Source organism: Macrotis lagotis, chromosome 1 (assembly GCF_037893015.1).
Source record: "Macrotis lagotis isolate mMagLag1 chromosome 1, bilby.v1.9.chrom.fasta, whole genome shotgun sequence".
In the NCBI taxonomy this organism is placed as follows: Eukaryota; Metazoa; Chordata; class Mammalia; order Peramelemorphia; family Peramelidae; genus Macrotis; species Macrotis lagotis.
Window position 1 is genome coordinate 298,005,433 of NC_133658.1, and position 72,089 is coordinate 298,077,521.

General features: G+C 41.7%; 1 protein-coding gene and 1 non-coding gene across 7 annotated transcripts; one reads left to right on the plus strand and one right to left on the minus strand.

Moving 5' to 3' along the window:
• The first annotated feature begins 8,085 nt into the window (after positions 1-8,085).
• Positions 8,086-57,561, plus strand: CCDC102A (coiled-coil domain containing 102A). Of its 6 annotated transcripts, XM_074211239.1 has the most exons (12): positions 8,843-9,045; positions 17,948-18,020; positions 22,940-23,065; positions 28,641-29,573; positions 30,763-30,980; positions 31,534-31,642; positions 31,721-31,828; positions 34,491-34,607; positions 35,451-35,660; positions 42,817-42,987; positions 44,148-44,251; positions 56,067-57,561. In XM_074211239.1, exons 4-12 carry the CDS (start codon positions 28,905-28,907, stop codon positions 56,191-56,193), a joined length of 1,833 nt encoding a protein of 610 aa, XP_074067340.1. In that variant the 5' UTR covers positions 8,843-9,045; positions 17,948-18,020; positions 22,940-23,065; positions 28,641-28,904; the 3' UTR covers positions 56,194-57,561. The 6 variants fall into 6 exon arrangements, with proteins under 6 accessions (XP_074067341.1, XP_074067340.1, XP_074067343.1 ...); XM_074211238.1 differs by lacking the exon at positions 8,843-9,045 and having other exon boundaries at positions 9,074-18,020; XM_074211240.1 differs by lacking the exons at positions 8,843-9,045; positions 17,948-18,020; positions 22,940-23,065 and adding an exon at positions 8,086-8,218.
• Positions 10,179-10,285, minus strand: LOC141510443 (U6 spliceosomal RNA). The gene has a single exon (XR_012474931.1). It is a non-coding gene; the product is annotated as a U6 spliceosomal RNA (small nuclear RNA).
• Positions 57,562-72,089: the final 14,528 nt, after the last annotated feature.

Below are 72,089 nucleotides of genomic sequence, written 5' to 3' on the forward strand. Positions count from 1 at the left end.
TCACTTCCCAGATAGTGTGATCAGTGTCTGAGTTGTGAAAGAGGGGGAAACTTATGCTAATTAATAAAAGATGTCAGGCACAATTGTGTTGGTGAGATGTAGATCTGGGGAAAAAGGAAGCAGAAAACATCTGGTGAGTGTAGAGGCAGTGTTGTAAGACACTGCTGGTTGTGGATAGAAAAAGTAGAATTGAATTCTCAGTCTTGATAAGAGGTCAGAGGGGGGAAAAATGAAGGTTATAACCACTGGAAGGTTCTCAAGGAGTAAGATCACTTCAACACAGTGTGTTGAGGAATTCTAGCTGTGGCTTTAAAGGGGAAGAGAGTGCAGAGGTTGATCCCAGGACAAAATTCTTGAGGTCATACCTCAGGACTAGAGGTAAAGTTAAGACCAGCCTGACAAAAAATTTTTTAAGAGTAGGCAAAAGAGAAAGAACCCAACTATAGACAGCTACTGTGAGAATAGAGAAGATCCGGGTTCATCTTCAGAGGAAGATGCTGAAGCAAAAAAGAAAAAAAACCTCTCCTATTCCAAAGAGTAAGGTCAAATGACTATCCACTCAAAAAAGATTTTATAGAGGAACTCAAAAAAAGATTTTAAAAATCAAATAAGAGAGATAGAGGAAAAACTAAAAAAGAAAATAAGAACAATCAAAAAAGATTATGAAAAGAAAGTAAAACAACTGGAAAAGGAGTTTCAGAATCATAAGAAAGAAAATGACTCTGAAAATTAGAATTGGGCAAGGGGAAATCAGTGAAGTTAGAAAAGACCAAGAAAAAATAAAACAATATATAAAGAATGAAAAAAATAGAAGAGAAGGTGAAATACCTCACAAGAAAAATAACAGATTTGGAGAACAAGAAAATAACAGATTTGGAGATCAAGAAAAAATATAAGAATAATCAGACTAGGGGCAGCTAGCATAGTGATAGAGAAGTAGCCCTGGAGTCAAGAGGACCTGAGTTCAAATGTGGCCTCAAAACTTAATAATTACCTAGCTGTGTGATCTTGGGAAAATCACTAGTCCCATTGCCTTGAAAAAAATAATAGAAATAAATAGATAAATATTTTTTTAAAATAATCAGACTGCCTAAAAGTTATGGTCAAAAAAAGAATCTTGATACATAATACAAGAAATAATTAAAGAAAATTGTCCTGAAGTGTTAGAACAAGAGGGGAAAGTAGAAATAGAAAATATTCACTAATCACCACCTGAAAGGGATCCTATAAGGAAAACTGACAGAAATATCATAGCCAAATTCCACAACTCCCAGGTTAAGAAGAAACTACTGGGGAGGCTAGGTAGCGCAGTGGATAGAGAACCGGCCCTGGAGTCAGGAGTACCTGAGTTCAAATCTGGCCTCAGACACTTAATAATTACCTAGCTGTGTGGCCTTGGGCAAGACACTTAACTGCATTGCCTTGCAAAAACCTAAAATAAAAAAAAAAGAAATTATTAAGAGCAACAAGAAAAAAAACAATTCAAATATGGCAGAATCACAATTCAAATTACACAAGACCTAACGGCAATTACTTTAAAAGACCACAGGTCTTGAAACACTACAAATCGAAGAGCAAAAGAATTGGCTTTGTAGTCAAAAATATCATACTATCAAAGTTAAGCAGAATCCTGAAAGAATTGCCATAATTTCAGGATTTTGATGCAAAAAGGCCTAAATTTAATAGAAAATTTGAAATATAAGAACCAAGAGAAATATAAGACTAAAAATTACAAGGGACCCAAAAAAGGACAAAGCTTACTACCTATATTTGGAAATGTAAATCATATTCCAAGATTGTTATTAGTAATTGAATAGTTAGAAGAAAAGATGGGGTTAGAGCTGAGTAAGATGGGATTCTTAAAAGTAAAATGGTAAAGGAAAGGGGAAAAAAGACAGCTACCATCTTATATAAATGAGGTATGAAAGAAAGAATTGATATAGAGGAATTAGATGGTGAAGGAGAGTTAAGAGTATTGGAAATCCACTTCCCTTGGGAATGGATCAAAGAGGAAAAAAATACATATACACATATACACATCTATAAGACTATAAAACTTTCTAAATTCAGAGAGAAAGAAGAGGGGATAGGTAGGGTAATGAATTAGAGGTGAGGAATTTGGATGAGAGTATAAAGAAGTATATGTAGATTAATGGGGGGGTATAAAAAGGTGAAAAAGACCATTGACATCAGAGGAGGTGATGCCAATGACAAGTACATGAATTGAAATTGAGTGAGGAGGGGTGCTATGCTCAGTCATCAACCTTACCTTCTCCTCCAGAACCATCTGGATCCAATGACCATATATGAATCAGGACAACTGGAGATGGCCCTGGATTAAAAGCATTCAATGTTAAATGATTTGCCCAAGGTCATATAATTAGTTAAGTGTTAAGTATCTGAGATTGGATTCAGACTCCCAACTTCCTGACTCCAAGACCCCCATGCCACCTAGCTGCCCTAGGAGGATAGTTTAGAAGGGTGTATGAGGAAAGGAATCTTTGAAGGGAAGTTGATTAAGGAATAGGAGATAACAAGAAGTAAAACAGAGAAGTGAGGAGGGGTTGTTGCTTTCAGGAAATTTTATAAAGATGACAGATGCATACAAACCAAATATATATCTATAAAGATGTATGTGCATATATCTTTATATCTATGTAAGTGGGTATGTGCATGCATGTGGGTATATGTATATAGGTATATAAAAATGTCTATGTATAAATGAGTGTACATGTATATGTGAGTATGTATATAAATATATATATGAATATATATGTCTATAATCATGCCTAATTATAGTAAAGATAGGAGGGCAAGTAGAAATAGAGGAGTAAACAGTGGTTGTTGCTTTCAGGAAATTTACGAAAAATGAGAGCTATGCACAAACCAAATATGTATCTATGAACATGTATGCAAATACATCTATATGTGTATGCATGTGGCTATGTGTGTGCATAGATAAAGATATAGATATGGCTTATATATTGGTATGCATATATATGTATATAAGTATGTATATATATATATATTTATATACATGCTTAATTATTACCATAATAGGGAGAAATAGGAGGAAGAAAAATAAATTCTGCATAGCAAAGAATAGAAGAAAACAAAGAAAAATGGTCAATTTTGTATATAATGCATAATATTTATTATATAGACTTTCTTGAAATCAAAATTTATTGCTTTATATTATGAATCCTCTCATAAATTTTGCTGTGTACATGACAATGGCTTTTTTTTAGATTTTTGTATTTGTATTTGTATTTGTTATTAAAAAAACAAAAAAAATTTAGTTAATGAAAAGAAAATCAGGGCATCTAGGTAGTGCAGTGGATACAGCACTGGCCCTGGAGTCAGGAGTACCTGAGTTCAAATCCAGCCTCAGACATTTAATAATTACCTAGCTGTGTGGCGTTGGGAAAGCCACTTAACTCCATGGCCTTACAAAAACCTTAAAAAAAAAAAAGAAAGAAAATCATGGAAAAAAGTCAAAAGCTTGACAAAGGAGAGCCCCCAAAAAATGCTAAGAAAAATGAAACCTTAAGAAACAGAATAGAACAAACAGTAAAAGAGGTACAAAAGGGGTGGCTAGGTGGTGTAGTGGATAAAGTACTGGCCTTGGAGTTAGGAGTACTTGGGTTCAAATCCAGTCTCAGACACTTAATAATTGCCTAGCTGTGTGGCCTTGGGCAAGCCACTTAACCCCATTTGCCTTGCAAAAAAAAAAAGCATTAAAAAAAGAGGTACAAAAAAAGCCAATGAGGAGAAAATGCACTGAAAAGCAGAATTGGTCATATCTAAAAAGAGGCACAAAAATTCACTGAAGAAAAAATTCCTTAAAACTAGAATTGGCCAAATGGAAAAGGAGGTACAAAGCTCACTGAAGAAAATAATTCCCCCAAAATTAGAATAGAACAAATAGAAGCTAATGATTTTGTGAGAAATCAAGAAACAATACAATCAAACCAAAGGAATGAAAAAATATAAGACAATGTGAAACATATCATTGGAAAAATAACTTCCTTGGAAAATAGATCCAGAAGAGATATTAGATTACCTGAAAAGCATGATAAAAAAAAAAGAACCTAGCATCAACTTTTAAAATATTATCGGGGCAGCTAGGTGGCGTAGTGTATAAAGCACTGGCCTTGGAGTCATGAGTACCTGGGTTCAAATCCGGTCTCAGACACTTACTAATTACCTAGCTGTGTGGCCTTGGGCAAGCCACTTAACCCCATTTGCCTTGCAAAAAGCTAAAAAATAAATAAATAAATAAATAAATAATAAAATAAATAATAAAATATTATCAAGGAAAACTGCCCTGATATTCTAGAACCAAAGGGTTAAAACAGAAATTGAAAGAATCCACTGATCACCTCCTGAAAGAGATCCTAAAATAAAAACTCCCAGAAATAATATAGCCAAGGAGAAAATATTTCAAGCAGGCAGAAAGAAACAATTCAAGTATTGTGGAACCACAGTTAGGATAATACAAGAATTAGCTACATCTACATTAAAGAATGAAAGGGTTGGAAAATGATTTTCCAGAGGGAAAAGGAGCTTGGATTACAACCAAGAATCACCTACCCAGCAAAACTTTAAAGGAAATAATTAATATTCAATGAAATAGATGACTTTTAGTCTTTCTTGATAAAAAGACCACATATGAAGAGAAAATTTGACTTTCAAATACAAGATTGAAGAGAAGTATAAAAAGATAATCTGGAAAGTAAAACCATAAGGGACTTAATAAGGTTAAACTATTTTCCTACTTGGGAAGAAGAGCTCATAAGAGCTTTCTCGTTATTAGGGCAGTTAAAAGGTGGAGAGACAGACAGAGAGAGAGAGAGAGAGAGAGAGAGAGAGAGAGAGAGAGAGAACAGATGTGAATTGAATATGAAGGGATGATGTCTAAAAAAATAAAATTAAGAAGTGGAAAGAGGAATGTATTAGAAGAAAGGGAAGGGGAGAAGTAAAATGGAGTAAATTAATAAAAAAAGAGAGGCAAAAAAAAGTTTTTACAGCAGAGGGGTAGATAGGGGAAGTTGGGGGAAAAGAATGAAGGAGTCTTACTTTCATCAGAATTGGTTCAGAGAAGGAATAACACATACCCTCAATTGACTATAGATATCTATCTTACCCTACAGTAAAGTAGAAGGGGAAGGGATAAGAGAAGAAAGTTGATAGAAGGGAGAGCAAATTGGGGAAGAAAGTAATCAGAAGCAAAACACTTTTGAGGAGAGACAAGGAAAAAGGAGAATAGGATAAATGGGAGTAAGGAAATAGGATGGAGGAAAGTACAGTTAGCAATGGAGCTTGTAAAAAAAAATTTGAAACAAGTTTCTCCAATAAAGATCTTATTTCTCAAATAAGAACTGAGTCAACTTTATAAAAATAAGTCATTCCTTAAATAATAAATGATCAAAAAACATGATCAGTTTTTCAACTGAAGTCATCAAAGCTATCTACAGCCATATGAAAAAATGTTCTAAGTCACTATTGATTGAAGAAATGCAAATTAAAACCATTCTGAGGTACTACCTCATACCTATGTACCTAATAGGGTAGAAAATAGGAGGGAATGTGGGGAAAATGAGATATTAATGCAGTGTTGGTGGAATTATAAACTAATTCAACTTTTTTTTTAGGTTTTTGCAAGGCAAATGGGGTTAAGTGGCTTGCCCAAGGCCACACAGCAGCTAGGTAATTAGTAAGTGTCTGAGACCTGATTTGAACCCAGGTACTCCTGACTCCAAGACCAGTGCTTTATCCACTACGCCACCTAGCCACCCCATAATTCAACTATTCTTTAAAGCAATCTGGAACTATGCTCAAAGGGTTTTAAAATTACACATACCCTTTGACCTAGAAATACCACTATGAAGTCTGTATCCAAAAAGAGATTAAAAAGGCAAAAAAAAAGAAAGGACCTAGATGTACAAAAATATTTATAGCAGTTCTTTTCCAGTGGTAAAGAATGGGAGATTGAGAATATGCCCAACAATTAGGGAATGGCTGAACAAATTGCCCTATGTGATTGGGATGACTTAGCTATTTAAAGCAATACAGTGATCCAAGACAACTCTGAAGCACTTATGATGAAAAAAAAATGCTATCTATTCCCAGAGAAGTAGCTGATGGTGCTGAATATAGATTGAATTTTTTTTTTATCTTGAGGGTTTTTTTTGGGGGGGGGATGGATATCTATGTTTTCTTTCACAACACAACTAAAATAGAAATGTTTTATATGACTACGTATGTACAGCCTAAATTGAGTTGCTTGCTTTCTTAATAAGTAGGGTGGGGAGGGAGAGACTTTTTAGAGAATTTGGAACTAAAAGTTTTAAGTACAAATATTTTAAAATTGTTTTTACATGTAATTGGGGGGAAATAAAATACTAATAATTTTTTTTTATTTCAAGCTATCTTGAAAACATCTAGTCCAGTTCCCTTTTCTTATAGATGAAGTAAACCAGAGAGAAACAAAGTTATAATAGTACATGGATTGTTAGAACAAGGAACCTCTAGAACTCACCTAGTCCTACTACATTATACTGAGAAAGAAACTGAATCTCAGGAATGAAAAGCTCGTTAGTTGTGGCAGTCGAATCTAACAGTTCTCTTGATTTCTTACTTGTGGCTTTATTGTAGTTTTCACCTGACTGCTCTCAAGAAACTTGTCTACAAAATTGAAATAGGGATTGGATCTAAACTTTCACTACTTTATGTAAGAGAACTCCTTTGACAATGTTGGATGGTACCTTTTTTGCATTTTATAATCTTAAAGATTTACCTAGAGGGATAGTAAGAAGGTAAGTGACTTGTTGAGGGTCACACAATTAATATATTTCAGAGGTTTAAGGTCAGCTCTAGATCTACTATGCCACACTAACTGTTGCTTTCAGAATAGGTGCTAAAACTGGCTCTTCAAGTTCCCCCAGGTCCCTCTTCTCCCCAGTATGGTATGTTTGTGTGTGTGTCTGTGTGTGTGTCTGTGTGTGTGTGGGGGGGATTCATAACCTGAGCTCTCTGTCTGTCTGTCTGTCTGTCTGTCTGTCTGTCTGTCTCTCTCTCTCTCTCTCTCACACACACACACACACACACACTCCTCTCTTTTTGTCTCTCTGTGCCTCTGTCTCTCTCTGGTCTCTCTGTCTCTTTCCGTCTTTGTCTGTCTGTCTCTGTCTCTATCTCTCTGTCACACACACACACACACACACACACACACACACACACACAAACTCACATTCGATGTCCTCTCTCAGTCTCTGTCTCTATGTGTGTCTCTGGTCTCTATCTCTGCCTCTCTCTGCCTCTCTCTGCCTCTCTCTGTCTCTCTGTCTCTGTCTCTGTCTCTGTCTCTGTCTCTGTCTCTCTCTCTCTCTCTCTCTCTCTCTCTCATTGAATTGTTTTCATTCAGTCCTTCTGGCTCACCTTCACTTTGTTTCCCCCAGATGAGCAGCACTCACATACTTTAGCCACATAGTAAGAAAACAGGACTCCTTGAAAAAGATCAGATAATGGAAAAGATTAAAAACAAAAAGGAAGGACAGCAGAAGAAGACATGGATAGTTGTCTTGGAAGAAACGACCGTGAGTTTGGACACTAAGGGTCGGACTACTATGAAACTGACCCCTTCCCTCCCTGTTCAAGGCTTGGGAACTGCCCCGTGGGGCTCCTCTTTCGGGTCTCCGAGGGCCAACTCGCTCCCCTGGCAGCCTCTCCTTGGCAGGACCGAGCCAAGTCGGACTTGAACGAGCCAGGCCGTCCGCGCCAAGTCCAAACTCGGTCAATAAGGACCGGATGGGATCAGGGGGTTCGAGCCTCATCGCGACGAGCCCGGCACAAGGGACCCCTCGGGCCGGGCCGCGCCAGCCCCGGCCCCGCCCCGGCCCCGGCCCCGGCCCCGGCCCCGGCCCCGGCCCCGGCCCCGGCCCCGGCCCCGGCCCCGGCCCCGGCCCCGGCCCCGGCCCCGGTCCCGGCCCCGGCCCCAGCCCCTCTCCCTGTCCCTCTCCCCGCCCCCCGGGAGGAGGAGACTGCGCTTCCCCCGTCCCTCCTCCCTCCGCGGCTGCAGGAACCTCGGCCGCCCAGGCCGCCGGCTGCCCCGGCTCCCCTCTCCGCTCTGCCTTCCAAAGGGCTGAGCCGAGCTGAGCGGCGTTCCACCGAAGCGGGTCGAGGCGGGCCAGGCCGCGCGGGGAGCGAGGCGGGCCAGGTGAGTCTCAGTGTGAGGGGCCGGGCGCCGTCCTCTTCCCGGGCCGTCTCGAAGGAAAAACTTTGCTCCCCTTCCCGGGGCGGCCAGGGGGTGCAGGGGAGCCCCGAGGCTTGGAGACCCAGGGCAGCCGCAGAAGTCCCGAGTCTGGGGGGAAGGGAGTGGCGTGGGCTCCTGCCAGTCCCGAAGTCCGGACAGACCCAACTCCTCTAACCCAACTTTCTCCCTCCAGCCTTTTTGGGGGGCGGGGGGAGTGAGGGCGAAAGCCCATTCCGGAGCGGGTTTGTGTATCCATCTCCTGGGGGACCGAGTCCTCCCTTCTCCGGCCCTAGCCTGGGTGTTGGGGGGGAGGGGGAACCAGGGTCTGGAATGCAGTGGTCCGGGGGTGGGGGAAGCAGGGGGGGCAGGGGTGGGATTTGGAACTCTCCCCACCGCACTTAACGTGGTCACCATGGCGAACGTGGGATGGACTAGCACTGGCGGCCAATCCTGCCGGGGAACCGTCTCGTCTCCGTAGGCTCCCCCCCCCTCTCCGGAGGGGCCAATGAGGGCCCCGAAGAAAGGAGTGGGCGGGATGTTGGGGGAGGTGGGGAGAGTGGGGAGCAGTTGGGCGCTGGGGCAGCGAGGGGGAAGGAAGCCAGGGGTAGGGAAATATCGGGATGTCCTTGGGAACTCTGAGAAGTGTCCGCCTGGCCCCAACCCGTAAGTGCTGGGTGTTTACATTGGAGTCGTGTATAAATCTCTCTCTTGGGAAAGAGGGAGAAGAATCGGATGGGGGCAGGAATGCACATCAGGAAAGATGATGCTATATCGGAGGCCGCAGTGCGCAGGTGAGGGGCCTGGAAGGAGACTTAAGTTGCCCATTCTAGCCTGAAAGTAGAGTGAGGGGCAGCTAGGTAGCACAGTGGATAGGGCACCGGCCCCGGGGTCAGGGGTACCTGAGTTCAAATCCAGCCTCAGACACTTAATAATTACCTAGCTGTGTGGCCTTGGGCAAGCCACTTAACCCCATTACCTTGCAAAAAAAAAAAAAGCAAACCTAAAAAAAAAGAATGTAGAGAGTGGATCTCAGTTTCTTTATCTTTCAAATGAACTTCATCTTAGTTCTACTAAACATCACAATCATACAAACAACTTCTAATAACTGGTATGTACACATACAGCTAAGCTCTCACGAATTTTCGTAGGCATTTCTTTTATTGATCCAGGTTTCAGGCCTTCAAAGAAATCGTGAAAAGTTGCTGCTCAAAAAATTCATCACCCTGTTGCCCTCTGGCAATGATCCTCTTCTGATATATTTAGGCTGACACTCAGAGGAAAGCCATGTAGTCCACCCAAGTTCACATAGGTAGACAGCTACCCCAATACACAAATTAGCATGGAAATTTAAAAGAAAATTTCCATGGGAAGTTTGAGAAAGAAAATTATTACACAAACTCTGAAAAAGTTTCTTAGAGGGACCCTTTGCATTGTATTTTAAAGGAAGAATAAAAATTAAGCGGGTGAAAGAAGAAAGTAGTGATATTTTAGATGTGGAAAATTGAGCAAAGGTACAATGGTTGGATAGGTTCAGGATTTTGGTTGGTGGTGGAGGAGAAAAAGCACAGTCTAGTTTGTCTGACGCATAGAATATACAGAAGAGAATATTTTGAGATAGAACTGGGGAAATGAACACCATCAGTGTTGTTGAAGGCCTCAAGACCTTGCAGAAGAGTTTGAGCTTTACAATGTAGGCAATAAAGAAACCCAGAAAATTTCTGAGTATCAAGGGACATGACCAGATATATGCACAAGAAGGATCACTTAAGATTATTTAATGTTTCTGTTTGATAATTCAACTGAAGTTCTAAAACAACTCCTTATTATCCCCTCTCATATATTCCATGTTCCAAGCCAACTGGTCTACTTACTATGTGACACTCCATCTCCTGCCTCCTGCTCTTTGCACAAGGCTGTGGCTCATACCTGGAATGTTCCCTTCATGAATTTGTGTGTCATCCTTCCACAGGGGCCATGCTAATCATCTCTGTATTGTTCCAATTTTAGTATATGTGCTGCCAAAGCAAGCACAAGAAAGTTCTCCATCACTTCTGCACTTGAAATCCCCACTTCCCTTCAAGACTCAGGTCAAGTGTCTTCTCCTAACAAAGGATCTATCCTAATCGTCATCTGCTACCTACTACCTGTGGGGACCATGAACAACTTAATCTTTTTGAGTCTCAGTTTCCTCATCTGTAAAATGAGGAGTTTGGACTAGATGACCTCTATAGCTCCCTTCAGTATTTCATCTATGATATTACAATTCCCCTTAGTTTTTAGAGCTCTCCATCTCTTCACTGAATTACTTTGTATTTATTTTGTACTTATTTGTATACGTGCTCAAATGAGATAATGTTTATAAATCCTTTGCAAATCTTGACCTACTATCCATGTTATTTTATTGTTGTTATTGTTTTCCTCAGTAGAATTTAGGGTCCTTGAAGTGAGGGATTGTTTCTGCTTTTTGTTTTTGTGTCCTTATGAACTAGCACAGCATCTGACATATAGAGAGCCTAATACATGCTTATTGAATTGAGAAGTTTAAGGGGGAAAATGATGAAGTCATTTGGACATATGAAGTCAGTTGGAGATTCTCAAAAGAGGTATCAGGACTAGAGAGTGCAGGTAGGAAGGCCTGTAAGAAAACTATTTCAATAGTCCATATAGATTGCAACCTCTTAGTGCCAGTGGAAATGGTGGGCAGAGAATTGAAGAGATAGTGCAAAGTTAAAATTAACAGGATTTTTTTTTCTTGATAAATGCTTATTTGTTGTTTGTTCACTGAAGGCAGAGTATAGAATGGATTGTGTCATCTTTTTTAATCAACAGAATTTTGTAATTGATTGGAAATGAATGGTAAGGGAAAAGAAGGAATTTAAAATATACCTGAATTTAAAATATACTCCAGGGCTGGTACTCTATCCACTACACCACCTAGCTGCCCCCATGATTCCATTTAGAGTTTTCTTAGCAAAGGTGCTGGAATGGTCTGCCATTTTCCTTCTTCTATTCATTTTACAGATGAGGCCAGATTTGAACTCCAGCGCATAGTTAGATGAAATTTAAAAAGGCAAAGGCAGGTGGAAGCTAGGTGAATAATGTTGTCCCAGACTGAAATAGCAAAGTCAGAAAGAGAAGTAAGTTTAAGGCAGAAGCTAATGAAGTCTATTTTGGCCATGTTGGAGTTGGATGTGTTAGTGGGATATACAAATAAAAATATCCAGTTAGAGTTGATCTGGAGATCAAAAATGAGAGCAGAACTAGGGAGCATAGAGATTGGGAAGTCTTCTACATAGAAATGTTAGCTGAAGGCAAGAAAGTATGAAATAATTAAGGAAGAGAATATAGCAAGAGATTATGGGGTTAGCTGGGTGGCATACCTGAAATCAGGAGGAACCGAATTCAAATCCAGTTTCAGATACTTACAAGCTAGGTGACCTTGGACAAAGTACTTAACCCTTCTTGCCAAGGGAGTCAGAAGCAGAAAAAGAGAGAGAATGAATGAATGAGTCCAAGATCAGATCACTGGGAACATATATTAAGGGGTTGTGAGTGGTTAGAAAAATTAGAGGAGAACCAGGAGTGGATAATGTCTCTCTGAAGTGAATGGAAAAGAGATTATTCAAGAAGAAGTCAAAAGTCAACAGTGTCAAAAAGCCAGAAAGGATTAAAGTTGTTTGTTTGTTTGTATTTGTTTTTTTAAGACCATTAGATTTGATGATCCAGACCTTACAGTGACTTAAGAGAAGTTTCAATAGAGTGGTGATGATAGAAGCCTAATTGTAAGGTGTAAGGTAAGAATTGGTAGTGAGGAAATGAAGTTTAGTAAAAGAGAGATGAAGCAGAATTTGTGGTTGTTGTTCCATTGTTTCTGACACTTCATGACCCCATTTATTTTGAATTTTATTTATTTAAGGCAATGGGATTAAGACTTGCCCAAGGTCAACTTCTAGGTGATTATTAAGTGTCTAAAGTTGGATTTGAACTCAGGTCCTCCTGACTCCAGGGCTGGTGCTTTATCCACTACACCACCTAGCTGCCCCCATGATTCCATTTAGAGTTTTGTTAGCAAAGGTGCTGGGAATGGTCTACCATTTTCCTTCTCCTATTCATTTTACAGATGAGGCCAGATTTGAACTCCAGCGCATAGTTAGATGAGATTTAAAAAGGCAAAGGCAGTTTCCTTTTGTTGTGAACTGGAGTGAACTGAGTATATTTGTGGACAGATGGAAAAAATGATAAGGGAGAAAATGATGTTGCTGCAGCAAGATCCTAGAGCAGAAATAAGGAACCTTTTTTCTACCAAAGGCCATTTCGATATTTATAACATCTTTCAACCTGCTATATTTGATCAAACAATTAATTCACCCCTAAAAATCTCCTCTGTTTATTGAATTTTGAGGCATAGCACACCAGATCACAAACCTTATAAATAGCCAGAGTGCTGGATGTTCTCTGCCCATAGTCTAGAGGAATCTGGGAAGAATGAGACATAAGTAAAAGGATTAGCTTGATCCTTAGTAGGATCATAGTTCTTTAGCTTGGAAGGGACCTGAGAAGTCATCTATCCCATATCTAAATAAAAACCACCAGGGGCAGCTAGATGACACAGTGGATGGAGCACTGACCCTGGAGTCAGGAGGACCTGAGTTCAAATGTGACCTCAGACACTTAACAATTTCCTAGCTGTGAGATTTTGGGCAAGTCACTTAACCCCATTGCTTTGCAAAAACCAAAAAAAAAATTTTTTTAAAAGACGAAACTGAGGCCCAGGAGATCACATGCCTTGTCCAAGTTCACAAATATAACTGGGATTCCAAATAAGAACCACCATAGCAATACACCTGACAAGTTAACATCCAATCTTTGTTTAAAGATTTCCAATGATGGGGTATCTACTACTTCCAGAAGCATCCATTCCAATCTTGAATATCTTTAAGAGTTAGTTAGGTTTTCCCCTAACATTAAGCCTGAATTGACTTCTTTATAACTTCTATCCATTACTCCTAGTTCAGTCCTTCTGTCCTTTTCTCATCCTTTGGGTAAAACAGAAGAAATATAATTTTTTTTATATACAAAAGAGCCTGTCACATCCTACCCCCACCTTCTATAATCCCCAATGGAACTTCAGCTATGGACTTTTGCACCAATCCTACATCATTCTGGTTTCTTTCCTCTAGAAAGTCTCCAATTTTTCAGTGTCTTCCCTTCCTTCCTTCCCTCCCTCCCTCTCCCAATTTGGAAGTACAGGAACCACTCATCAACCCAATTCCACTGATGATTAGCACAAAAGCTTTGACCTGCTCTGTTTCCAAGCTAGACCAATTCACCTCTCCATAGGGGGATTTCCTCTTGGGGGGGGGGGTGTCATACTGGTGCCTTCTGACATCAATACCACCCTAGTACCAACACCTGATTGGCTTTTGCCCTGCTGTATTTCAGAATTCCCTGACTCAAAAGCAATGCACCAAACTCAGCTTCTCCAGAAGTAGAAATTACTGTCATGCTTCATCACAATCATAATGTTATTTCTAAAACTTGCTGTCCATAACTGAACATAATGGGTCTGACCAAGGCAGAATACTGAGGAACTGATTATTCATCTCATCATTCCTGGATGCTAGGAACTCTCTTAAGAGTATTACACTACATTTCTAAGTTTTCTTCCTTAGCTCTTACCTGCTATCATACCTAAGTTAGTAAGGTAAGAATTCTGGGGCAGGAGTCTAATTTTGTGGGCCAGAGCAGGGAACATATGAGACCAAGATCATAGTTCAATAGTCTTATAAGCCAACTCCTTTTACTATTTACATGACCATAGCCTATAATCTAGGTGATATAATAGATAGAATCAGGAAGATTTCGTTCAAGTCTTGTCTCATATTGCCTCATGTTAGCTCATGTTAGCTGGACAAATCACTTATGCCCTTGAAGCCTCAGTTTTCTCATCTGTAAAATAAGACTAATAATTGTCTCAAACTTAGAATGGTGTTTTTGAGTATTAAATAAGATAACATTATGTAGGATGCTTTACAAATCTTAAAGTGCTATGTACACACTGGGTAAAATTACTGGTAAATTCAACCTTTCCATGAACCATCCTTCACAAGGGACTCTGAGTAGGGGAATTTGGAGGCATCAGTGCAAATCTATTACAGCATCTGCTTAATGCATACTTGCCACCTGGATCCTCAAGTATTTCTTATTCTTGGGGGCAGCTAGGTGGTGCAGTGGATAGAGCACTGGCCCTGGAGTCATGAGTACCTGAGTTCAAATCCAGACTCAGACACTTAATAATTACCTAGCTGTGTGGCCTTGGGCAAGCCACTTAACTCCATTGCCTTGCAAAAAAAAAAAACCTAAAAAAAAAGTATTGCTTATTCTTCATGACACCAGGGACCAGATATACTTTTGAACTGTCATCCAAGGGGAATAAGGGATAGAAGGCTTTTCTGATATTCAGAAGATCCATTGATGAAGGTACCAAGGAAGGGAACTGCCTTGTAGATTCTGCCCTGGTAATCAGTAAAGGGTCAGTGGACTTTCTCTGATCTATAAGCTTGAGCTGTCTTCCATGCCTCCCCACTATAGTGGTGAGGTCATTGCTTTGAATTGATACATGAGATACATAGGAGGCTTAGACTGGTACAAGGTACTATCTTCCCTGGCCCTAAAGTGAATTGTCTTCCTCTGTCCCAGAAAATGACAGGAAATGAAGTCATGTGAGGATTGGTTGAAAGAACTGGGAATAGTCAACCTGAGAAAGAACAAAATTTATAGTTAGCATAAAAGATTTCTCCCTGTATCTGAAAAGTTCATGTTTAGAAAAGGAGCAAATGTGCTGCTTAGACCCACAGTGGAAGTTATATGAAGGCAGAATTTTTTACCCTGTTAGAAAGAAAAGATTTTTAGTATTCAGATTTATTCAAAAATGGAATGGGCTGCTTTGTGGAGTAGGGTGTCGTTGTAAATCTTCAAGTTAAAACTAGATGACCACTTGTGTAATTGTTATAGAGGGGTTCTTATTCAGATTTGGATTGGACTAAATGACCTTTGATATCCTTTCCAGATCTAGAATTCCATTTCCCCACTGTCCTGGACACACTTTAAGGTATGGGCTTTCTTTCCTATGTTCTTGGATCTCTCCACAGTAACCCAAACTTAGCCTGCAGGTTATATGGAAAAGGCTTCCTGACACTGTGGGTTGACCATTCTCTATTCCCCCTGTGTTTATCCAATTAAGGCACCCTCCCATTAAGGTTTCCTGCAGTGGCTCACCAGCCTGGCAGGCCCAGCAGGCCTGTGGCCACAGGTCTGTCTAAAGTCCTCCCTCTCCTCTCAGGAATTGACAGAGTGTGGCCTCCAAGGCTGGTATTGGAGAAGTATTGGCAAGGAATGGGGTGGGGGTAGGATTGAGTAGGACAGAATATGACTGTCCCTGTGGGAAAACACATCCCTTCCTGGAAAGCATGGAATTCCTATTAGTGGAAGGGATTCCTATTAATCAAGAAAGAGGATAATATGGAGTAAGAGGAGATTGCAGGTCCTGACTGCTTCCAATCCCTATCATTATTTCTGTGAGTAAATATTTAGTGGCTAGTTAGAACCTCATTTGAAGGAGACTGTGAGTGAGGGTTCAGTCTTTATGTAGGCCAATTGGCCTTGTCTGATCCAGGACCACAATCTGTCCCATCAATTCTGACCACAGGTGCTTTTCAATTCAACATTTGTTCAGTTTCTATTATGTGTTAGACTCAGAGGAGAAAGTTTAGAGCAGGCAAGATACCTGCCCTCATGGAGTTTACAGTCTGGCAAGGGGATATGACTCAGACATAGGTAACTAATCAAGACAGACAGACATGCTATCAGTCTTCAGGCATCTGTCATGTGCAAGAATAATTAGACCTACTCTTTTTGGCCCCAAATGTTGGAACCAGTGGTGAGGTAGTGGGCTGCCTCCTTGGAGGTCCTCAAGCCAAAACTTGGATGACTATTTATCAAGTATGTTAAAGCGAGGGACTTCCTTTTTGGTACAGTTTGGACTGGATGGCCACTGAGGTCCCTTCCAGCTCACAGATTCTTTGGCCTGGATCTCAGGAATATGATTCTCCCTCCAGCAAAGTAGATAATACCCTACTCATGGTTTCCTCATCTTCTGTGCAGTGCTTGTCCATGTCCTTCCCCAAATCCTTCAGAGAGAATCTACCCATCACTGCTTCCTCTAGTTCTTTAAAGATGTAGCTTTTGACTGACCTTCTAAGGTTTTGATTGTATCATTGGTATCTAGCCTCACACAACACCTGAATGTAGCAAGTGCTGAATAAATGCTGTTTGATCAATTGAGTCTAGTGCTACATAGGATCATAGGGTCATGGATTTAAAGCAGGAAGGGATCCCAGAAATCATCTGGTCCATCTGTTGCATTTTGCAGATGAGGAAATAGAGTTACAGAAAAATTAAATGACTTCCTTGAAATCACACAGTCAACTAGCATTTATTAAGCCCTCACCAGGCTTAATGTGGTGACTATCAGAACCTAGATTCAAATTCAAATTTCCACCATTTCTCATGTCCTTAATAAACACAAAGATATCCTTGTGATATCTTTTATACCAGTTGCTTACAAGCTGACTAAGCTTCTCTCACATCTTCTTTGAGTCAACTGAAGTTCTGATGGAATTCTGCTGGTAAATGATTCAACACAGCTGATGTATTTACAGAGACCTTTAAGGTTTACCAAGGTTTACCAAGCATTTTATGTGTATTATCTCCTTTGATTCTGGTTCTGTGACTTCATATGTGGATTCTGTTGTTGTTATTGTTCAGTTATTTTCAGTTGTGTCTGACTCTTTATGGTCCCATTTGGGGTTTTCTTTGGCAAAAATCCTGGAGAGATTTGCCATTTCCTTCTCGAGTTCATTTTGCTGATCAAGAACTGAGGGAAACAGGGTTAAGTAACTTGCCCAGGGTCACACCACTAGTAAATATCTGAGACCAGATTTGACTCCACTAGCTGCCCCAGGTCCTATTATCATCTCTCTATAACTGAGACACAGAGAGACAGGATTTAAACCAAAGTCTTCCTGACTTCAAGTCCAACACTCCATTCATATATTTTTTGTCCTATTAGCTGATTAGCATTACTGGGAGAATCTTGGGGTGTTTTTATGAACTTCAGAACATTTATGAATATTATTATTGACTTAAGGGAATAGCTAATGAAATACCTCTCCTTTCTCTTCACAAAGAGATGGGGGACCACTAGGGCAAAATGTTGGATAATTTGTTAGTTAAGGTCACTTTATCAGATGTTTTCATTTAGTTATTCTTCTTTCTCACAGTTTCAAAGAGAAAGGTATTTTCAGGAATAATTGTGATCTAGAAATAATTAAGACATTTATTAGCTGTCAAGTTACTAAACTGTTTGCCTCAGTTTCCTTATCTGTAAAATGAACTGGGGAAGCAAATGACAAAACACTCCAATAGTTTTGCCAAGAAAACCCCAAATGGGGTCACAAAGAGTTGGACAGAAATGACTGAAAAAAACAAAAACAACAAAAATCAGATAGTCTTTGAGAATTGCTATAGCTAAAGCATAAATCACTCAACAGTCATTCTGAGTTTTTCCAAACAAAGCTACCAGACATGCAATCTATCACTGAGGCTTTATTCAAAATCTATTTGGCTTCATAGGACATGTGAGAACGTGTACTTCTCTTGGTATAGACTTGGACAACTCAAGGGTCACCTCCAATACCATGATAAGGTAGGTATCAGATTATCAAATAATCTGTTAATTCAGATCAAATTATTCAAATCCTCAAATTTATCTGAAATTTCACCTCATTGAGAAGCAGCATAGCATCATATAGTGGATAGAGTATAGGACTTTGAATCAGGAAGATCAGAGTTCAAATCCTATTTCAGACACTTATAGCTGGGTGATCTTGGGAAAGTAACTTAATTTCTGGTCTGTTTTCTTGTTGGTGAATAAGGGAGTTTGGCTCAATGACCTCTGAGATCCCTTCTAGCTTTAAATTTATGAATGATAATTGATTGCAACCTATAAATGTCTGCCTAGCCTATGTAGAACTATTATCTATGTCTTCCCAAGAGTTCACCAGAAGGAGTTTGCCTAATGTGCCAGAAGCCTTTCTCTCTTTAATACAAAATAATATATGGGGGCAGCTAGGTGGCACAGTGGATAGAGCACTGGCCCTGGAGTCAGGAAGACCTGAATTCAAATCCGACTTCAAACACTTAATAATTACCTTGCTTTGTGCAAGTCACTTAACCCCATTGCCTTGCCAAAAAAAAAAAAAACAAACAACATATGGCATAGGGCAGCTTGGCATCTGGTATATATCTTGGTATACTTGTTCAGAAGGCAGCAACAAAAGCCATTGCAAAGAAAAAGAAGAGCAAAGATGAAAAACAGCTGTCTGATGAGGTTTTATAAATACCTGAGAAAAGAAGAAAAGTGAAAGAAAAAAGAGAAGAGGAAAGATATACCCAAATGAATACAGAATTCTAGAGAATAGCAAGGAAGAGAAGAATGTTTTCTTAAATGAGCAATACAAAGAAATAGAAGGAAACAATAGAATGGGAAAGGTAAGAGATCACTTCAAGAAAATTAGAGCTATCCATAGAATGAATGGAAGACAAACTTGGGAGCCAGACAAGAGGCAGGGGAGTGGAGTGGGTCAAAGACCTCCTATCTCAGTACTGGAGGTGTCCAGGCAAGCCCTAACTCAGCAGTGGTGGAAGTCTTTACGGACATCTCTCTTCTGCTTTCTCTTTGGAGATGTTTTATTTGAGGGTTTGGGGAGGGGGAAATGAGAGAGGTGAGAGAACAGGGAGCACTTAGCAAAGGAGTGAATGGAGAAAAAGAACCCAATACTATATAGTAAAGTTAATCCAAGTGTTTTTATGGAATACATATTTCTTTCAGAATCTCTTAAGTAAAGTTGAACTTTGGGGCAGCTAGGGGGCACAGTGGAGAGAGCACTGGACATGGAGTCAGTAGTACCTGAGTTCAAATCTGGCCTCAGACACTTAATAATTACCTAGCTGTGTGGCCTTGAGAAAGCCACTTAACCCCATTTGCCTTGCAAAAAAAAAACCTAAAAAAAAAAGTTGAACTTACATAATAAGGGGAAAAAAGAAAGAAAATTAGAGCTATCAAGGGAGAAATGAGAAAATTGGGCATGATGACAAACAAAAATGGTAGGGATTTAACAAGCAGAAGAGATTCAGAAGAGATGGCAAAGGGGCAGCTAGGTCATGCAAGGAATAGAGCACTGACCTTGGAGTCAGGAAAACCTGAGTTCAAATTTGGCCTCAGACACTTAATAATTACTTAGCTGTGTCACTTTGGGCAAGCCACTTAACCCCATTGCCTTGCAAAAACCAAAAAGAAAAAAAAAAGAAGAGATGGCAAGAATACACAAAAGAATTATACAAGAAATATCCTAACATCACCAATAACTGTGATGGTATGGTTATTGATCTAAAGTCAATTATCCTGAAGAATGAAGTCAAATGGGTCTTAGGAAGCATTGCTGACAAGGTTAGTAGAGGAGATGAAATTCAAGCTGAGCTCTTTCAAACCCTGAAAGGTTAATATTTTACTCAGTTTGCCATCAATCTGGAAAACTCAACAGTGACCACTGGATTAAAAAAGATCAGATTATGTCCCCTCCTAAAGAAGTACAATGTCAAGAAATGTTCAGATTATTGAATAATTGTGCTTATTTCACATATCAACAAGATTGTTTAAGATTCTGAAAGCTGAACATCAACAAATATGTGAACCAAGACTAAGAATAACAGACTGATTTCTGAAGAAACAAAGGAACTAGAGACCAAATTACCAACATTCTTTGACCTGTGGAGAAAGCAAGGAAGTTGCAAAAAAAAAAACCCCATCTACTTCTGTTTCATTGATTACACTAAAACCTTTGACTGTGTGGATCAAATACAATGTGGCAAGTCCTCAAAGGGATAAGAGTACTTGATCTTCTTACCTGTCTTCTTAGGAACCTTTGTGTGGGCCAGGAAGCAACAATTAGAACTCCACATTGGACTATGGATTGGTTTAAGATTGGAACAGTATGACAAGGCTGTATATTATCATCTTATTTATTTAATTTATATGCAGAATATATTTTGTAAAATACCAGGCTGAGTGAATCAAAACTCAGAGTTAAGATTGCTGGGAAAAATATTAACAAACTCAAATATACACATGATGCTACTCTGAGCAGTGAAAATTAAGAAGCATCTTGATGAGGGTAAAAGAGGAAAATGTAAAGGCTGACTTGAAGCTTAACATCAAAAAAACTTAGATCTTGGCAACTGGTCCTATTACTTGCTGGCAAATAAAGTGAGAAGAAATGGAAGCAGTGGATCACTGCAGACAGTGACTGCAAACTTGAATTTTAAAGATGCATGTTCCTTGCAAAGAAAGTTATTGACAGGGGCGGCTAGGTGGCACAGTGGATAACGCACCAGCCCTGGAGTCAGGTGTACCTGGGTTCAAATCCGGTCTCAGACACTTAATAATTACCTAGCTGTGTGGCCTTGGGCGAGCCACTTAATCCCGTTTGCCTTGCAAAAACCTAAAAAAAAAAGTTATTGACAGATATGGATAGCAGAAATATCAGCTTGTCAACAGTGGTTCATATAAATCAAAATAATCATTGCAGTAGCAATGTATGACTGTGAAAGTTGGACAATAAGGAAAGCTGAGTGCCACAAAAATCAATATTTTCACATTGTGGTACTGGAGAAGATTTTTGAGAGTCTGTTAGATAGCAAGGAGATCAAATCAGTTGATACTTAAAGAAATTAAATTCATACTATTCACGAGAAAGTCAAATGCTGAAGCTTAAATACTATGGTTACAAAATGAAAACAGGACTCTTAATGTTAAGAAAGACTGAAGGCAAAAGAAAAAGGAGATAGCAGAGGAAGAGATGAATGGTCACCACATCTTTGATTCTATCTTTACAATATTTCTGCAACTCAATTCAACAAATGTCTAAGTACACACAGAGGCTTAGTGGTTTTTTGATTTCCTGTTATATAACAGGGACTGTGTCTGTAAAGAGAAAGATAAAATGATTCCTGCTCTCAAGGAGCTTACATTCTACTTGAGGGATATAGTTGACATGCAGTCAAGTAAATGCATGATAATTTGAGGAGGGAGACTGCACTCGATTAATAAAGGTCTCCTGGAGCAGCTAGGTGGTGCAGTAGATAGATCCTGGAATCAGGAGGACCTGAGTTCAAAATTGACCTCAGACACTTAATAATTACCTAGCTGTGTGACCTTGGGCGAGTCACTTAACCTCATTACCTTTCAAAAACTAAAAAAGAAAGGTCTCCTGTAAGAGGTAGCACTTTAGCTAAGGCTTAAGGGAAACCAAGGACTCTAAAGAGGCAAAGGTGTGGAGAGACCACATTATAGTTGTGGTAGGCAAGTCATGAAGAAGCAAGGAACAGGAGATGGAATGGCAAGTTTGAGGAACATCTAATAGACTTGCTTAAGGGGAGGGAGGAAGAAATTAGAGAAGGCTTTCTGGAGGAGGTGGTATTTGATTTGGAATATAAAAAATGAGTAAGAACTTGATAGAAGGGAGGAAGCAGGACTTTCTGATAGAGGGAACTATGTGAACAAAGACAAGAAGATAGGAGAATACACATATACCCTTGCAAATATGTAGTCTAGCAAGTAGTTCAGTTTACCTGAACCATAAAGTGTATGAGGGGAAGGTTATATTAATAAACCTCTAAAGATGGGATGGGGCTATATTATAGAGGACTTCAAATTGCTATCTCTTCCATCTCTTCTTTCTATCCTCTGCTGCTAGAAGGCAACTAGGAGACTCAGAAGATAGAACACTGGGCCTCCAAAGTCAAAAAGACTTGAGCTTAAATCTAGCTGGGTGATTTTGGGCAAGTCTCTTGTTTCCTATTTGTCTCAGTTTTCTTATTTGTGAATGGTTATCCAGAGGATCAGTTGTAGTGGTGGGATTCATTCAGTTCACACCATTGGGCAGAACCAATACCTAATTTTATGTTGATTGAATGCCTGGGCAGTTGTCCAATGTGGTAATCACAAATATACATTCCTTACCTTTTTTTTTTTTGAGGTTTTTTGCAAGGCAGTGGGGTTAAGTGGCTCGCCCAAGGCCACACAGCTAGGTAATTATTAAGTGTCTGAGGCCGGATTTTAACTCAGGTACTCCTGAATCCAGGGCTGGTGCTCTATCCACTGTGCCACCTAGCCACCCCCATTCCTTATTTTTTTAACATTCATCTGTACAACAGCATTTTCTAAGTACATGGTAATGTTCATTCCGTCCATAGGTGAAAAAAAATTGATGGAACTATGCTTGTAATATTTATTCATTTCTTAAAACTCATTATACCTTTGAAAAAATACTACATTTTAATTCCCTCATTTTTGTTACTCCAGTAAACAAATATGTAAAGAGAAAAAGTGCCAAACAACCAGGGGGTAACAAGCTTTCATTTGTTTCTACTTTATGTTATGCCCAAAATTACCCCAAGATATTATGAGTACACTGGTATTCCCTGAATGTTGAAACCAATAGGAAGCTGGGACATAATGAACCAACAGGAATATAGATTTCAAGTGTTATCTTATCGCCCATTTAGGAAACCATGGAAGTAGAAGAAAAAAAGAGTTAGAATAGGTAGAATGAGCTTTGGTTCTGCATATGTTCCAACATTGGCTGCTGTGGTCATGTGACTGCTTTCATTCCAAAAGGATGTTTGCTTACTGTGAGTACTATAACATAATCTAATTTTGTGTACCTTTTTTATTGTTCTTATTTAGGTATTAAATGCATAAAATATTAAACTACTTTTCAATATATCTTTTTGTATACTTAAAACAGTCATTAGGGCAGAGAACCAGCTGTTAATTTATTTGAATCCCACCACTTATCAGATGAGATGATCATTGCCTAGTGCTATATAAATGTAGACCCTCATTGTCAACTGGTCACTTGACCCATCTTCCTTATGCATCATATTCTGGTCATTCCATTCCTCCTCTTGAAAATTTCTAATAGACTTATTTTAATATCCTCTGCTCTTGCTACCCTGGACTATTCTGAAATGTCCTTCCTTCATGTCTTTGTTCACATTATTCTCTCTAGTAGAAGGTCCTGCATGTGCAACTTCTTGCCTATTTCTCACAGTCCAATTTGTGTCAACTCATCCATAAAACCTCTCCCTGATTGTTCCCTTGCCCTCAAGATCTTTTCCTCATAAGACCTCACAAAATGCTATGGTTTGTGGTTCTTGATTATACTTATCAGGCAAAGTATAAGTATATCATTGTCAGCCCCTTCTCAACTACTTGAGAACATATCTAAACGTGTATCTTCCTCTAGTATACAGCAGAGCTTAAGGAAGGGTCACAGAATCTTAAGAAACATCTTGGTACCATGGACTGACTTTGGAACCAGAGGACCTGGGTTTCTATCTTGACTGTTTTGACATCTTGGGCAAATCAGTTAACCTTTTGGGGTCACCTCTATAAAACAAAGGAATCCCTTCCAATTCTAGATTTCTAGCCCTGCAGTTTCCAGTGATTTGGGGACCAAGGCTAAAGAACAGTGAGTCATAGGAGGTTTGACTGGAAGGGTATGAATGGCTGAGTGAAAAATTAGTGGAAGTCTCTTCTGGCTCCCCCCATCTCCCTTCCTCCACCCCCTTTGTCTATCAGATGTCTGACCTTGGTCTTTCATGTGGGCAAATCTGTAGTGCATTAGAGAGCAATAGGTGTCTTACTTTTCCCTGCTCTCCCTGCCCCCCCCACTCAGTTATGTTGGGGAATTTTCTGGAAAGGTCACAGAAGGAGCTAGAGAGAAAAACAGATCCTCACTTTTCCCCTCCCAATTCCCAGTCTCTAACACTGGTGGAGCCCCTGGATCATTCAACTGGAAATGCTGGGACCCAGCCACATTGCCTGGGCCAGCCATGGAACAAAGTAGGGAGGAGGATGTGGCTTTAGGCTCGAATCGCTTTCTCGGCAGTTCTCCAGGCAGACCCTAACCCTGCCTCTGCCCCCGCCCCCAATCCTGACCACAGGAATGTTTTCCTTGCTTTTTTGTGCTCCGAATTTGGGGTCTGGTCCTGGCAGGATGGAGTGGTTGGGATAGGGGGATAGAAGGGAGGATCCCCATCTCCAGGAGCCACGAGGCCTGGCTAAAAGCAGACGCTCTCTCGATGCAGACCACTTGGCTCACTGGGAGCCTCTCTGGTTTCTTGCTTTCTGGACTTTCCAAAGTATTTTTTTTCCTAAGAATTCTTCTCATATGGAGTTACTCCAGGAATGCAAGGAGAGGGATTAATGTGCATATGTGTATATAGCAGCACTGTATAATCATATACACAGTACATGTAAACCTAATCATACCCATGCAGTGGTGTGTGTGTATAAAGCTATATATGCATAGCTCCTGCACCACTCATCTGTCTCCATGTGGGGAGATTTGTCGCTATAATGTGAATGTGATTTTGTCAGTTATTATGTAAATTCATGTATGTATATGTGGCAGCTTTGATATGTAGACCTTGGGAGGAAAGCGGGTGTGGGTGAGAGGGAAATAGGGGAAGACAATGGCAGGATGTTGGCCAGAAACCCAGACACCCTCTGTCTGGCATAGAACCCTCCTTTTTCCCAAACCCCTGAACAACTGCAATTCCCATCAGGGGGAGAGCTAACCACTGGTGGGGGAAGGGAAACTTAGCTTCTGCTTTACTTCCCAAGGCCCTAAAGCACATTCCACAGTCTGTAGGAGGGCAATGATCATAGATTTAGAGCTGGAAGGGACTTTCAAGATGCTCTAATCCAACCCTCTCATTTTATACAGAAGTAAAATGAAATCTAAAGTATAAGAGTGACTTTTCAAGATTCAGACAGGTAATAAACACAGGGTCAAAGATTCAAAGCCAGGTCCTCTGATCATGAGCCTAGAGAGCAGTGGTGTCAAACTTAAATAGAAAGAATGCTAATAAAAATATCCTAAAGATATGTATGTAAGGGTGCAAGCTTCACATTGACTTAGAAAACCAAATATTAATATTATATTTTATTGTATTTTTATTTATTTTATTAAATTACAGATTAACATTAATTATATTACAATTATATTTTAATCTGATCTATTAGTATGTTTGATATTTCTGGCCTAGATCTTTCTCCTATCCCACAGCTTCTTGTTTAGAGAAGTGAATAAAGTAAGCAAAGCAAATAAAATGGTCAAGAAAAAAATCTTCCAGGAAAAGTTTGGGTATGGGACTGTATTGGCTGCTAGTCCTCAGCATGTCCTTCTGGACCCTAAGTTGGCCTTTGTTACACACACACACACACACACACACACCCCTTACTTCAACCTGAGGTATATGAGCCAGAACTCTTGGGTTCCATTTCCAGGTTCGCTTTACCCTTCCTTCCCCTCCCCATCCTAGAGAACCAGGGAGTCTGTGTCTCCTTCTCTGTGTCTTCTGACTCAGTTTCCCCTCAGGCAATAAGTTAAAATTAGCAAGCATCTACTTTAGTCAAGATGACAGAGATGTTCTGTATTTTGGATCAGTGCATTTCAGGTGTGCAAGCCTAAGGTTGCCTTGTGTGGGAAGGAGAATGGACAAATCCAAGATAACTATGAGAGTAGGAAGAAACTGAGGCAGGACCAGGGAGACTAAATGCAGGAGATCAGAGGGGTGCCTCAAGGGAGTACAACAAAGTCAGAGCTGGCATGGACAAGACCCTTTGAATCTCTCCTTTGCCTCATCACCCTCTTTCATCTGTGTACATAGATTGTTTCCCTGCCCCCTTCCAGTAGAAGTCTTGTTGTCCTTATTTTTCTATTCCCAAGGCCTTGCATATAGGTAGCTTAATAACATAGTATAGACATGTTTCTTGAGTGAAGGTTGTTAGGCCAAGGTTCCTAGAATTTAGACCGTGAAAATCTCATCAAGCCTTCTCATCTAACTATCTCATTTTTACAGATGAGAAAACTGAGGCCCATAAGAGTTGCAGTGACTTCCTAAAGTTCTATAGTCATCATCATCATCAGTCTGTCAGTCAATCATTTATTAAATGTTACCAGACACTATGCTAAACCCTGGGGATACTAAGAGGCAAAAATCAGTCCCTGCCCTCAGGGAGCTCATAATCTGATGGGAGAGATAACAAATAAATAGATGTACAAACAAGCTATATACTAGATAAAAAGGAAATAATAACAGAAGAAAGGCATTAGAATTAAGAGAGATTGGGGAAAATTTCCTGTAGAAATAGAATTCTAATTGGGTTTGAAGGAAACCAAAGAAACTAGTAGACAGAGATTAGGAGAGTAAGTATTCCAGACAAAAGAGGACAGTCAAAGAAAAATTCCAGAGTCTAGAGTTGGAGAGTCTTGCTCTTGGAACAGCAAGGAGGCCAGTGTCCCTGGATCAAAGGGTACATGGGGGTACAATATTATAAGAAGAAAGGTGGAAAGGTGGCATGGGGAACTAGGTTATCAAAGACTTTAAATGCTAGAGGATTTTGTATTTGATCCTGGAAGGGATAGAGAATCACTGGAATTTATTGAGTGGGGGTGCTATGAGGAGGGGTAACATGATTGAATCTGAACTTTTGAAAAGTCACCCTGGTAGCTATTTGAAGGATGGATTGGAGTGGGGAGAGACTTGAGGCAGGCAGGATACTGCAGTAGTCCAATCTTTTTTTTTTTTTTTTAGGTTTTTGCAAGGCAAATGGGGTTAAGTGGCTTGCCCAAGGCCACACAGCTAGGTAATTATTAAGTGTCTGAGGCTGGATTTGAACTCAGGGACTCCTGATTCCAGGGCCGGTGCTCTATTCACTGCACCACCTAGCCGCCCCTGCAGTAGTCCAATCTTGAGGTGATGAGGGTTTGTACCAGAGTAAGGGTAGTGTCAGGGGAGAGAAGGGGGGAGCATTTAAGAGATGTTGCAAAGGTAAAATTGACAGGCATTGAGAGCAGCTTAGATATGGGAGTGAGAGTTAGTGAGGAGTGGAGGATGACATCTAGCCTGCAAGGCTGAGGAACTTGAGGATGGCAGTCTTCCACAGTAATCGGGAAGACTGAGTAGCATTGTCACTGTTCAAATCCAGGTCTTCTAATTCCAAATCCAATGTTTTTTCCCTATCACAATGAGAAATGAGAGAATTCAAACAAATAAAAGTGAAGCATGGGGGTGGAGATGAGAGGCAAGGGTCTAGACCTGGTTATCAAGTCCTGGATGGTAGGAATAGGGCAGCCCCTTGAAGTTTCACACAGTGTGGAACAAACTTAATCCTCCGAGAGGGCCAAAGCTGGAGACATAAGAAAGTTCTAGAAGGGTTTGGATAAAGTACAAGAGGGAACAGTCATCTTAGGTTATTTATAGAAGCTTGAAGCATCATGGATCCCTGTGGATACTAATCTTTGGAAATGGCACCAAGGAGAGAAGAGTAATCCTGGCCTCCTAGGAAGGAACTTAAGCCCCAATGCCCAACAGAGGGCAGAGCCTTAGATTGGAGGGGATGAATACCAACTGATGTTGTGGGAGGAACAGAAGTCCAAAGGTAGAGGGGGTGATTGGAGGAAAGGGGCTTCCTCAGGATGCCCTGAGATTTCTGGACTGGGTTTTGTGGGTGAACTGGGAAGGTAGGAGCTCCAGAAACTCTTAGCTCCTTCTGAGCTGAGAGGGGGAGTGGCAGGCAGGGAGACACAGGTAGAAGAGCTAGAGATGGAAGGGAGGAAAGGAGAAAATGAGAGAGGGAAGGAGGAGAGGGAGAGAGGGAGGAACACCTGAAAATCAAAACTTTCCACCGGAGTCCCTTTTCTGAAGCGCCTAATTCCTGCAATCCCAGGGGTTTAGATGCCATCTACTCCAGCCCATAAATAAGGGACTTGAGGCCCACAGACAGTAAGCCACTTGCCCATGGTCACATGGGTAGAAGGTATCAGAGGTAGAGTTTGAACTGAATCCAGTCTGGGCCCTTTCCATGGTAGCATACAGTCACTGAGCTGAATGATGAGCAGGACAATATGAGGTAGAGGAAAATTATGTCAAAAGATCCAGAAGACCTGGGTTCTGAAGCTATTCTGACTTGCTGTGTGACCTTGTCTTAAGCTTTCTGAACCTCAATAGGTTTTTTTTTTTCATCTGTTAAACAGAGATGATAATCTCTGCCCAACCTATTTCACAGATGAAATTATTTGGACAAAATAAAATAATAGATGTGAAAATATTTTCTAGAAACTTTTTCCTTTTCTTTCATTGTGATATAAATGCAGGGTACTGATATTATAATTGTTTTTGTTTTCTTTCCCAGCATCTGAGGATACCTCTGTGAAGAAGTCAACTGACCTTTTCCAGCTGGACAGGGAGGGCATGACCAGCTGCTGCCATCAGCCACCTCCCAGGGACAAGACCCCTGAAAGGGTTAGAATGATCAGCCAGAGGTGCCCCCCCAACCTGCTTCCTGGGTCAAACAGTGCTGTTTCCAGAACCAGCTGAGTCAATGCTCTGATTCAGGTCTGCCCTGGCACCACCAGCCAAGTCCAGAGTGTAAGTCCTGATCCTTGGCACATGCACCATGAGTCACAGTGCCAGCTCCAGGCTGGCCGACTCACCACAGCTCTCCAAAAGCAGTCTCTTGACCATCCTGGGCAGCCCTTCACCTGAGCGGATGGGTCTAGCTGACTCTCTGCCACCTACCCCACAGAGTGGGACCCCATCTCCAGGGCCCCCACCCCTGCCTCTTCTGCCTGGGTCCCCAGGGCTAGATGGTGACTGGGAGAGCCGGGAAGAGCTGCGCCTTCGAGAACTGGAGGAGGCCCGGGCCCGGGCAGCCCAGATGGAGAAGACCATGCGCTGGTGGTCAGACTGCACAGCCAATTGGAGAGAGAAGTGGAGTAAGGTGAGAGCAGAACGCAACAAGGCACGGGAAGAGGTGCGGCAACTTCGGCAGAAGCTGGAGGCATTGACTAAAGAGCTGACCGGGGCCCGACGGGAGCGGCAGGAGGCCCTGAACCAGAGTGAACAGCTGGGCAAGGAGGTGGCTCGACTTAAGGGAGCCCGGCTACAAGAGGAGGAAGAGGAGGAGAACCACCAGGAGGGAGAAGAGGCTCATGAAGAGGAGAAGGGCAGGGGCAAGGAGAAGGAGCTGGACAATAGGGTGGTCTCAGAGAAGGAGAGCCAGAGCAGTGGCCTTGAACAGGAGCCTGTGCGAGATGTGGGCTTTGAAAAGCCAGCCAAGAATAAGGTATGCAAGCTGGGTGGGTTTGGAAAGAACATTACCCCCCTTCTATGTATAGAAGGGTTCCCTGACCAACTGGTCAGGCACAGGACACATTATCCAAGGATTTAAGGGCTTGAGGTTCATACCCTAATGCTCTTGGAAAGCCACTTCAAGAAGTATCCCTGGAAATGGTGGGGAGGCAGGAACCCTTTCCCCTAATCTGGATTCAGCCCCTCTAGCTTTTACAAAAACCAGATTCCCTCTACCCCCTCACCCTAACACAGAAGCCAAATCCCCAGCACAAGCAGTGGAGAGAACCAGAATGGATAGTGGGCCTTCTGGGGCCTTGCCCACAGCTCCCCAAGAGCTCTTATGAGGCTCACAATTACTTCCTGGGGGCCAGTGGTTTGCTCCTGGCTATAAATGTTTGACCTGAATCTTGAGAAACCACAACTTGAGTGTTGGGGGACTTGAGGGACAGGAAGCTCACCCTGTGGATCTGTGACACTAATCTGTGAACAATTGAGTAATAAGAATCCAAACCATCTAGGATTAATCAAGCATTAGTTTTGTACCTAATACAATGCTGGGCCTTACTAGAAACAGAAAATGGGGATAGTAGCAAAATTAAAGGAACATTACCCTAGTGCCTAGGTTCTATCTAATCTCTACTTTCCCCCAACTGACTATGTGACATTGAATATGTCATTTTCCTTTGGTTATCCTTTCTCATTCCTTTTCATTTTTTTTTTATATTTTTATGTCAGTCATGATCAACCCCTTTTGGAGTCTTCTTGGCAAAGACACTGGAGTGGTCTGCCATTTCTTCCCCAACTCATTTTACAGATGAGGAAGCTGTGGCAAGCAGGGTTAAGTGACTTACCTAGTGAATATCTGAGACTAGATTAGAACTATAAAATCCAGTTATAATAATCTAAATTCCATTTTAGTTACTATGTACTATGGAACCATGGATGCATAGGTAGCAGATGGGGAAAAAACCCAAAGATTAGAAGCCACATTTCCCAGGTCCTCAATAATAAGTGGCAGAGCCAGGACTAGAGTCCAAGTTTCTTGACTAATCGAAAGATTTCTACTACACTGGGATTAGTATTCATCTTAAACCCAATGATGAGGGCTGGAAGAGTAAAGGAGCCTACTGAGTAAAGCCTCAACCTGGAGTAATGCCCTGACCTGGGGGTTGTTCTCACAGGAGCTGGAATTGATGGAGAATCTTCTAAAGAGCAAACAAGAGGGGCCTGAGAACTGGGAGGCAAGAAGCATGGGGAGTGTTCGTACTACCTTCAGCCGGCAGGAGCGGAGTCGACTACTCTGGGAGGAAGTGTCCACCATCGAGGAGGATGTCACCAAGGTGACCGCCCTGAAGCTTCGGCTGGATGAGTCCCAAAAGGTGCTGCTCAAGGAACGAGAGTGAGTATGGGCAGCTAGTGGGCCTGTGAGGTTCTTCAACAAGACCTGCTCTGGCTGCAGTCGAATTGCCCTTTTGATCAGTGGATCAGCACATTGGCCAAAGGTCTGTAGCAGCCACAGAGTAAGAAACTGGGACCCAGCCTAGAAGGCAAGGGTGGACCTTTCAGTAAATGACAGGATGGTGGAATGGGGTATACCTTGCCAGGAGAAAACTGCCAGCACTGAACAAAGGCAGGGAGGCAGAAGGATATGCAGACCAAATCCAGTAGTGTTGATGAGACATAGAGTAGGGATTACTTGTGGGGAGGCTCTCTGGAGGTGGAGGATCTTCTTTTGTATTTTAAAGGAGGGAAGGGATGTGAGCTACTGCTTCCCCTAGATCTCTGACCACTCCCCTCAATAATCAATAACACTTTCAGGAGGGGACAAAAAAAAATCCTACCTCCAGTGGGAAAGCTGCATGGAAATTCTTAAGGGCTAGAACAGGGAGAACCAGACTCCTGGAAGGCTAACCAGGCCTTCCCCACCTACCCATCCACCCCTAAACCCCCAGGGATAAGCTGTCACTGAGCAAGAACATTGAAAAACTGGAAGGGGAGCTCAGCCAGTGGAAGATCAAATATGAGGAGCTAAGCAAAAACAAGCAGGAAGTACTGAAGCAGGTGAGACCCTCTCCCACCCTCTAGTCTTCCTAGATTCTTTCTCCTGTGCACCAGCCCTCCTTTATCTTCTTAATTTAGGGAGAAGACAGAACATTCTTGGTCTCTCATGTAGGCTTACCTGTGTCCACCAGAGGGTGCTGTCTGCCCAGGAGAAAAAAAAGTCTGGCACAGGAATACAGGAAATCAGTAAGAATCATTAAAAACTGGAGAAGACTCTGGAAATCATGTCATCTAGCTTCCTGATTTTATAGATGAAGAGACCCCTGGACTAGAAAGTGACTTTCTTCTTTCTTATACCCCACCCCACATCCTGGCTTTGAGCAGAAAACTTGCTTTTTCCTTATCCCAAGAAAATCGAAACCATCCACGGTGATCTCCACTCTCCTTTATTCCAGCCCTCAAAAAACTTCTTAGCATCTTTATGAATTTTCCTCTTCCTCTTGGTCATCTAAAAAAGAGCTATCCCTGTCCGTTTGATCCGATTCTCTTCCACTAGCTACAGTTTCTTCAGTCACTCCTTTTTCAATGACTTCTGCCTCTATGCCTAAAAACATATTCAGGTCTTCCTAATCTTTTTTTTTTCTTTTTTTAACCTTCCCTTGATCATTTAATTCCATTCAGCTACCATCTCATTTTTTTCCCCCTCTTTCATTAAAAGACTTCTCAGGAAAAGCTATCTTGATCTGATACCTTGATCTTATTACTACCTTCCTCACAGCATTTTGCAATCTACCTTCTTCACCATTATACTGAAACTTCTCTCCAAGGTCACCAGTGGCCTAATCACCAAATGCACTGACCTTTTTTTTTTTTATCATTCTCCATTTTCCTTGATCTCTCTGATATTTTTAACTATACCAACAACTTCCTCCTACTGCATGCCCCCTCACATGACTTCAGAGACTGGGTATTTGCTAGTTTCCTCTTTCCTCTTACTTTCATTTACTGCTTTCCTCATCCTTTTCCTGACACTTTAAAGTGGGCACTCTAGAAGGACTCTTCTTGGTCTTATTGTGTTCCTACCCTTTCTCTCCCTTGGCCATCTCATTTACTCCAGCTATTTCCATTACCATTCCTGAACTTATGATTCCCAAATCTATCTAGTTCCAGTTTACTTTCTGAATTCCAAACCCTTATTCCTAATTGCCAATATCACTATCAGAATGTCTAAAACTAAGCTATTATCATTTACCTAAATCCGCTCTTCTTCTGACTTTACCATTTCTATCTGTAGCAGCACCATTCATTTCATGTCCCTTGTTTGAAATCTGGGTGTTATACTTGATTCTTCTCTTCCATTGACTTCTATTCCTTATGACCTAAAATCCTACTGATGCCCTTGCATTCCAGGTCCTTCCTTCTATAACTGCTGTTATCACCATCACCATCATCAGTTACCACCTACCTGAAATAGTATAGTATCCTTCAAATAGGTTTTTCTCTCTACTTTCTTCTTCCTTTTCTCTCAACCTTCCCCCATCTCTCCTAAGCTGAAAAATGTTCAGTGACTCTTTTTGCTTCTTCAGTAAAGTGTTAATTTGTCTTGGATTCAAGGCCCTCTGTAATCAAATGCCATCCTGCCTTTCCAGCCTTATCTCATATTACTCATACACTCTGTGCTTGGCCTAAGTGGACTGCTATCAGTTCTCAAAGAAAATGCAACTTCTTTCCTCCCTGCCTTTGCTTATACAATTCCCTGTGCCATGAATGACCCTCACTTCATCTGTTGAATTCCTACCCATCCTTTAATACCAAGGTCAAATGCCAACTACTTCCTGAAACTTCCCCTTCAGACTAAACATAGTATTTTCTTTTTGTACCTTTCTAATACATGTTATCAAGGAATGTTATGAATTTTACTTAAATGTGTCTGTTTCATTTGGCTCTAAGATCTATTAGGGAAAGGACTAAGGGTTTTTTTTTTAGTTTTTGCAAGGCAATGTGGTTAAGTGGCTTGCCCAAGGCCACATAGCTAGGTAATTAAATGTCTGAGGCTGGCAGGATTTGAACTCAGGTACTCCTGACTCCAGGGCCAGTGCTCTATCCACTGCACCACCTAGCCGTCCCCAGGACTAAGTCTTAATTAAATATTTTATCTCCTCCAGTATCTAACACAGTGCTCTGTACAAGGAGGCAGCATTTGCTGAATCAGTAGAGAATGTGGTAAAGTAAGCAGAGTGCAAGACATGGAATCAGGAAGAATGAGTTCAAGTCCTGCCTTGTATAAATACTATCTGTATGACTCTGGGAAAGTCAATTAACCTTTCTGGGCCTCAGTTTCCTCCTCTGTAAAATGGGTTAGAGGGGGTTAGACTTCTAAAATACTTTCCAGCTTTAGATATGTGATTCTGTGATCTACAAATGACTTGCCCAAAGTCATGCAAACTTTGCAGAAGTTATCTATCTAACTTCCAGTCTAAAACTATATACTGTGCTAAAAAAAAATCCCTATAGAAACAGGAATTGATAGAATTTTAGAGGCCACCCCATCTATTAAGCTAAAAGCCTTTTTGGATGACACTAGTTCTCTTTCTCCTTTGAGGTTTCCCTGTTCCCTCTATTTATCCCAATACAGAGACACAGCTTCTTTATCAAGTCTCTATAAAAGAGTGAATGGGCCTCAAGACCTCTAGGGTCCACCTTGGCTCTGACATTGGTAGCCTAAGGGCATCTCTCCTCTAACATTCTATGTTCTAGAGTCCCTTCCAGAATTCAGTCTATGGCTCTGATTCTGTCCATGCTCTACTTTTCCCCCGCTCTATTCCAAATTATCCAGCTCTATCCTTGACCTCTGGATTCTCTGGTGACCCAGACACATGGGGTGGGGAAATGGGTGCTGTCTCCACAGCTCAACATCCTTAAAGAAATGCACCAAGATGAGCTGGGCCGTATGTCAGAGGACCTGGAAGATGAACTTGGGGCTCGGTCCAGCATGGACAAAAAGATAGCCGAACTACGGAGCGAGGTAAGGTGGGCTGGAGGGGCTGGAGGAATTCAGAGACACAACCGTGGGGTTGACAAGTTTTCAGTACCCTGGTGTTCCACATTAGCCTGGCAAACATTTATTTAAACATTAATCGGGTTTCTACTATGAACATGGGGAGAGGCAAGGCAAAAGGAGATTGCAATTCCCATTCTCAAAGAGCCTCCATTTTGATGGGGGACAAAGCAGCATCCCCAACATTGTATGAATATTAACTTTGTGAAGATTCTGCATTCAGTGCTGGGAGAAACATAAAAGTGGCCAAGACCCTTTCTGTGCACTCAAAGAGGTTCCAGTTTGGTTAGGGAGATATCCCAATATGTATGTATATGTCCCATACAGATATAAACCTATACATATTTATACACATATATCTGACAGGTATTTGTGTGTGTAATGTATGAATAGATATGCCTAATAAGTGTGTGCAACATATGTTTGTATACCTATATATATTAATCTATAAATATATATACCTATACAAATATATATACCTATACAAATACAGAGTTCCCTAACCTTGGGGATCTTCTAATAATAAGGCTTTATTCCTCAGGAAGCTCTGTGTGATAGGGAGCCTCAACCCGCAGGAAGCCTCTAGCCTGGTGAGGAGGACATGGACATGTGAGGAAGACATAGGACACGTAGAGCACAAACATACAAACAAACTCAAGCTAATTATAGCTGCTGCAGCTGGACTAACTTCCTGAAGCCAGAAATGGCCCAGTAGGATTGGGAACTGGGGAGCCCAGCTGGGGCTCTTCCGCCTCCCCCATGCAGAGTAGGTCCCCTGGAGACTCTCCCCCAACTTTGCGCTTTCCACAGATGGAGCGTCTGCAGGCCGAGAACGCCGCCGAGTGGGGCCGCCGGGAGCGGCTCGAGACAGAGAAGCTAAATCTTGAGAGAGAAAACAAGAAGCTCCGAGCACAGATTGAGGACCTAGAGGAGGTGCTGGCCCGAAAGCGGCGTCAGACGGCCAGCGCCCTGGATTCGGACCTCAAGGCCATCCAGGCTGAGCTCTTTGAGAAGAACAAGGTGGGGGGACCTCATTGTGGGGGATACCTCAACCCTGGGTGAAGGGGAAATGGAATCTGTCACATTGCTAGGATTTATAGAGCGCTTTAAACTTTGCTAAGCACTTTACATGTATTTTTGCATTTGATCCTCATAACAACTGTTTAAAAGATTCCCATTTTAGGGGCAGCTAGGTGGCACAGTGGATAGAGCACCAGCCCTGGAGTCAGGAGAACCTGAGTTCAAATCCGGCCTCAGACACTTAATAATTAACCTAGCTCTGGGGCCTTGGGCAAGCCACTTAACCCCATTTGCCTTGCAAAAAAACATAAATAAATAGATAGATAGATAGATAAATAAATAAATAAAAGATTCCCGTTTTACGGATGAAGAAATTGTGGCTGACAAAGGTTAAGTGACTTGCCTGGTATCACATTTTAGCAAAGTAGCAGGATATAAAATAAACTCACCTAAATTATTAGCATTTCTTTGCATCACCAACAAAACCCTGCAAGAAAAAATAGAAAAAGATATCCCAAAATGATAAAATTATTGACTTTTTAGTTGAATTTCTAGTATTTTTTTCAAATATTTCATCATAGCTTCTGAACAGGATTTAATTTCAAATCTTTTTAAGTCCAAGTCCAATGTTCTGTCCTCTATATCACCCAAAGAAACAACTAGGGAACATCCAGTCTCTTTCTTCTGCTAGAATGGGCTCTTCACACAGTCAGTCAATAAATATTTATTAAGGACCTACTATGTGCCGGTCACTGATACAAAGAAAGAGAGGAGACAGTCCCTGCTTTAAAGGAATTCACACTCTAATGGGGGAAACAACATGAAAAAACTAGGCACAAACAAGATGTAGAATATAAACTGGAGAGAATCAACAGTGACAGACCTCAACTGAAGAAGGCTGTGAAGTTTAAGAAGCAGAAACATTGTCTCCTTTTCTTCCCAGGGATCCCACAGTCAAGGAAGACTCTTAGAAAAACTGTGAGGGAATCAAATTTGTCTTTTGGTGCCTTTCCCCTTTCCCCTGGAGGATTGTGTACAGTTCTGGCTACCATATTTGGGAAGGATTTATATTTCAGAGGGTGTCCAGAGGAAGTGACCAGGGTAGTGAAGGGACTCAGGACCATGGCATATAAGGTTTCAAGTGAATGGAAAGTCTCTAGAAGGCAAAGGCTCTTCTTTCTTTCTCTTTGTTTCTTCCTCCCTTCCCTTCTTGCTTACTTCCCTTTTTTTTGTCTCTCTCTCCCTTCCTTTCTTTCTCTTTCTTTCTTTTTCCCTCAGTTGAGGGAATAGATGTTCTTTCCTCTCAGTTACTGGAGGAAACATGATAGATACCTAGATACTTGAAGACCATTTAGAAGTGGTGCTTCACAGATGCTACCTGACCACATAAGGTAATAACAATGGGTGGAAGTGAGAGACTGATTTAGACTTGGTAAAAAGAAAAGCTTCCTCCAAATTAAGAGCTATTCAGAAGAGAAATGAGCTTCCTTAGGAAGTAGCGAGCTATCCCTCCCTTGAGATCTTCCAGCAAAGACTGGATGATCATTTATTGAGTATTTTGTTAAGTGGATTCTTGGTCAACTGTGTACCTAAATGGTCTCTGAGATCCTTTCTGAATCTCAGATTCCATTATCCTCTGGTGGAGCCTACTTCCTTAATGACCCAGAGTCCTCCTTCATTTAGCATGCAAGCAGGTCTTTACCAAGAGCACTTTCTTTACAACCAAAGGAAGTATCTTTGCCAAGAAAACACCAAATGGGGTCACAAAGAGTCAGACATGACAACTGATCAGCCATAGAGTTAATTGAATAAAGGGGTGACAAAACAGAGCCAGGCAACCAAACCTCTCTCAAGAATATCAGTAACCCATTCTTGGCCAAAGCCTGCTATGTCTTCCCATTTTCACTCCTTTCTTGACCTTTCAACTACACTTTCTCTATGCACCCCCCACCTCAATTTCTCAATAATCTTTTCCCTGGGTTTCCATGATTTTGTTGTCCTGGTGTTTCATCTTAACTACTTAATAAACAAGTAGATCATCAGTGCTTACTAGTCAATTAAATTTGCAAACTTTATTAGATGTCTACTGTGTAAGGCAATTATTCAACCAAGGTGATTCTGCCCATCAAGAATTCACTGTCCAGTTGGGGGAAAGAGATACATATAATTCAGTAACATTTCTGGGTAATGGGTTAGCCAGTTCACTAGCTGTGTGACCTTGGACACAGTAATTTCTCCTCTCTAGACCTCGTCTCCCTGTATGAAATGAGAAAGTTGGACTATTGGATCCATCAGGTATTTTCCAGGGTTGATACAATATTGCTCTAGAGCCCCAAGTACTTTAGAATCTAAAAGAAGGAGGGGGTCACTAAGGACTAGAGTCTAGGAAGGAGATAGGACTTTCACTAGGGCTTCAAAGATGATAGGACTACCATTGTATGCAGCTGGAAAAACAAATAAAATATTTAAATTTTAAAAAGAGGAGTTGGAGAAGAGAAAAGGGAAGATCATTCCAAATAGGGAACATGAGCTAACCCCAGCCAGAGTTTACCTCAAAAATAAAGTCTGAGTCATTCCCATGCCTATAGACCATTTTTGTTGTTCAGTCATGTCTTTCTCTTCATGACCCCATTTGAGGTTTTCTTGGCAAAAATACCAGAGTAGTTTGCCATTTCCTTTTACAGATGAGGAAACTGAAGTAAATAGGGTTAAGTGAGTGCCCAGGGTCACACAGCTAATGTCTGAGGTCAGATTTGAACTCAGATGAGTCTTCCTGACTTCAGACCAGGCACTCTACCACTGTACCACTTAGTTGTCCTGTAAACCAGTTAACAGACTGATAAGGCTTTAATTAAACCAATTTACACTGAAGTATTGATGAGCAATGACTGCTTAATAAAAAAAAAAAACCTTACATTTTAATCCCTACCTTCAGTGTTTTAACCCTAAAGAAAGAACTTTTGATGATGAAATATCAGATGTAAGAAAAATGGGGGAGGGTAGAATTTGCACAGTAACCATCAAGTCACCCCCATTTCCCATAAGAGAAGAAGAGACAAGATACTAGTGTAGAGGTCCTGACTCTGTCTTATCATCCCATTATTCGGTCAACCACGTTGCTGATCAGTTGTTTATCATGTCTGACTCTTAGTGACCTCATTTGGGGGTTTCTTGGCAAAAATCCTAGAGTGATTTGCCATTGTCTTCTTCGAATCATTTTACAGATGAGGAAACTGAGGCATACAGGGTTAAGTTACTTGCCTGGGGTTACACAGTATCTGAGATTGGATTTGAACTCATGATGAGTCTGACTCCAGCCCAGGTGCTGTATCCACTACGCCATCTAGGGGCCCCCTATTGCCCCCTATAACTCTTTGTTGCCTTTAGGATCAAATTATAAAATTTTCTTGTTTTTAAAGTCCTTCAAAACTTGGCCCTCTCCTACCTTTCCAGACCTTATACCTTCTTCCTCTTTGCTCTAGTCTAATAAGACTGGTCTTCTTGTTGTTCCCTGAACAAAGGACTCCATTTCCTGACTTACCATTATCTCTCAACTGACTCCATATATCTCTTGACTGTACACAATTGTTTATAGGTTTTCTCTTTTTTTATATCAACTAACGATGTGAAATGATGCTGATTGCTTCCTCTCTCCATGTGTCAGTTTTACCACCTACTTCATGAGTTAGTTATGAGGGTCAAATGAGATTATATAAGTAAAGTATTTTATAGTCTTTAAAAGTACTTTATAGTATCATATCACTAAATCATAGAATCTCAGAGATGACCTTAGAGGTCATTGAGTCCAACCCATATCTTTGTAAATAAAAATCTCCTCTATAACATAATCAACAAGTGGTCACCAGACCTTTTGCTCAAGGATCTCAAGTGAGAAGAAACCTCATGCCTCTCAAGGCATCTCCTTTCAGATAGCTGTAATTGCCAGGAGGCTGGTTAGGCTTTTGAGACATCAAACTTCAATCTATTACTCTACACCTCCTCCTACTGTACTAATGCCCTCTGAGACCAAGCAAAACAACCCAACTCTTCCTTCACAGGTCAGCCATCAAACACTTATATGACCATCACATGTCTCATATCCCCTCAGCCTTCTCCTTTCCAGGCTAGCTATCCCAACTATTTATTAAAGCTTACTGTGCAAAGAAAAAGAAAAAGAATCCCTTCATGCACAGAGTTCATAATCTAATGGAAGACACAGCATCAATTAATTAGAACAGAGAAGTTAAATACAGATGGAACTTAACTAGTGAGAGGCTGGCCCTTAAGTCTAAGGGGACCAGGACAGACTCCCTCCTGGAGGAGGATGCCTGGAAGATGAATTGTAGGGGAAGTCAAGGATTGGGCAAGAGGTTGGGCAAGAAACCATTTTTGACATGGGGAGCAGCCAGGACAAGGCATGGAGATGGAAGATGAAATGTTCTGGGTGAAGAAATGATTTTGGTCAATATGACCAGATTGAAGAGTAGAATGTAAAAAGATTTAGAAAGGTAAGAAGGGACCAAGTTGTAAAGAACTTTCACTAACAAACAAAGGACTTTATATTTGACCCCGGAACCATTCACATTTCTTAAGTTTGAATGTGTTGGATGGGGGGGGGGGGTTAGACACGTGACACAGACAAACATACATTTTATAAAAATTACTTTGGTGTCTGAATAAAGATGTATTGGAATGGGGAGAGATTTGAAACAGGGAAGCTGGTTGGAAGGCAACTGCCACATTCCAGGAGAAGGATGATGAGGACCTGAACAAAGTAGTGATTGTGAGGGGAGAGAAAGAGAGAGAGAGAGAGAGAGAGAGAGAGAGAGAGAGAGAGAGAGAGAGAGAGAGATGTTTTAGAAATTTCAAGGTCTTGAAAACTGCTTAGCTATGAATAGTGAATGAGAAATAAAAGTTGAGGATGACACCAGGTGGATGACTAGAAGGATGGTGATCTTTTTCCTCATTAATAGGGAAATTCAGAAGAAGGAAAAGGTTTTTAGAGGGAGAGAGATAATGAGTTGTTTAGACATGTTGAGTTTGAGATGCCTATGGAACATCTTAATATTAGCTTCTTCAACCAGACTTCATTAGCTTGATATCAAGGCCCTTCTCTCTCCATTGCCTGGTTCTGAATGTTCTTCAGATTCTTAGTGATGACACCCGGAACTTTACAGAGTATTCCAGATGAAAATACTTAGATGGTTTAGTATTTAAAGTAATGAGTCTAAAGTTAGGTCAAGAAGACCTGAGTTCAAATCCAAATTCAGACACATACTGGTTATGTGACCCTGGGAAAAATCACTTAGCCCGGGGGCAGCTAGGTGGTGTAGTGGATAAAGCACCAGCCTTGGAGTCAGGAGTACCTGGGTTCAAATCCGGTCTCAGACACTTAGTAATTACCTAGCTATGTGGCCTTAGGCAAGCCACTTAACCCCATTTGCCTTGCAAAAAAAAAAACAAAAAAAAATCACTCAGCCCCCATTTGCCTCATTTTTCTCAACTGTAAAGTGGAGATAATACTACTACCTACCTTCCAGTGTTGTTGCAACGATCAAATGAGATAGTGTTTGTAAAATGCTTAACACAGCACCTGGCACACTGTTATTGTTATTGTTCATTATGACCAACTCTTCATGACCCCATTTGGGATTTTCTTGGCAGAGGTATTGGAGTGGTTTACCATTTACTTCTCCAGCTAATTTTACAAATGAGCCATCTGAGCCAAACAAGCTTAAGTGATTTGCCCAGGGTCACACAGTTAGGAAGTGTCAGAGGCTGGATTTGAATTCAGGTCTTTCTGAGTCCAGGCCTTATGCTTTATCCATTGTGCCACTTACATCTCCCCTGGTTTAGAGGGTGCTACATTTATGTTAGTTATCATCCCCATTATTATTTTTACTATTATTTTATTTGTCATTATCTAATTCATTGAAATTAATGTTAAGTGGAAATAGAATCATGACCTATTGTACAAAGAGGTGGTCTCACTCAGAAGACCTGGATTCAACTTCCTATACATACTGGTTGTGTGATCCAGGGTGAATCCCTTAAAGGTCAACTAGATGGTGCCGTGGATAGAGTACTAGCCCTGAAATCCAAGGACCTGAGTTCAAATTCACCTCAAACACTTACTAGCTGCATGACCTTGGACAAGTTATTTAACCCTGATTGCCTCATATCCAGGGCCATCTCCATTCGTCCAGATTCATATTTGGCCACCAAACCCAGATATGGCTCCAGAGGAGAAAGTGAAGCTGGTGGAGACTGGTGATGTAGCATAGCTGCCCTCTCCCAAATCCAATTCAGGTGCTTGTCAAGGAAGCACATCCCTGATGCTATAGTCTTCTTTAAGAACAAAGAACAAAATGTCAGGTCCCTTAAACTCTCAGTGCCCCCAGGCAGCTCTTTAGAATTAAACGAAGAAGATACAGAGAAGGTGCTCCTTTGCTTTGGTATGAGTTATTTCAAGAACTCCTTACACTGATGGTCTGGTTTTTGTTTGTTTGTTTGTTTGTTTGTTTGTTTAATGTCAAAGCATGGAACCAAGACAGATCCTTTGGGCATTCTTCTATAGACAAATTTTTAGGTGGATTTTTTTAAACCTGTATTTTCAGTGATCGAAGGAATACCCAATGTGAAAACTTCTTTTGCCAAAGCAGATCAGTGATTTCTATACACCTTATAGCTTTTTTGGGGGGGGGGGGGTCATAAGGCAATAGGGTTAAATGACTTGCCCAAAATCACACAGCTAAGTAAATATTAAGATTTGAACTCCAGAGCCAGGGTTCTATCCACTATGCTGCCTAACTGCCTCTGCACCTTATAGCTTTAAAGATTTTCCTGAGGCTCTAAGAGGGACCACACAGCCAGAACTGTATCAAGGGCAGAACCGGATGCAGGTCATCCCAACTCTGAAGCCTACTTTTTATCTACTTTATTTGCATCCTGCCATCACTTTCCTTTCTTAGGGCTGTCCCATGAATAAAAATAGGTCCATAAATGAGAGCTATTATAGTTTGGATAACAATAGCACTTGGTAGGCAGCTGCCTCCTGTGGCCCTTTTCTTACCGGATCTATTCTGGACCTCCAAGGCAGCCACATCTCTCCCAAGGCTCCTTCTCATCTCACCCTTAGCCCCTGCCTTCTTCCCAGGAGCTGGCCGATCTCAAGCATGTGCACACCAAGCTGAAGAAGCAGTACCAGGAGAAAATGGCAGAACTGGCCCATGCGAACCGGCGAGTAGAGCAGCACGAGGGTGAGGTCAAGAAGCTGAGGCTGCGGGTGGAGGAACTGAAGAAGGAGCTGGCCCAAGCTGAAGATGAGGTGACAGAGGCTGGGGTGTGGCCTGGAAGTGGTACTGATGATAATGGTGATAATTGTAATAATAACTGGTAGTTATGTAGGGCTTTATGATTTATAAACTGTTTTACATATATATCAGCTCATTTCATCCTCCCAACAACCCTGGGAAGAAGGCGCCTTATTTTACAAATGAGAAAGCTGAGGCTGGCATAGGTTAAATGATTTGCCCAGGAACATCCAACTAGTCAGGATCTGAAGAAGGATTTGAACTCAGGCCTTACCTGACTCCAAGTCCAAATCAAATGACCAGACAGGGGTCTCTGAAGAGTTATGTAAGTTACCAGAACACCTTCATCTATTATTTCATTAGTTTCTTCCAATAATTCTACAAAGTAGAGTTTTATGGTTGAAAAAAGTGAACCCAAAAAAAGCTGAGTGACTTCCCCTCAGTCTAAAGGCAAGGTTTGAATTTGGAGCTTCCTGCCTTTACCTCACTCACCAACTGGGACTCTGTGGCATACACTATAGGATACAGAGATAAGAAAGGTGCATCCCCTGCCCTAAAGGAATTTCCCATCTAGAAAGTTGAAATATAGACATAAAAAGTGTACCAATAATATTATAGAGACAGCTTATGTAGTAATCTGTAAAACTGTCATCAAATTCCAGTTTTGACCTATAATTAGTGAGTGAGCTTAAGCAAGTCACAACCTCTCTGAGCCTCAGTTTCCAAAGGAACATCATCTTTGCACCACCTGTCTCACAGAACTATTGTAAGAAAATCAGATAATATTATAATATAAATATTTTATCAGGCTATATTGTGATATATTATAAAAATATGAATTCTCATTAATTTAATTACTTATGGTTGTCATTGTTAAAAACTGATGATGATTCTAGGCAGTATATATAGAGGACTAAATTCTTATGGAGAAGGGGTTCCAGGCTATCAGAGTTCATGGGAAGGAAGGATTGCTGTTAGCTGAGGGGGTAAAGTGGGGACAGAGATGGATGCATGGAGGAGGTCAGGATTGGCCTTGAAGAATGAACAGGATTTGGAAAGGCAGACAGAGCTGAGGATTGGGTAGAGGGAACTACAGCAGCTCCGGATCATCATCTCATGGAGGGGTGGGAAAGAACCTGAGCCCAGGGTGATTGCTGTTATCTCCACCCTATAGCTGGATGAAGCCCATAATCAGGCTCGGAAGTTGCAGAGGTCCCTAGATGAGCAGACAGAGCACAGTGAGAACCTACAGGTCCAGCTGGAGCATCTTCAATCAAGGTATATATGTGGTGGAAAAGGGGTACAAAGGCCTGGGGGGAATGGGGAGAGCAGCAGCCACTTCTCCCATTAAGAGTGGTCACACCCAAATTTCCCGTGGCACCTCAGTGATGAGGGAAGACTCACTGGATCAGGTCCATGGGATCCTGGGAGATTTATCAAACCACAGGGATCAGCTTTGGGGGAGACCCCACCTTACAGAGGATTTCCCATTCTCAGCTTAGTTAGGCAATCCTTGCCATGAAAGGGCCTGCCACAGAGGACACAACCCGAAACAGGGCATCTGGCAGGACTCAGTTCCTTCAATAACCAGGGGCAGGATCCTGTTGTTGATCAGACAGGAAGGGAAGGGGCCAGGGAGGAGTGATCTGAGAAAGGAAGAGGATGGGGATGGAGGAGATCTTGGGGGATGGGACAGACTATGAAGGAGCCCGCACAGCTGGAAAAGTGAGGATTGCAGTCTGGGGAAGGGGGGGAACGACCCAGGAGCAATGAGAAGAACAGGAAGGACAGATATCAAAGGCAGGAAACAGGGTGGAAGGGTTAAGTATGTGTAGGGTCTGGAGGGTAATTGGCACATCAGATAGGAAGCTCCTTGGGAAATGAATCTATCTAGCTTCCCAACTTTGACCCTGCCCCTCAACAGACTGGGGCCCAACCAAAGATAGTGGTCCCCACATATCTGGTCTGGGCTCAGCTCCCAGTAGCTGAGGGTGGCCCAGATATCTGAAAATGGTGGGAAAGTATGGTAAGCCTGGAATGGAGGGAGTCTGGGAATCTTCTTAAGTATATTCCCACTGTCTCTTCACCACTCTTCCACCCCAAGAGACATAGGAGCTCCAAAATGATTGGTGCAGGACCCTTTGTCATCGACAGACAGCCAAGGCCATCAGCTGCAGAAAGACTCTTCAGACTGGTCTAAGCCATTTACCCGCATCTCCCTTCTTGGGTCCAGCAATGGGAAAGAGGGAGCTGAAGGGGAGGGTCAACTCCCAGTTGATGAGGAGGGAATGTTCACTAAGTGCCTTTGAAAAGATAGCCTTATCAGCGAGTGTGTGACAGCTGGTCCCTGGGGCCTGGATTTCCATTCACCCTTTCACCATCTATCAACCTCTTCAGCTTTCGCTCACACAGCTTTCGCTCTCCTCCTTTTTCTCTCTTTTCTCCCACCCTTCCTGACTTACATTTCCATTCTCTACCTCCTCTTTCTTAATGTCCAGTTTCTTTCTCTATATTTGACATTGGGCAAACCTTGTGCCATTTCTGGGTTTGTCTCCCTGTCTGTCAAATAAGGGCACTGGACTAGGTGAGGTCCATTCTAGCTCTGACATGTAGTGTTCTGTTTTTTGATGATCTATTATTCAATGCATGTTTTCTACTCCATTAATTTTCTCTTTTTTTCATCACCCACCCTCCTCATTCCTTTCCCTTGACAAAATAAGAATCTATATATAGGGGAACAGCTATGGATAGAGCACCAGCCCTGGAGTGAGAAGAACCTGAATTTAGGTCCAGTGTTAGACATTTAATAGTTGTATGACCCTGGGCAAGTCACTTAATCCTGATTGCCTCTCAAAAATTTAAAAAAAGAGTCTATCTATATATATATATATGTATATATATATATATGTATATGTATATATATGTATGTATGTATAAAGGACCAGGCTTTGTAGGTAGAAATTCCAGGAAAGCTAAATAATGACCTCCCCTCTTGACTCTAGAGCTCTCCATAAGCCCTGGTAGGCCCATCTCATCCTTTCTTAAAGATTAGAGTTAAATCCTTATTTCTTTAGCTGATGCCTCTCAAGAAAAAATACATTGAGTTCCTTATAAGGAAGGAGCTAGAGAACATAGTGGGCCCAATTCAATCTTTTTCATTAGTAAATGGAGCTCAGAGTCCCCTCCTTGGGCCCTGTCCTTCAAGATATTTGTATGGGTTAACAGCAGTGATGCAATTAAAGCTAAGACTCTCACAGAGGTCAAAGGGATCTTTGATTTTCCATAAGCAGGATTGACTAATTTAAAAATCCAAAACCCTTGTTAAGCAGCTAGGTGGAAGAGTGAATAGAGCTCTGAGCCTGAAATAGGGAAGATGTGAATTCAAATCCAACCTCAGACACTTATGAACCATTTGAACACCAGATAAGCCAGTTGGCTTCTATTTGCCTCAGTTTCCATCTGTAAAAATGTGATTAATAATAGTATCTCCCTCCCAGGGTTATTTTGAAGATCAAAACATAAAATAATTTTAAAGTGCTCACACAGAGCTGGCACATGGCAAACACTACATAAATGCTAGCTATTGTTCTTAGTTACCTTCCCTAGTTACCTTTTTATTTGCCTTTTTTCCAAATGGCACTTCTGTGTCTCATTGCCTAGATCTGTACCCACCCAGCAATTATTTGAAAAGAATCCCAGCAACTAAGATATAATGACTAATAAACCATCCCATATTCTGAGTGGTAGCATTTGAACAGGGCCTTAAACCAAAGAAATGTATATGTTCCCAAGACCTTCCTCCTGGGTCGGACTGGTTGTTCTTGCTGAGCCCCCTGACCTGGTCTCCCTTTTCTGGTGCCTGGCTTTTTTTTTTTTCTTCCAAACTTAACTACCTGGTTGATCTTGAATTTAACCTCTCTGGATCTGAGCTTATAAATTAAATAGTTTGGGGACAACTAGGTAGCACAGTGGCCCTGGGCCCTGGCTTCTTTTGGGGAGTTCTCCTCACCCTACATCCCCCGCAAAAAAGAGCTCTCCTGTACCAGGAGATTATTAGTCCCCAGAATCCCCTGAGGGAGAACATTTCAGGGTTGCAAAACAGAAAAGGAGTTCTGCATATTTTAAGATCCTCCCATTTTCTAGCTCTTAAAAAGTTGTTTAAGATTTAAAAAAAAAAATTTATTTGGTGCTCAAGTGCTTTTCCAGCAATAAATCCCTTGAAATGGACCACGGCCCAATGAGGTCTGAGCTCTCAAGTGCTTCCTCAAGGGAGGGGCTACCGAGTGGTTTCCCATTTTTTTTTTCTTCAACTTTTGTTTTTTAATGTTCTGGGGACAGTGCCTCTAAATCATGCAAGAGTAATGGAGGTTCGGTCCCCTCCCTCCCCCTCCCTTAATAATTCATGCCTTCCAGTAAAGACTCAGCCATTGAGGCCACTTTACCGGGAGAGCTATGGGTGGGGGAGCAAAGAGGGGGGTGAGAAGGGGGGCCGCTCCATCAGCAATCGCATGGTTTTGAGTTGAAGTTTGGCTCGTAAATTTAGGGCCGATGGAATTTTAATGCAAGGAAGAATGAGGGCCTGGGAGGAGGCTGAGAGCTTTTCCATTGACAACAGGAAAATGAAGTGCTGACACAGAGCCCCATCTCATCTCTGTGGCCTTGAAAGCTCCAGAGGTCCCCTTCACCTCCAGGGAATCCAAAAAAAAGGTCCGTTTAGGGGCTCTGAGTTTTTATGGAGGCAGAAGTTTATCTTGTCTAGAATGTGTCTAGGACACACACTGGGGATGAAGTCAAGTAGCAATACCAACTGGGGATGAAGTTAGGTAACAATACCAACTAGTGTCTGGTAAACCTGTCCAATACACTGGCATAGTATCCCATTTGCCATGGGAAGGTTCAGGGAGGGACAGGTTGGTGCCAGTGAAATGGGGTGGGTGGGGTGAGGACCCTCAAGGATGTGCAGACTTTGGATAAGCACAGGGGATAGGCAAACAGTGTCTCAAGTGGGAGAACAAAGGTGAAGAGTTGGGTATGTACTAGGTGTGTTCAAGTGAATAATGAGACTGGCTTGGTTGGAATGGAGGGGTCCACTAGAGAGGTGATGTGGTATTGTTGAAAAAGATTCCCCCCACCCCATCCCCATACTAGAATTAGAAGACCTAGATTTGGGTGTTGGCTTTTTTTTTTTCCTTTGAAACTTACTACCTGGATGACCTTGAATTTAACCCTGATCTTATAAATTAAGTGGTTTGGGGACAGCTAGGTAGCACAATGGATAGAGCCCCAACCCTGGAGTTAAGATGAGCTTTGTGACCTTGGGTGAGTCACTTAATCCCATTGCCTCATAAAAATAAAAAAAAAGTTAGGAAATAGTAGCAGATAAGGTTCAGTGAACTTGAATACCAGGCAGAAGATTCTAGTTCTTACTCTAAGGGCAGTGGGAAGTTCTTGGAGGTCTGACAATAAGGAAATGGCTTCTGCCTTGTGCTATTTCCACCATCTTCACCTTTCCTGATTGGAGGGAAGAAAAGACATCTAGGGCACAGGGATTACTGGAGAATGGACTTGCCTCTTCAACCAATACAAGTCCCAAGATAGCTGAACTTACAGCAAGCTGAGTTGAGGTAAGGGCCCATGTGAGAGTATTTTTAGCAATTTTCTCAATTATAAAATAGGGATAAAATGAAGTAATATTTGTAAAAAACTTTGCAAACCTTAAAATGCTATTTAAATTCTAGTTGTTGGGGGGTGGCTAGGTGGCACAATGGATAGAGCACCAGCCCTGGAGTCAGGAGTGTCTGAGTTCAAATCCAGCCTCAGACACTTAATAATTACCTAGCTGTGTGGCCTTGAGCAAGCCACTTAACCCCACTGCCCTGCAAAAACTAAACAAAACAAAAAAAATTCTAGTTGTTGCTGTTGTCTCCTAACCAATGAGTTGCAAAACACCCAGTTTAGAACAGGCTCTGAGAGCCAGATTCATTTCTCCAATGGGTTGAAAGGAAGAATGGGCTTGATACATTCTTGGTGTAATAGAAAGTTCTCTGGATTCAGGAGGACAAGTCTTGGATTTGTACAATTTGGCTACACTACCTTGGGCAAGTCGAATGATGGCCTGGACTAGGTTATATTAAAGAATCTCTTTTGAGTTCTGGCTCTGGTGCCTCTCAGCTATTACCAGATAGAGACAGAGACAGAGAAACAGAGACAGAAATGGAGAGTTCCAGAGATACAGAGAGAAAGAAGGAAACAGAGAGAGCCCAGGAGAAGCTCCCCCTCTTCAGTGTACATGTGAGAAACAAAGAGAAAGAGAGAAGCTAGGAAATGCTTCCCCTTTTCTGTGTGTGTGTGTGTGTGTGTGTGTGTGTGTGTGTGTCTCAGTGTGGCAATGTCTGTGTGTCTGTGTATCTGTCGTCTGTGTATATGAATACATACATACAGGGAGAGAAGGAGAGGACCTATAAAATGAAAACCCTGGAAAATATATTTCCATTACTCCCCCATCAAACCACCTGCTCTCTGTAATTCAGCACAGAGACGGTTGTCTCCAGCCTCCCCCCACCCCCATTCCCCACTCCTAGACTTAAGAGAGGATGAGCTCTAGGGTCCATGGGGAATTTCTTGTCCTCCCAGACCCAAGGCCCTGCCCTCTGGAAGACAGCCTTATTCTTTGTTTGTCCATCACCCCTCACTTCCCTCCTGCTGCTCCCTAAATAACATTTCCAGCCTGTAATGTGCTGCTGCTAAACACTATGGATTAGAAAAAGCTGTAAAGCAATTTCAGTCTCTTCTATGAAGTCCATTCCACGGGCCTGCTCAGAGCCGATGAAAACAAGGGGCAGCAGGGGGTGGGTGGGGGCCAGGCAGGAGCAGCTGCCTCTTCCTCAATACTGTCTTTTCTCCAACAGAAATATAATATTAGCTCACATTTCTAACATGCTTTAAGGTTTCCAGAGCACTTTACATATATTATCTCACTTGATCCTTACAGCAGTCCTCCAATTTACAACTGAGGAAACTGAGATTAAGCAAGGCTAGGTGACTTGCTGAGGATCACACAATCAGTAAGGATCTGAGTTAGGATTAGAACTCAGATTGTCCTGCTTCACAAATCCAGCCCTTGGTCCATTGTACTATCTTTGATCATCTATACTCCCAGGCAGGATTCTCTTTTCTCTGTTAAAGGAAGCATTATTACCCCAGTCACCCAAGCTCCAAACCTTCAGCTATCTTTGACTGGTCCCTCTCATTACACTCTTTTATCTGCCATTCACTAAGTAACTTCCTACTTGCCCAGCCTTTCTACCTTTCCAGTTTCCATGCCTCCATCCTGATCCAGGCCCTCACTATTTCACATATGAACCATCAGAAGCCCTCTCACCAAGCTCCCATTTTAGTCCGTCTCCTCCACTCTATCCTGTGGTAGATGGTAGATTACTCATCCTAAAACAGTGTTCTAATCAATCACTTCAACAATAAATGCCAGGGCAGCTAGATGGCAAAGTGGATAGAGCACTGGCCTGGGAGTCGGGACCTGAGTTCAAATCCAGTCTCAGATACATAATAATTACCTAGTTGTGTGACCTTGGCAAGTCACTTAACCCCACTGCATTTGCAAAAACTAAAAAAAAAAACCCTAAATGCCTAAATTCACTAAGGGCCTACTGTGTGCAGCCTCCAACCACTGGCCTGGGAGCTCCATGAGGATATTCATTGTCTGTATTGTACATGAACTTGACTTCACTGGTGTCTAGGACAGGACTCTTCACACAGTAGGTCCTTAGAAAGGTTTCTTGTTGAAGACAACACAAGGGAACACTCTATGGTTCTGTGGTCAGAAATCATCAAAGTTGAAGCTCATTTTGCTGGATTATTAAGACTCCTTATGGAGTTGGAACCATTATATGAGAGAAAATATTTAGGAGGACATAATAATCATGGTTCGAATTTGGCTATTTCCTTTGAACCTAGGGAAATAACTAGGAAAAAAAGGAAATAAGCATGTATTAATTACTATGCTAAGCCCTGGGTTAAGCCCTTTACAAATAAATCATTCATTCCTCACAACTCTTCAAGATGGATACTGTTATCCCCATTTTACATTTGGAAGAGATTAAGTGATTTGCCCAGGGTCACATAGCTTGTAAGTGTCTGAGACCAGACCTAAATGCAGGTCATGCTGGGCCTGGAGTCAGGAAGACTCATCTTTCTGAGTTTTGATTCCATTTCAGACACTCCCTTAGGTGCATGATCCTGAGAAAGGCACTTAACCCTGTTTGCCTCAATTTTCCCATTTATAAAATGAACTGGGGAAGGAAATGGCCAACCATTCTAATATCTTTTCCAAGAAAACCCAAATGGGATCACAAAGAGTCAGGCTGAAACAACTGAACAACAGCTACAAACTCTTTTGTCCAGCCTCCCCAGCTCTCTGTAAACTTGGCCAACATTGGCGCTCTCTCTCTCTCTCTCTCTCTCTCTCTCTCTCTCTCTCTCTCTCTCTCTCTCCTCCCTAACCTAGGCAAAATTCTTCATTAACTGGGGAATGCATTAATTTGTTCCCACCTTGGCTTCTACTGGCCTTGTCCGCTGCAATTCCCTCACAGTGAATAGAGCACTGACTTTAGAGTCAGGAGGACAGGGAAACCCTATGTAACCTTGGGCAAGTCACTTAACCCTGACTACCTCACATCCAGAGCAAGTTGTCCTGTTTCACAAATGGTCACTGGACCCAGATAGCTCTGGAGGATAAAATGAGACTGGTGACTTTGCACAGTCCCCCTTACTCAAATCTAATTCATGTGCTTGTCATGGCATCACCTCCCTGATCTTCTTTGAAAGATGGAGGATGAACATTCATATCCTAGTAGTTTTTGTAATCCCAACTCCCCTGGGAACCCTTTTTTGGCCTCTCCCCCTCTATTTCTACAACATTGACTGTGTCTGCCACACAGTTCAGCATTATGGTTATTACTCACAGTTGTTCTATATCTATTGTATTTTAATTTTAATTTAAAATTTAGTTTAAATTTAAATTTAAAATTTAGTTTGTTTAAATTTAGTTTAAATTTAAATTTAAAATTTAGTTTGTTTAAATTTGTTTAAATTTAAATTTAAAATTTAGTTTGTTTAAATTTAGAGTTTTTTATTTAAATTTTAAATTCTTAAGGACAGGGAGCATGAATGTCTTTATATGCCTTCACAGAGCTTGGCTAATACTATATACGTGCTGTATCAGTACTACAAGGATTGGTGGGTTTCCTTGGTGTAGTCTTTCCACAGACACTAATTGCAATTGTAGGTGCTCAGTACCTAGGACAATGTACATACCATGTACTCAATGAAATGAATAAATGGATGATTAAATTAAGGGGGAATAAATTTAGCAGGTACTCCTTAAAAGATGCTTCCACTGCTGGTGATGATGCACACATGTAATTCAGCTACTGGGGAGGCTGAATATGATGCATCTCTTGAGCTTGAGAAATTGTGGATACAGTGAACTTGTGGATACAGTGAACTCAGCTCAATCAGATGCTTGCCCTAATTCACCAACATAATGGAACAACTCCAGCCCCCCACACCAGGAACATGGGGGCCACCAGGCTGCCTAAGGAGAAATGAACTATCCTAAGTTTGAGATGGAATCTTGGGTGGAACAGTAGTGGGACTGGGTCCATGGATAGACTGCACTTCTATTAAGACAAGAAGAGCCAATCCTTTTTTTTTTTTTTAAAAATTCATTACTCTGCAGCAATCTGGTGATGAGCCTGTCAGTCTTCTCCAGCAGCTTATCCTCACTGTCGTTTCTCACCCCTCAATCCTCAGTCTATCTTTGTATTTCTTCCCTCATGTCTGCAATCACATGCAATTTTCCCCGGTCCTTAAAAAATCCTTTCTTAGGTCCTACCATCCCCTCAAATTATTTTCCTATATCTCACCTGTTCTCAGCCAACTCTTTGAAAAAGTTTTCTACTGTTGTTGTCTTTGCTTCTTCTCATTTCACCCTCTTCTAAATCCTCCAATGTCTTACCTCTTCATTTAACTGAAGCTGCCCTCTCTGGTCACTAGTGAGCTCTTCTTTGTCAAGTTGAAAAGATGACTTTTCCCAAAACCTCATCCTTTTTGGCCTCTTGGTGTCATTAGATAGTATTGGACCACCCACTTCTACTAGATACTCTCTTCCTTTCTGGGTTTTTTGGGGCACTGTCTCTGCTTTCTCAGTCACTTTTGCCAGGTCATTACTAACCTTCCTGCAATTGTTGGTGTCCCCCCCCCCCCCAGCCTCTATCCTAGACTCTCCTACATACTGTCTTTCCTGATGATCTTATAAGCTCACATGGATTCACTTATCCTCTATGCCATTGACTCCCAGAACTGTATTTCCAGTCAAATGTTCTGTAGATATCTCAGATTCAACATAACATACCTCTCTTTCTGTGAATGTTATCACTATCTTCATATCACCAAGATTTGCAGCCTTGGTGTTATCCATATCTCCTCACTCACACACACCCCTTTTAACCAGACAGTTACTGGATCTCAATTTTTCCACCTCTACAACATCTCTCCCACCTCTACTCTCTTTGGGTCTTCATCACCTGTCTTCTGGGCTATTGAAAAATACCCTCCTAACAGGTTTACCTGCCTCAAATCTCTCACACTCTTCAATCTACCATCACAGAGCTGCTAAACTGATTTTCCTAAAACACAAATCAGACTCCTCAGTAAACTTCAATGGTTTTCTACTATCTCCTGGATCAAACGTAAATTCCTCTTGATAAATTCATTTCTTAACAACCTGACCAAAACCTACTTGCCTAAATATATTACCCATCATTCCCCTCCATATATATTGCAGTCTAATCAAGTTGGCCTTGCTATCTACAAACATGACACTTGGACTTGTGAGCCTTTTCATTGGCTATTTCCCTTGCCTCCATACTGATATCTCTCATAAATTCGACTTTCTTCACAGGTCAATTCAAGTTTCAACTTTTGACTTTTCCTGTTCTCCTCTCAGTTGCTAGTGCCTTCTACTCAAATTACCTTGTATTTATTTTTTATGCCTTTTATATATTGGACAGTTAGCTCAATGAATAGACTAGCACCAGGACTGGAGTCAGGAAGACCTGAGTTCAGATCTGACCTCAGATAGTTTCATGATCCTAGGCAAGACACTGAACCCTGTTTACCATTGTTTCTCATCTGTAAAATGAGCTGGAGAAGGAAGAGGCAAACCGTTCTGGTGTCTTTGCTAAGAAAACCCCAAATAGGATCACGAAGAGTCAAATACAACTGAAAAATGACTGAATGACAACAAATTAGGTTTTATATGTATATATATATAAAATCTTCCTCCAATAGAATATAAACTCTTTGAGGACAGGGACTATTTTTGCTGAGCAGCCCAGTGCCCAGCAACAGTGGGCACCTAATAAATGCTGACTGATTGATCACAGTAGTGCTTTAAAATGGAACAGACAGTCTATAATGAAGCCTCCACTTAAAGGCTTTCCAATTCAGGAGTGCCTGCTGGAGCATGTGCTCTTTTGGCACAACTCAAAGAACCTAGGACCACTTCTACTCTTTGATGAGGCATCCACTTTTGTAGCTGTTGGACATATAGTCATGTTCAATGCTTTTGATTCATTAATTATATGAGATCTATGACCCCTCTCCCATATTTCAAGCTGCATGTATAAGGCATTAACTTCATGACTGTCCCTGGGCTTCATCATACCCCAGACAGTTGAGTAATAATGCTAATCCTTTATATTTAATAATAACTTCTAGCACTTTAAGGTTTGCAAAGTACTTTACAAATGATATCTCATTTAATCCTCACAACAGTCCTGTGAAGTAGGGGCTATTATTAGACCCATTTTATGGATGAAGAAACTTAGGTTGGCAGAAATTAAATGATTAATCTGGGGTCACACAGATCTGTCTGAGGCAGGAGTTGATCTCTGGTCTTCCTGACTGTGAGTTCAATACTTTATCCACAAGCGAAGGGGAAAGAAAGGGAATAAGTATCTGTTAAACACCTACTGTTTTCCAAGTGATGATTCAGTGGATAGAGTGCTGGGCCTAGAGTCAGGAAGACCTGAGTTCAAATCTGGCCTGACTCTTACTTACTGTGTGATCCTGGACAAGTCACTTAACTCCATTTGCATTAGAAAAGGAAATGGAAGTATCTTTGTCCACAAAAAGCCCATGGACAGTGTGGTCCATAGGGTCAAGAAAGAGTTAGATGTGACTGAACAGCAACAACAACAATTTATCAGGCACTAAGCTTTATAAGTTACCATCTCATTTGTTCTTCCCAACAAATCTGGTGAGGTAGGTGCTTTTATTATATCTGTTTTTACAGTTGAAGAACCAAGGCAGACAGAAGTCAGGTAACTTGCCCAGGATTACACAACTAGGAAGTGTATGACCTGAACTCTGATTTTCCTGGCCCAGTGTTCTTTCCACTTTGCCATCTGGTTGCCTCTGACTTTATAATATCTAGCATCTTCAGTATGTTTGTTGAGCACTTTATACTTCTAAAAATGCTTTTACTTCTTTAACAGATCCTCAGACCAAATTGGGGAATGTTGGATGATAAATTATTATTCTCATTTAACAGAAAAAGAAACTGAGGCACAATGAAGCTAGAAGACTAATATAAGGGTTATTGAGAGCCAGAAGTAGTTGTACTCATTCTCTTCAGTCTGGTGCTCCTTCAGTCGTGCCATAATACGAGAGAGGTTGTTGAGAATGGTCAAACTTGGAGCTGAGTGGAGAGCCAAACTGGCCCCTCCCTCTCATATTTACAGATAAGGAAATTGAAGTCTAGGAAGGTTTAAGAGATTAACCCAAGATCACATTGGTAGCAAGTATCAGAAGCAGCATTTGAAACCAGGTCTTCTGACTCCCAAGCTATTGTTCTTTCCATTGTACCATATAGAGATTTCCATTGCAGTTATCTTGATGCACCAATTTTCTCCTGCTTTAGATGGGACTGGCATAATTTCCCCCTGTATTCTTAAGCCTTTGACCTTGTCTCATTCCTCTTCTCCACTCCTCACCCCCCCCCCCATCCCTATAGGCTCCGCCGGCAACAGAATGCCCCACTCTTCGGAAAGATCCGGAGTTCTCGGTTTGGGACTGAAGAACCGGGGGATGGTGCAAGTGATCTGGATGAAGATGAGGACCTTCAGATCCAAGTCCCTTAGTGCAAGGGAAGGAGGAGGGAAGGACCAACCTGCATCAGGGAACATTACTTGGGCCAATGCTCTGGGAACTGCAACTTGTCCTTTTTGGTGTTGACAGTTCTGGACCTGGACTGTGAGCACTGGGACATATCAGGAAGCTGCTTGGAACTTGACCCTTACCAGGCTGAGGGTAGGGTGAACCCTATGAAGGACAGATTTAAGACAATCCAGTAGGCCCACTTGGTCGGATTTCATCCTCCTTGTCTCTCAGCAGATTCCTCCTGCTCCTCTATGTGTGTCTCCTTTCTCCTCTTATCTCCACCCTACCTTCAATCTTTTGCAAAATCAACAAGGACATACTAAAAATAAGATAACGACTTTATTGGGCCATTAAAGAACAAAGTGGAAGCTAAGACAACCAGGGTCCTGCCTATCCAATTCCCTAAAAAGATGGAAGAAGTGCCCTATTATACATATATATAAAAAAATATACATACATGCATATATGTGTGTGTATTTGTACCTATTTTATTTTTATAAATATATGAACCAAGGGAGAAGCTGGCTGCTGTTAAAAAGATTTAGGGATTTAACTCCCCAATCTGGGGTACCTTTGGACTTTTGCATTAAAAGAAGATAGTGAGGAAGCCATTGGGAAGACCACCCCCAGCCCAGCTCCAGGGGTCTGATGGGATAGAGGAGTGGGGCAACAAGCACATCTTTATAAATCTAAACTTTTTTTAAATAAACTGAGTTAAGATCACCTGAGATTGAGTCTGATTGGGCAGAAAAGCAGGGACTGGTGGATGTAAAAAGAAGGCCCTTGGCCTTGAAAATATCTCTCTAAGAAGGGAAGGATATGCTCAGGCACTACTGCCTCTTCCTTCTCCACTCATAGTCAAAAGGTGCCAGCTTCCTAGACATAGCCCCCTAGAGTGTGGGACCCTTCACACTCTGGGAGAGTCCTGAGACATGGAGGAGGGAGCCCTGGATTGGGAGTTAGAAGGCTTGATGCCTAATTCTGGTTCTGACCTTGAGACATCTGTTTCCCCTCCAGACATCTCTATTACCACTGTAAGATGAAGGGATTGGTCCAGATGATTTTCTAAGGTCCCTTTTAATGACGACAGTGTATGATTCTGTAGTTTTCTGACCATGGTGGTGAAGAGGAGAGCAAACCATCTCCTGCAGGGAGGTTATTGTTCTAATAGCCCCACCCCACACCCCCTCTACCTCTTCCGACAGGCTGTTAATAAAACATGGGCCCTGACAATTTCCATGTCACCAAGCCACACTCTAATACCGTTCTTGGAGACAGGCCTAAAATGATGATAAAAAATTTAAAAATGATGGTGCAAGCTGGTTTTATGGGCAATGTGGGGCTTGTTGCCATGGCAATGAGAGGCAACAGCTCTCTTCCTGGACGCTCATTTTTCTTGAGAAGAGGTGTTGGAGGGAGTGTTGGATGATGGGGAGACACAGGGATGTTGATCCTTCCCCCATGTCCCCTTCACTTTCCAAACTTCAGCCAGAGAGATGGGTCAGGGGCCCTCTCTAGGAGAAAAACTGTTTCTTTCCCTGGGCAGATTTTCAAAAGAGGGAAAAGAGGATAACCTGACTATAAGGAGAAATTAAAAAGTCTTGCCCTTTTGGTCTTATGAACTGTACACAGGGTGGCAACAACTTTCAAAGCCAAATATCTGACTAATCTTCCTTCCCCTACCACACTCGGGGTCCCCTCTACCATCCCCCATCCCATTCAGCTGCCGGGACATTCTCAGACACACAACAGACCTAGTCAGGCTGGGCTGGTATTTCCCCGCCAGACTCCCTGGCACCTCGAGCAAGATAGTGTCTGTGCAGAGCAGTAATTACACAGGCTGTATCTTCCTTTGCCTGGCTGCCCCGTCCACTCCTTCCATGTGGCAATATCTCTAGGAACCTCCTGTCTCCACTAGAAGATTGGGAGAGAGGGGGTGGGGGTGGGGAATAGAGAGTCTGAGAAGGGGGAAACCCGGGGGGATGGGGATTTTGATACTGTTTAAAAAAGCTTGGAGTTGGTATGTCCTACTATAGTCCTTGGTTTTATTCAGCTTTACCAACTCCAGGAAGTAAAAAGGAATGACCAAAGGTCTAGAAGTCAGGTCTCCTATGTTTCAGTTCTGGCTTTGTAAAATGAAGGAATTAGACTAAATGATCCCTAAGGGCCCTTTCGTCTTTGACATGTGCCAAGAGTCTATAAGCAGTCTTGACACTGGCGAGCCAGTGTCCTAGCTGGGCCCTAGCTTCTCCCTTTTGTGCTTGCTTCTCTGGCCTAAAGATAGAAAGGAGGCACGTCTCCACAGCAGCCAGGCAGGGTTATGAAGCTTCCTCCCCCAATAATCCCACCACTCCCAACAATCATCATCAGTTGAAATTCCTCTTTAATAGATTCTTTGGGGGGGGGGGGGGGGGGGGGGGGGAATTCTTTTCTTTGACTTCAAATATTTCCTTTAAAAATGAAAATATTCCTGCAAGAAATAGTCCTGACCCTAAACTCCAGTATATCACTTACTACTTTAGTCAGCTAGACAAAGGCAAGACTTTTCCCCACATGGAACCATTGGATGCTGGAGAAGATGAGTTGGATTCAAAGATGGCAGGGAGGGAAAAGATCAAAAGGATTATCAAGATGGGAGGCTTCTAGCCCAAGGGACTAGGAAAACAGTCCCAGAAAGGGAAATAAAACTTACCTAAAGTTTCAGAGCTAGTAGTCCAGCTATGAGTAGCACCTAGCTTTCTTGACTCCATGACCAATAAGCTGTACACTACAATAGCTAGCACTGTTAGATTATTTTCATAATTTTGCCCTTGGTCCAGCCCTAAGACTTCCTATTGGGAAAAACCTCCCATTGCCCACAGACACCCTTCCCCTCCCTCCACCCCAACTGCCCTACATACACATAACATTCCTGTCTCTGTCTGAATAAGAGTTGGGAACAGTCCCATGACAACAGGAGAGACCAGAAGGAAGCTATCACGATTTAGAGAACTCCTAAAGGCAGGAGCAGCAAGGAAAGGTAGCAATCACCTCTTGTTAATAGAGCTCTTCTTTTGCCAGGGAAGGGAGGGAGAAGGAAAGAAAAAAAAGTGGAGTGTCACAATCAGAGAACAGACCAACTTTTTCCAGTTGGGACAGAGTGAGAAGCCAGTGCCAGATTCTCCATGGTGCCTTTTAACTTTCTCTATCCAAGGTCAGACCTCAACTAAATGAAGATGTTTTCACAGTTCATCTACAGCATCTTTCCATTTTCCTTATTGGTTTCTCCTCAAGCACCCCTACCCATCTTTTTCAATAGAGTCCCTGGACTTGATTTCTTCTCTCACTTCCCTAATAATGGAGAGACACAGTAGAACTTCCTAAGGACATGACAAGGACATAGATACACAGGGATCTTGAAAAGACAATAGAGATTATCTCTACCCCCCCCCCATTTTGTGGATATAGAGGGGGAATGATAGAGGTTAAAACCAGGGGGCACTTTAAAGATCATCTTGTCCAATCCCCATTGGCTTCTCTGTGTAGGAAGAGAAGAGCTTGGTCTACCTTTTACCCCTCCTTCCTGCACCCCCAAACTGGACTCACAGCTTTCTGAAAGCCTTTGAAAAATTCTTCACTGTCACCCTTCCAGAATACTTTACAATTTTCAGGCAGTCAACTGACTGCTATGTAGTAGTCACTGTCCTAAGCATAAAGTCAACAGACCTTGTTGTCAGTGAGCTCAAGTCAAACAGAGAGGCTATGGTTCTCCCAGAGTCAAGAATTCCCCGGGGGCTAGAGATGAGAGGGAATAAAGGGAGCAGTGACCCAGTTTGTTTTAAACAACTAGGATATCTAGGTGGCAAAGGAAATTCAGTTTGGGGCTAGGAGTCCGGGAGACCCAAGTTCAAATCCCCCATCAGGATCCTAATTGTGTGGCACTGAACAAGTAAGTCTGTCTGTCTAAAGTTTCATCAACTGTAAAGCGGGGATAATAATAGCCCTACCTCCCAGGGTTGTTGTAAGGGTCAAATGAATTTTGTATAGCACACAGTAGGCACTATGATTCTAGTCATTATTAATACATTATTCTTAATAATTAATTTTAAGGAGGGACTTTCATCTCATTGACTCACTGTCCATGCAGTCCTGCCCTCCTGCCCTCTTTCCCATTATGCCAATTTTTCTACTCACTTCCCTAACCAGTCTTCTGGTGAGGAGAAGGGGAGTAGAGGGATCAAATTGGACTAGGAGGTAGGTGATGGTAGCTGAGAGCTGTGTTGTTGTGAGCATTTAGGAGTAAGGAAACTTTATGGACTGAGGTTGCACAGGCACTTAACTGCTCATCTGTAAAATCAAAGTGGTTGGTGGGCAGTTAGGTGGTGCAGTGGATAGAGCACCGGCCCTGGAGTCAGGAGTACCTGGGTTCAAATCCGACCTCAGACACTTAATAATTACTTAGCTGTGTGGCCTTGGGCAAGTCACTTAACCCCATTTGCCTTTCAAAAACCTAAAAAAATAAAATATAAAACAAATCAGGTGGCGGGCCTTGAGAATAAAAGTCCCTTCCAGCTGTAACCCACCTAGTCTAAGCTTCCAGCCCTCTCACCTCCAGACTTGAAGCTCTTAGTCTTCGAAGCCCAAGATCTCCTAAGTAAAGGAAGAATCATAGGGCCCCAGGCAAAACTGTCTGAGTTAGGGATCTTAGGAGATGACTTGCCTAGAGGTCTTTAATACAAGGGACCTAATTAAGGTGTTCTCTTCCCTATATCAAAACACTGCTTCTAATCCAAGACAGTGTGGACCAAGGAGACTATCTTTTTTTGTGATAAACTGTGCTGCTTAGCCCCCACTCCATCCTCCCTTAGTGAGTTCTGAAACTTTCTGTAGTGTATCCGTGAGGAATAGTCGAGGTGAATTAACTACCCATCTAGCTTAGAGGCCTTATGAGAATGTGGAGGAGAAAGAATCATGTATTTGAAGAAGTGGTAAGCACTTGGGGGAGGGAGACCAACAGGGCTGGGGGAACCAGCTGCTGTTTCCAAGCCAGGCTGGCTCCTTGCTGGCTGTTAATTGCAAGGTTGTGAGATGCCAGCTGCTTCCCCTCCCCCAGCTCTGCCCATCACCCTTCAAGGCTGGGGGCTTCATGCACTGAGTGGGGAGTGGGGGGAAGAGGAAATCCTTTAAAGGTTTTTATTCCTTCAAAGGTAGTACCTCCTAGGGAAAAGGACACTAGATGCCTAGACAACATGTCTATGGGCTCCTCCTACCACCCTGTGCTGTGTGTGTTTGTACGTGTGTGTGTGTGTGTGTGTGTGTGTGTGTGTGTGTGTGTGTGTATGTTAGGGGTGGGAGGGGGAGGTGTGGAGAGAAGGGAAAGTTGCTGAGTTGAACCAAACCTACTTGTTCTGCTGGTTCCTCCTCTTGACTCCCAGAACAACCCTCTTCCCCCCAACCCCCAGTCATCCCCTGAGGCTGGTCATACATAGGTCTTCCAGAACAGCTTTTCCCAATACTATGCCCAGCCCTGAGCTGTCCTATGGGAGCCGTATCCCTCATTGGTACCCCAAATCAATATCTTAGGGCTGGGAGTGGCAACCTTTCTACCCTGTGACTGAGAGGCTTATATCTGAGAAAAAGTAATGCTGTCTACCCAGGTCTCTAACTAGCTCAGTTTATAGGTGGGGGAGAAGGGATTAAAAAAAAAAGAAAAGGAATCAGAAAGGAATATCCGAAGGAGAGTGGAAGAAAGAAAAAGAAGAGATATATAAGTGGCAAGTATTGTCTCTAACATCTCTGCCCTGATACCAAACTCTTCCCTAGAGAGAATGATGTTGAGTTGGGAGCTTTCTGACTGCCCCAAAGCAAAATACCTTCATGAATCATTCTTCCAGCCTGAAATGCAGCTACTACTGAGATGGCCCTGGTGAGGCTGGGGCTAGAGATGAGTTAGGAATAGATTAAAAAAAAATCTAGGTTTGTAGATCATCTAGGCCTCAACAGACAAGAGCTTACTGATTTTTTAAAAATATTTTTAATTTTTATATGAACCCAATTCTCCTTACCACCACTCTGACTCTACCCCAAAGTAGGGAAACTAAGATACAAGGTTATATGCAGAATCAGGTCAAAACCTGAGATATGCAATGGGGGGGGGGGGTCAAGGTTTCCTGTCCTTGAGTTTTCCCCATGACTCTTGAGTTTATTAGAGGTTGTGGAGGCATAGTAATGTAAGGGGATAGTAATGTAAGGAATAGTAATGTAAGGAAACTTGTAGAAACTTCTACCCAAAGATTCATGGGAACATCTCAATTACCCCCAGGTACTTCTTCCTCAAGTCCCTAGAAGATAAAGACTGAGTCAATGACAGAAAAAACTTCCTGGCCCCTGAGAATCGGAAGTTCCTGCTCAGGGAGACAGCTGATATGTTAAGAATTTTCTCCCAATGGAGAAGGTAGAACTGCCATCTGTGAAGCACATCTAAGGGTTGGGTTATTCTTGATTCATCCATCAGGAAAACAGTGGCAATTGCTTGGAACAAACCTCACTATTTCCTCTTTTCCTATGTGTGATAATATGGCCCTCAAAGACCCAAATTTAATTTTTCAGGCAGATCATACTTGTGAGTTTGATCAATAGCACTCTTACCCTTAATCACAGAATCTTCTGCCTAGGTCAGAATACAAACCTCTACATCCAAAGTCATTCTGTCTTCTCAATAAGAAGAGACTATCTTACTTTAAATGACCCCTGGAAAAGAAATTCTGCACCATACCCCTAGGGTGTTCACTAATTCACTGTCACAAATCCCCGGCAATCAAGAAGGCCTTTCTAATAGTTACTGAAGAAAGAAGAGTCAATCAGCAGAGTCTTTGATCCATTTCCTTATCACTTATGGGGTCTCAAGCTTCATTCTAAGACTCATTTTTTTTCTTTGCTCTTCAAAGAAAAGAGAAAGCAGGAAGGTCACCAAGTTTTCCATAGGGATTGTACACAGTAGACCAACTCATGAATCCACAAGTTCTTATTAAGGGCCTACTCTGTGTCAGATACCTGTCTGTTAGATGCTTGGGATAAAAATACAAAATTGAGATGGTTCCTGCTTATATTCCATTAAAGGGGGAGGATACACTACAGGCTATCATTTGCAAAACCTATGATATAACTCTTGGTTGCACATAGTAGGAGCTCAGTAGATAAGAGAATCTGAAGACTGCTTTTAAGTAACATTGAATTTTTTTCTTCTCAGAGATAAATCATCCCAATTCCTTTCACCTTTCCTCCAGGGTCCTTTTTTTCCAACCTCTGATCGATTCCATCTTTCTCTGGACTGTCTCCAGCTTCCACATTTCCCTGGTAAGTACAGAAATAGGCAAAGACAAGTTGAAAGTGATTTGCCCAAGGACACACTGAACTAAAAAAAAAAGGTTCCAGTCCTTAGCCTGGGCCACCAGACCATGAGGCAGTAGAAAAAAGAGTATTAAACTCTCCTGGCCAACAAAACCATTTGACTCTTGCCAAGAGTTATCCTGGAGAATGTCTCTGATGGTTACATAGTACATGGGTAGAAGAAGGGCCATAAACCAGGGAAATAAAATGGTAAAAGTTTTTCTAGAGGAGCTCAAAGATGCAGTGTTATTAAAAATTGATATTTCAATGAGATAATCCCTCTCTCTCAGGCTTTTAATTGATTGCCTAAAAAGCCTTCCTCCGTTGTGTGTTTTTTTATTTGCAGTGAACATTAATTTTTTTATGGATGATCAAATCCGGATGGAGGAGAGGAACTGGCCACACAATGAATTTGATGACCATAAAGTAAGGAAGCCAGTTATAGACATCAGAGTGAGGGGATTATGTGTATAGGAAGGTGGGTGATGTTTTCACTGAACTGAAACCTTGTGCCAGCTTTAAGAAGAGAATGGCTTCCTGGCACCTGCCCAAGATCATCTCCCAGCCTGAAGCTTGGACAGATCAGCACAGATACTTTCTATGGAAAGCAACCACTTAAGTTTGATGGAGAAGGACAATAGAAAGGTATGGGTTAGGACATGGTAATAACTCTTTGGTTCTAAAAAAACAGTATGGTATCATGGAAAAAGAACTTGAATGCAAGTCATAAAACTTATTCTCAACATAGGTTTCCCTGTGTGACCTTCAGCAAGTCACTGCCCCTTTCTAGGTCTGTGAGCTCCTCTGTAAAATGAGAACCTTGAACTAGATGATCTCTTAAAGGGGCAGTTAGATGGCATAGTGGATAGAGCACTGGCCCTAGAGTCAGGAGGACCTGAGTCCAAATCTTGCCTCAGACATTTAATAATTGCCTTAGCTGTATGACCTTGGGTAAGTCACTCTTAGCCCCATTGCCTTAAAATAAATAATTTTTTTTAAAAATGGAAAAATAGATGAACTCAAGTCCTTTTTAGCTCTGAGAGTCAATATAATCTCTGAATGATCTTGAAAAAATGTCTGCTTCCTACATGTTCCAAATTGCAAATGATACAAAATAGGATCCAGAGGTTTAGTAATCCTCCCCCTATGTAATCTGCTAATGGAAGCTTCTGAGTTCCCAGCCTGGGACTAAATCATTCTGACAGTACTAGGGATAGCTGGAAATAGTTAGGCAGAAGTCTGGGGTATGGCCCCACTTCCTGAGGGGACGCCTCCCAAGGATGTCCTGCTTTGCCAGGAAGTAGGGGGTGGGGGGGAGGGAAGCCGGCGTGAAGGCAGACACCAGCCTGTGAACGAATGCCTGTCAGACAATCCACTGGAGAAGGAATAACCAGTATCTGCTTCTTTTCCCTCTGCCGCCTCATCCATCTCTATTAGCATGACAGGCTGCCTAAACAGAGGCCCCAGGAGTGTCCGAGCCAGCAGCAGCCCAACGGGTCCAGTGGGAGAGGTTGAGCTGACCCCATGCCCCCTTCCTAACCCCTCACTCACCCTCCATCCATCTTTCCTTCCTGATTTCCCTTTCTCTCTTGCTTTTCTTCTTTCTGCTGCCACTACTTGCCACATTCTTGAAAAGCTTTCCCTGGAGGGATGGAGTACATTCACAAGGATCACTTATGACAGCCAGCACCTTAACTCACTTTTCAGCCTCTGCTTCAGACTTCTAGTGCCTCTCTTAGCTCCCCTGCTCCATAATTCCTGATAATGGTGGCTTCCTCCAGGGTAAACAGGAGCTTTTTCCCTCCTTGTTCTGACTGTCCTGGCAGTGACCTGCCTCAGTGAGAGTAGAGGAATCAGGAGCATATGGGGAGTGATTTGGCCAGATGCCAGTCAGATCCATCACATCCCCTGTTGGAAGCTGAGGCTTGGAATGCAGTCACGGGAGAGGTGGCAGAACATATATGGAGCCAGGCATAGGATTATAATTGGGATTGCAGGTATGCCCCCACCCCCCTTCCATGGGAGTCACGAGGAGCCCAGAAGTTTGGCAGATTAGTGCCAACAGCGATGGCCCAAGGGATTAGTAGCCAGAAGATCCTGGCAGAGATGGAATAGCTGGGATGAGAATGTCAGAGGAAGATGGTACAGGCCAAGGACAAGATTCCTGGAGTGAGAGAAGAAGAGGAGGGGAAAGGGAAGTAGGAGGGGAGTCAGCTTCCAGGATGGTGGCATTGCCTGGAATGAAAGAGGACACAGCTGTCAGAAGAAGGAGATTACTGAACAGGATCAAGGAGACTACTGTAATTAAGAGAATTCTGGCATTAGCATTGGCATCAGCAGGGAGGTGCCATGGGAAAACAAAGGACCAGAGGCCTTTCTCTAATGTCAGAGACAGTGTTTCAGTTCTAGCAAATTATTGGTGCATACTAAAATACTGATTTGCATACACACAATTTGCAGCAGCCTGGCATGGTTCTGGGCACACACAGTAGGCAATGTGTCTGTTGGAAGAATGAGTGAAAAAAGGGTGGAAAGAATATTCATTTAATATATAAATGTACTGCATATACCACTTCCTGCTCCCCAGGTAAGTATCAAATATTTACTTGATGATTACTTTGTTCCAAGAACTATAAAATATCTCCTGAGGGATGGGTACCTGCCCTTGGGGAGCTTACAGTCTGCTGAAGAAATAAGAAAAGTACACACACACACAAAATAAAAGACTAATAAGGCATCTTTTAATACCAGGAATCTCAAGATAAAGGCTAAATGAGTAGGTATGGGCAGGAAGTACTATTGGAATTTGGAGGAGAGAAGAGGTCACTATGGACTAGGGGCAGTAGGGAGGCCTTCACAGAGGAAGTAGGCCTTGAAGGATGGCTAGCAATGGCCTGGAAGCAATGCAGTTCAGTGTAAAGAGCCCTGGATTTGGAATCAGAGGAATTGTCTTCAAATCCTCCTTCTGGCCACTAGCTACCTAACTTGAAATGATCTTGAGCAAATAACTGCAATTCAACAAATACTACAAATGCTTAGACATACTTAAGTATGTCTAGACAGGTCTCTGTCTTCAAAGAGCTTACATTATACAGAAGAGAGAGGGACACAATTTGTATTCAAATAACTATGCATAGTTTGAGGAGGGGGACAAGTTTCCATCAGTAACTTATTAAGCACCTGCTGTATACCAGACATTGCACTCCTCTCTGGGAATACAAAGAAGGAGGGAAAAAAATAGTACATGTTCTCAAAGAATTCACAGTTTAGTGGGAGGAACAACATGCAAATAACTGTTCAGACAAAATGTCCAGGATAGATTGGAGACAGTCTCCAGAAGATTAAGGAGGACCGGGGAAACCTTCTTCCAAAGCACTATTGATGGGGGGAGGGGTAAACCTTTATGAAGAGAGGTGGCACCTGAACTCAGCTTTGGGGGAAAAAAAAAAGAGTGAACATGAATGATGCTTTTGAAAGGCAAAGAAGACAGGGAAGGACATTCATTCCAGGTGTGGGCAGTGGCTTGTATAAGCCCACAGAGGCAGGGGATGCAGTGCTAAAGTTGGGAAATAGTTAGTAGTCTATTTTGGCTTAGATGGACATGTTCAAGAAGGGAAGTTGTATGAAATAAGACCAGGAAGGTAAGCAGGAAATAGATGACAATGGGCTTTTAATGCCAGGCTGAGGAGTTTGTAGTTAAATCTTTCAGCAACAAAGGAACTAGAAGTATTTGAGTAGGATGGGGATTATTTTGAGCTACAGTTGAAGTGGACTACAGATTGAAATGGAAAGCAAAGTTTTCTCCTCTGGAAAACAAAGATTTAGATTTTCTAAAGATCCTTCAAGCTTTAAATTCTATGGTATAATCTTCTGCAATACTCTCAGGAATGTGCTAATAAATATTTAACAACCAGCTTTCTGAAAAGCACAATACACTTTTAACTTTAATTTGCCTTATTGATAATTTTTCCTTAACATTCTTAAATTGAGACAAGACAATTTTCCTCAAAATATCTGTAAACTGCTCAACCTGCCCCCCCCCTTACATGGTGACCAAAGAAAGGTTCCCCATGATTTTACCCTGACTAGTATCAGCAGAGATAATTCCTATATGCACAATTTTATTTTATTTTATTTTTCAATCAGTAATAAATCAAGCCCTGGTTTATAGCATTCACTCATTTTTTTACATATAAATGTTCAAACTAAAAATTGAACAACTCAAACTGGCTCCTTCACTCTCCTAACACCTCACCCCAAACATAGTTATTTCTCAATGTCAGGACTCTAGGCAGATTTTGTGAGGTGTCACAGACCAAAGAACACAGATTTAGAGCTAAAGGAGATCTTCAAAATCAACTAGTCCAACTGCTTTTTTCCAGATAAGAAAACTGAGACTTATAGAGGTTGAGTGACTTCTCAAAGAAATGTGTTGGATTAAACTCAGATTGAAAATACTTCCCCTACAAAATGCCATTTCTATTGCTGTTACCCACAACTCAACAAAATCATCCCGAATATAAAAAGTACATAAGGGCACACGCACACAATCACCAACAGTGCCTTCAGTGTTTAACCCATGGCTCTCTTGAGCAAATGCTCCATTATTCTGACTTTGGACCCAGAGGAAAATGTAACTATTTGGTTCTGCCTAAGGGAGCTGAAAGTAAGAATAACTTAGGATGTCAATAGGAGTGGGAAAAGTTTGGAGATTTCCAGCTATCTTCTCTCTGAGGCATTCCTCCGGATAGATAAGTCTAAGGCCAAGGACAGGAAGAGGATGGGAAAAACAAGGGACACCCTTTGTAGATATCCCACAGTCATCCAATTCAGGCATCTGATCTCTTATTCTCCACAGTCCAGTTTGTTCTGTTTAAAGAAAAACTGTGAAGTTTCAAAGGAAAAGATGAAAAATAGGCAGAATTGCAAACTCCTTGCAGGGGGTGGAGGGGCGGGGTGTTGTCCATTTTTGATTGCTAAGTGTTGATCTGTCTGTCCTCATATCAGATGTCATTTTTGTGTTATACACAACAGCCAGTGAGAAAGGCTAGGGAGAAATTAAGAGGGGAGAATGATCATTAGGCACTGGTTTTTAACGAATGAGAATGTAATCCTAAAGCCCTCATCCAAAGTGAAAGGAGAGTGAGCCCTTGAACTCTTAACTTTCCTTTTCTCCTTTCACAGTCTTCCAAAAATCAGAGTTCACTCATAGTCTAATCTGAGGGAGGGAAGGAAGGTAGAATATTTTGGGTAGTTTAGTGGAAGTTTAATAGAGATAGAAGTTTAATAGTGGTTCAGACACTTTTTAGCTGTGTGACCATAGGAAAGTGATTCCTTTTCCCTCTCAGTTTCCTTCTTCATCTGAAAAACTGGAATAACAATGAACATAATAAGTCTTCATATGGTTTTGTGAGGAAAGTACTATGTAGCCCTTAAATCATTATATAAATGTGAACTATTATTTTAACTAATAATTTTCCTCAAAATACCTGTAAACACCTCAATCTGCCCCACCTTACATGGTGCTCAGAGAAAGGTCCCCATGATTTTGCCCTGACTAGTATCAGCAGAGATAATTCCTATATGAGCAATTTTATTTTATTTTTCAGTCAGCAAGCATTTATTAAGAATCTATTATGTGCTAGATACAGTGCTAAAATCTGATGGTAATTATAGAAAGAGTGAAATAACTCCTATTTGAAATGAGGATAAGCACAGTTTTAAAACAGACACACAATACCCAAATAACTCTTACTAATCTGTGTGCTTCAGGTCTATCAGGCAACAACTCTGGGGAAATCCATGAGGCACCAGATTTTATCTCGTCTTGCTGTCAGTTCTTTTCACTTGTGATAGAATGTCCTCCCAATCCTCCATGGCTGTGGATATGAATGAATGGGAAAGTAGGAACAGTCATTATGTTTGAAAAAACCTCTGTCAGCACTTTTCCCTTTTAAAGAGTCCAGCTTTATGGGAGTATTAGTCTACTGAATGAGGGAGAGTGTTCTGAGGGACTGAGTCCATTTCTAAGCCTAGAACTCCCAGTGGGAATGATGTTACTTAATCATTCCTGGCCTCAGTTTGCCCAGTTATGCAGGATATACCTAAATTCTTAGTTATATTAAGTTAAACTTAAGGCTTTTGGAACATTGATAAAAGGATATAACTGACCTAGTTGAGAGAGGGGGATGGAAAGGATGGAAAAGATCATCATTTACTTTCTCACATTTTCTTAGAACATTTTGGATCACTCTCCCTTTATGTTTTACATTTTGCATCAAATATGTAACAGAAGGACCTTGAAGTGGTACATTTGCTCTGGTTTTTTGCTGAGAGGCATGTGCCCAGGCAAGATGACAAATAATCTCATGATTGAACACCAATGATGGGGGTTGAGTCAGTGGTGTTTGACCATTGGGTTAGGAGGAACTCTTCCATGAGATATAATGGAAATAGAGGAAAGTCAGATCTATCTCTCCTTTGAGACTCGTCTTCCTGTGACATCCAGCAAGGGTAAAATGGTGGTGGATTGCTTTTCTTTCCCTTCCCCATTACTTTCCCTTTTGGAAACAAAGGCTACAAATATAGCAATGAGAACAAGTACTTCCCTAAATGGTCCCCTTCTCTCTGTTTTCTTTCTGGAGCTAAGTTCCTGAGAAAAAGTCTTTTTTCTAGCCCTGGAGGCTATTCTGTGAGTTCTTGAGGTCAAGGGCTTTTGAGGTGGGGGGCGAACTGCCCAGACAGAAGAGATAACTGCAACAGTAGCATTTTTTTTTTTAAAAAGAGAAGGCATCATTATCAGGAAGATGTTGCAATTAAAAGTCCATGGTTGACTTAAGCTATGAGGTAAAAGGATCTCTGATAACCTAGGTTCAAGCAGATTAGTTCAAAAAGAAATAAAATTTGGATGAAGTGGACTTAACTTCAAGAAAAGGATTAAGAACTTGGTGCTGTTGGAAATGAATCCCGCAGGTCATAGTCATCCAAGGTCCTCGGGAACCCTTCTAAAAAGTTTTGGCTGAAGGTATATATAGACCAGGTTCATGGGAGGAGCTCTCAAAGAAGTAGAATAAGACTTCTGTCTCTCTAGCTCATTGTCTCTATCTCTAGATTCCACCTCCAGGGAAATCTCTAAAACAAAGTTTTAGATATGGCTCATATTTGGGGTCTCCCAGATATGGAAGTGGTTAATAGAATCACTTTTAGAAAAGGTACTCAGTATACAATATGGATATCAGGTATAGGAAGACATTTTATTTCTTTTATCAAAGAAAATGCTTAAAAAAACAAAGGACCCATAAGCACTCATTAAAAATTCAGAAACATAAAACAATAACCCATCATTTACATTGTATTCTGCTAAGAGGTAAAGACAACTTTGTGGAACTGCTAAACAATTATTTAGGATACTTGCTTTCACCTCAGACCTCCATTGCCTAAGTAATCACAGGGTTCAGAGCTTCTGGCTAAAGCAGGGTATGACATGAGTTTTCTCAGTCTTTTCTATCTTATTTCCTCTCTGGTTCTTTCAATAGTAGCATCATTCTTCTGCTTATGCTTCACTTCCTCTAAGACATGATGTTGTTTCAGGGATCCTCTCTAACTGAGAAGTCTGTACCTAACTTCCATCTCCAACTCATGAATTTGCCAGCAAGACTGGCTATGTCCATTTTTGAGTACCACTGGTTGCTGGTCAGGTCAGGAAAGAAAGCAGAAAGCAAAAAATGGCCAAGAACTCAGGCTCATTGCTATGTACTTGTAGTTTTCATTGATTGTAGTAGGAAGGGAGAGAGGAAGGAGAAATCCCCTTTCTTGCTAGAAATCCAAGGGAGACAACTTGTTAGAAAGTCCCTAAAAAGAGAGGCAGAACTAGATTTCTTCTACTTCTCTTGCAGCCTGTTGAGTTGGTGGCTCTTTTTAGCCCTGTGACCAAACATCTATGGAATAACCCCTGTTATTAATGATCAATCAGGAATTGTGATTTCATTTCAATAGGACTCAAAACATATGTCCCACTCCAAGTATCCCACTGTAGAATATGTAGGTTTTTGCTTCTATTTTCATTACTTTTGAAGCTCACAATGTCATAGTTTGGTCCTAATTTCAATATTCATTTACCTGAGTCTGAAAAAAAAAAAGAATACAAGAATGATGGGAAAATAGCAGTAACAATGTTTGTGGGTTACATGGCAACCATGCAAGAGAAAAGGCCTCAGACAACTCTTTGTCTAGAGTTAATTAATTAATTAATTCATCCTCCTCACTTCTTGAAAGAAGAGACAACAACAGAGATAGAGTTAGAGAATCAGAGAAAGAGTGAACAAGAGACACACAGAGAGACAAGCTGGCAGAGAGAGAAAGGTTTCATCTTTTTGAGACTCCTTTGTGCACTAATTATCCACTAAGCAGTCAATTGCAAGGCTTTTTGTCACTACACTATAGGCCAAAAGGAAATAATCACAGAATACCTGTACATGCTCTGAAAGTGAAGAACAGGAGCCCTCCATTA

What these genes read in the sequence shown, in the direction of transcription:
- CCDC102A (XM_074211240.1), top strand. Translation starts at nt 28,905, where the DNA reads ATGAGTCACAGTGCCAGCTCCAGGCTGGCCGACTCACCACAGCTCTCC. An exon ending in AAAAGCCAGCCAAGAATAAG is followed by an intron (nt 29,574 to 30,762) that starts GTATGCAAGCTG and finishes TTGTTCTCACAG; the next exon opens with GAGCTGGAATTGATGGAGAA. An exon ending in TAGCCGAACTACGGAGCGAG is followed by an intron (nt 34,608 to 35,450) that starts GTAAGGTGGGCT and finishes CGCTTTCCACAG; the next exon opens with ATGGAGCGTCTGCAGGCCGA.